This window comes from Elgaria multicarinata, chromosome 3 (assembly GCF_023053635.1).
Source record: "Elgaria multicarinata webbii isolate HBS135686 ecotype San Diego chromosome 3, rElgMul1.1.pri, whole genome shotgun sequence".
Classification (NCBI taxonomy): Eukaryota; Metazoa; Chordata; class Lepidosauria; order Squamata; family Anguidae; genus Elgaria; species Elgaria multicarinata.
In genome coordinates, this window is record NC_086173.1 from 151416527 (window position 1) to 151488615 (window position 72089).

The 72089-nt window shown below is 46.0% G+C and overlaps 1 protein-coding gene across 1 annotated transcript; it reads left to right on the forward strand.

Moving 5' to 3' along the window:
- Nucleotides 1–22573: 22573 nt before the first annotated feature.
- Nucleotides 22574–53689, forward strand: LOC134396035 (regulator of G-protein signaling 19-like). The gene is made up of 7 exons (XM_063122362.1): nt 22574–22653; nt 34462–34878; nt 39960–40045; nt 41511–41576; nt 47523–47584; nt 50960–51126; nt 53191–53689. Exons 2-7 carry the CDS (start codon nt 34462–34464, stop codon nt 53380–53382), a joined length of 990 nt encoding a protein of 329 aa, XP_062978432.1. The 5' UTR covers nt 22574–22653; the 3' UTR covers nt 53383–53689.
- The last annotated feature ends 18400 nt before the right edge of the window (nt 53690–72089 follow it).

The window sequence follows — 72089 nt, forward strand, 5'->3', positions numbered from 1 at the left end:
CATCGGCAGGGAGTCGGAGTAGACTAGCTTTGTGGGCCCTTCCAACTCTAGGATTGAAATACCCTTGTATACTAACTTAAGCAAATTTGAGGAAAGAGAGGATGCACATGTACTATATTTTTAAATAGCGTGACCGTATGAAAAGGAGGCCAGGGGTCCTGTATCTTTAATAGTTGCATAGAAAAGGGAATTTCAGCAGGTGTCATTTGTATATATGGGGAACCTGGTGAAATTCCCTCTTCATCACAACACTCTAGTATAGAGTGACCAGATTTAAAAGAGGGCAGGGCTCCTGCAGCTTTAACTGTTGTGATGAAGAGGAAATTTCACCAGGTTCTCCATATATACAAATGACACCTGCTTAAATTTCCTTTTCAATACAACTGTTAAAGATACAGGAGCCCTGTCCTCCTTTTCATAGGGTCACCCTATTTTAAAGGGACTGGTTGATCTAGTTGATCTTTGGCCCTACATCACACACACACACACACACACACACAGGAAAACAAACTAAAAAAATCTACTGAGCACAGAATCAAGTCAATACTACCGTGCTTGCTTCTCAATGCATATAAATCCTGCTTCCTAGTTTGATGAATTGTATTATTTATAGACATATAAATACTTGGTTTAATCTAACCTATAAAAGGAGGAATAGCACAACATACTCACATTTAGATCAATGCATATAAATCCTGCTGCCTAGTTTGATGAATTGTATCATTTATAGACATATAAATACTAGGTCTAATCTAATCTATAAAAGGAGGAATAGCACAACATGCTCACCTTTAGACTCGCAGCAACCACCCACATCATATTTCAGAGCAACAAGGAAGTGCTCAGAGATTCAATAATTCTAACAACGGACATTGTGGCTTGGGGCCGAAACTCAGCAAAGAATGTTACCAAGAGCACAGATGCAACCAACGGCTTTTTCTTTCCAAATTCTCCACCCCAATGGCTTGACCTCTGCGTGGGGGAATAACCAAAGGCAAGGCAAGAGCAGAGTGAATAGGGAGTCCCTGTACTCCAGGACAAATGCTGGCAACTTCGTTTCTTTTTACCAGTCCCCTGATCCTGTCTTTAACAGCAGCTTTACCTACAGTAGGAGTGGGCAACTTGTGGACCTCTAGATGTTTTGGCCTATTAATCCCATCATGCCTCACCATTGGCTACGCTGGCTGAGGTTTATGGGAGTTGACCATGCGTGATCTACAGGCATTTCCAGGTATTAATTTGGAGGATCACTTTCACCTGTACCACCCCACTCAAGGGCTATCTTCACAATGCTGAGTTAGCACTGCATTCCCCCAAAACCCCGCACTTTTGCTCCTGCGGGGTTGCGCCAGATAATTCCCCATGCCAAAGAGCAAGTGCAGAGTTTATGGTGGTCATCTGCCCCTCCCCAAGACAAAGAAAGAAGTAGGGCTAGGAGGAGGAGGCAGCTCTGGGGAAGAAAATAATTCATTTCCCCTGAACTCCTCTCCCCATGTTCCGGCAGCCATTCTGCTAATCTCCAGCCCCCTGCCCTGGTGGAGGGTGACGAATCAGGGTCACCCTCCACCGGGAATGCCCCCGGAGCAGCTACGGAGTGAGGACAGACCAGCGGAAGAGCCAGAGTGGAAATATCGGTTAAGCCCCTGACTTTTCAGCTGCGCTTTTTCAGCTCTTTGTTCCAGGTTGGCTTCAGATCTGCAGCTGCGTCATCTAACCGACACCACGCAGATTCGGAGCCACCCCGGGGCAAAGACGACGTCAAGACAGTCCCCGTGTCTTCTGAAGTCATCAAAAGAGGCCCTTCCTATTTGCCTGCCACCAAGGGGGGGGGGTTAGGTTGGTGACTAAGGGGGAGAGGGCCTTTTTGGTAGTGGCCCAGCACCTCTGGAATAAATTTCTATTGCAGTATGGGTGGGTGTTCAAGCCCCTTTTTGGAGGCCTTCAGGAAAGCTCTGAAGACCCACTTATTCCTGTTCTCTTTTCTGGAACTGTATTTGTGGGCTGGTGGTTTTCCTGGCAATTGCTATTTTAATTGGGGTGTGTGTGTGTGTGTGTATTATTTATTTATTTATTTATTTATTTATTTATTTATATAGCACCATCAATGTACATGGTGCTGTACAGAGTAAAACAGTAAATACCAAGACCCTGCCGCATAGGCTTACATTCTAATAAAATCATAATAAAACAATAAGGAGGGGAAGAGAATGCAAACAGGCACAGGGTAGGGTAAACAGGCACTGGGTAGGGTAAAACTAGCAGTAAAAGTCAGAACAAAATCAAGTTTTAAAAGCTTTAGGAAAAAGAAAAGTTTTTAGCTGAGCTTTAAAAGCTGCGATTGAACTTGTAGTTCTCAAATGTCCTGGAAGAGCGTTCCAGGCGTAAGGGGCAGCAGAAGAAAATGGACAAAGCTGAGCAAGAGAAGTAGAGACCCTTGGGCAGGTGAGAAACATGGCATCAGAGGAGCGAAGAGCACGAGCGGGGCAATAGTGTGAGATGAGAGAGGAGAGATAGGAAGGAGCTAGACTGTGAAAAGCTTTGTAGGTTAACAGGAGAAGTTTATATTGGATTCTGAAGTGAATTGGAAGCCAATGAAGAGATTTCAGAAGTGGGGTAACATGGTCAGAGCGGCGAGCCAAGAAGATGATCTTAGCAGCAGATTGGTGAACAGAAACCAACGGACTGATGTGAGAAGAAGGAAGGCCAGTGAGAAGAAGGTTGCAGTAGTCCAACCGAGAAATAACCAATGCATGAACAAGGGTCTTGGCAATAGAGACAGACAAAAATGATCAAATCCTGGCAATATTATACAGGAAAAAATGACAGGATTTAGCTACTGCCTCAATATGAGGAATAAAGGAGAGTGAGGAGTCCAATATAAAGCCAAGACTACAAGCTTCCTTGACTGGAGTAAGCGTAACATTATTGACAGTAAGAGAGAATGGGAGGTGAGGAGAAGGTTTAGGCGGAAAAACAAGCAATTCTGTCTTTGCCATATTAGTGTGTGTTTTACTGTTTACTGTATTGTTTCTTTTATTATGAACACCACCTCGGGAGGATTCCAGCTTTAAAGGAGGCCTAAAAATTATGTGAAAAAAACAAAGAAGTAAATGCTGGTTCCCAAGCCATGAAATAACCTTTGCATGAAGATGAAGCTGCTGTTAAAGAAAAGAAAAGCAAGCCAGAGCAGTGTGGGTGTTTGTGTCTGTTTGTGTTTGGCCAGTTGGCAATCCCCTCTGGACCACCCCAATGTCACAGAGGCATTTTCCATTTGCAAAGGAAGCCATCCATGGCGGAAACAGTTCAAAGCTTGGATGTAGGTGCTGCTTTCAGTTTGATCACATAGGCAGCTACCTATTTGCCTGGAGGGAGGAGCATGGTGACTGGCTGGCTCTTACTCCATTCCGGAAGGTTGCTCAATGAGTGGTGGGAACTGTCAAAGTAGACTTTACTGGTTCAGTTTCCTTTGCAGTCAGCAAAGTTTCTCCTACATCAGTGTTACAGGTGCCAACTCCACTCAAGAAGCTTTAGCCAATTAATCATCACCGACTCATTAATCAGCTAATTTGGAATAATTTGTGTATAACCATAAACCGGAATACCTTTTCCAGATACTGAAGCCAGAAGGGTTGCCAAATGGTTAGGAAAGACAACAGCCCAGCCTGCTCTTCTGCCTTTAACTGAGGTTTAATCTGCAGAAATCAGCAGGTGATGATAGAAATAAACACACTCTCATGTTTGGTGCTGCTGGTTAAAATGCTCTTAAAGACACAGTGGCTGATTCCAAAAAGTGAGAACTTTACTAGGATGTGTGAGATTACATGCAGTTTAAGAAACAAAACCTACCACTTACGTTAGAAGAAAAGACTATTATTAACCTTTTCATTTTCACTTCCCTTTATATTAGCATGCCAGAAGAAGTCTCAAATAGTAAACAAACGTGCCCTTAAGTCTCCCACTAGTTACAATTTATTTTAAATACCGTATTATGAGTATTCAGAGCACTTTGCATGGATTATCTCAGCAATCCTAACAACAATCCTGTAAGGTAGGCCCATATTATTATTAGGGATGTCTGGATCTTATGCATATAATTCAAAGTCAGGAGTTAGTTGGACATTCCTTTTTGACTGCCTTCCCGAGTCTCATGAAACATACTTTATTGGTAAGCTGTTGACACGCAGATTCGATGAATAAAAATGGTTTTATCATTTAAAGTCAGGAGTTTATCCATAACGTTTTTGGGTTTTTTTAAAGAATTAGACTATATTCTATAACGATGCACTATAAAATTTTATTTTTAATATCAGAAAAGTCAAGTATAAATAAACAACATAATTTATTGCAAAATGGAGCAAAATGAAATATGAAACATAAAAAGTCTCTGTATACCTTTATAAACACAGGTGCGGGCCAAAGTACAATGATATGTAGTAACATACGACCTGTAAACAAATCATGAAGGGATTAAGAGACACCTACAGTTAAAAGTAACCCAGTCAGAGTTCAGTTATTGCTCAGAAAGAAAATCTCCAGCTGTTCAATTTAATGAAATATTTAAAAGTCTCTTATTATTATTATTATTATTATTATTTATATATATAGCACCATCAATGTACATGGTGCTGTACAGATTACACAGTAAATAGCAAGACCCTGCCGCATAGGCTTACAATCTAATAAAGTTGTAGTAAACAGCAAGGAGGGAAAGAGAATGCAAACAGGCACAGGGAAGTGTAAACAGGCACCGGGTAGGGTGAGGCTAACAGTATAGAGTCAGAACAAACTCAATATTTAAAAGCTATAGGGAAAAGAAAAGTTTTTAGCTGAGTTTTAAAAGCTGTGATTGAGTTGGTAGTTCTCAAGTGTTCTGGAAGAGCGTTCCAGGCGTAAGGGGCAGCAGAAGAAAAAGGTCGAAGCGGAGTAAGGGAAGTGGAGGTCCTTGGGCAGGCGAGAAGCATGGCATCAGAGGAGCGGAGAGCACGAGCGGGGCAATAGTGTGAGATGAGAGAGGAGAGATAGGCAGGAGCTAGACCGTGAAAAGCTTTGAAGGTCAGCAGGAGAAGTTTATATTGGATTCTGGAGTGAATTGGAAGCCAATGAAGAGATTTCAGAAGTGGAGTGACCTGGTCAGAGCGGCGGGCCAAGAAGATGATCTTAGCGGCAGAGTGGTGGACAGAGACCAGCGGACTGATGTGAGACGAGGGAAGGCCAGAGAGAAGAAGGTTGCAGTAGTCCAACCGAGAGATAACCAGTGCGTGAACGAGAGTCTTGGCAGAAGAGACAGACAAAAATGGTCGAATCCTGGCAATATTATACAGGAAGAAACGACAGGATTTAGCTACTGCCTCGATATGAGGAATAAAGGAGAGCGAGGAATCAAATATAAAGCCAAGACTACGAGCTTCCTTGACTCTGTACACCTTTAGTTAAATTAAACCTTTCATTAGATTAGATTTCTCTCTGCAAACTGTATTCATGGGGAACCAACTTGTTTTGTTAAATACATCCTGTCTGAGTTTTGTGGATTATCAGGTGTCTTTCATTCCATTATCCACTGATAAAGCTTCAGCTATTGGGCGGTATAAAAATGTAATAAATAAATAAATAAAACAAAATTGGACTTTTTGCAGGAGAATTTCATTCTACAGGCAATAATTCACATTTCGTTCTAATGTTGCATTCAACATTTCGTTGAATGCAAATTTGCACAAATCTCCCCAAAAGTGTGGGGAGAAAGTGAAAATGTGCAAATCCCCCATTTTCAGATTTTAGGGAAATGCAAATTTTTGGTTGTTGGCTTTTTTTTTTTTTGTAGGACTACATTTGCCTAAAATTCAGAAAAATTAAAAAATGGTCCGCAAGTCTGTTCATTGAAGTCTGACAGATTCATAGAAATCCGAATTCATTTGAAACCATTGTGGATATTTCTGACATCCTTATTATTCTCCCAGCACTGCAGATTGGGGACTGGGAGAACAGCACCTTGCCAAAGGTCACCTGGCCACACCTCCCTACCCATTAGACCCATTCAGCCTGGCAACCCTAATACATTATAGCTATCAAAGCTCCATAAATATAAGAACCCTGCTGGTTTGGCCCAATAGTCTGTCTAGTCCAGGGGTGGGGAACTACATCTAACTTCATCCCTGCCTATGGACCTTGCTAACTGGGGCTTTGGGAATCCATCAACATCTGCACAGGCCCCTAACCTAGCCCAACACCCTGTTCAGGGCTGGCTCCAGGTTTAAGGAAGCTGTCATCACAGCACCATCCTACATTGTGGGGGTAGCAGCTCCCCTCTATGGCAGCCACCACAAAAAAGGGACCTGAGGACAGACATCAGTAGTGCCTGAAGACTTACCAGATATGCCTGATGCTGATACCAGTTCTGTGTTCAATTCTTCTTGGATTGTTTTTTTTTGGGGGGGGGAGGGACATGCCCCTTTCTGCTTTTTTTTTTAAAAAAAGTTGTGTGTATCTCTGCATCCTTCCAAATTCACCTAAGAAATGCCTAAACCTGTTTCTCAGGGGCTCCATTTCGGCTCCAGTGGGACGGGCATGGCAGCACTGAGATGTTGGCTACGAACCTGGAGATTCCAGAGAGCCATGTGTAATGAACCATGTTTGGGGCTCGTGTTCAAAGGGGACCGGGGGTGGCAGGAGAGATCATTTGGAGTGTCCAATGTTAGGGTAAGTGGGGGCAGGGAGAGCAGGGAGTGACAGTTGGAGATTTGGGCAGTTGGCAGAGGTTGAAAGGGAGAGGTGATGCGAAGGTGACTAGTTCTAATCCTATTCACCCCAGACTTCACTTTGATATGCCTTTGTTTTCATTGTTCCCCAAATGATCGCTGCCTTTTGTTCGCCCTGGGCAATTGCTAGGGAAACCCACACTTAATGGGGCTGAAGAATACCTTGCCCAGATACCTACACCTATGCAGCGATATTAGCAGAGTAAGACTGTGACACATGGTTTCCTTGACCTAATCTGTTAATCATCCTGATGATGATTTGACAACAATGCAGAATCAAGATCGTCGCCTGTCGATCCAGAGAGGGACCTGTGCCTCTAAAAGAAAGAAAGAAAGAAAGAAAGAAAGAAAGAAAGAAAGAAAGAAAGAAAGAAAGAGGCCCTGAACGATAGCTGTGTTAATCTGCTGCATCAACCCAACAGCAGCAACAACCCAACACAGGGCTGTTCCAGACAGAGGGCTGCACAATGCACAGAGGGCTGCATCGGATGTCGGGAATCCTATTAGAAGCAGCATAAAAAGGGGGGCATGTCCAGATCCAAAAGTGGGGTGCATTTTATCCCCCTTCATTCATCTCCATTTATCCCACTTTATACAGTTCATCCTGTCCAGTTTATAAGCTGCACCCCTATCCCACCCCATTTAAATGCCATTTCTATTTTATTGCCCTTCGGTGATCCTACATAAGAGCCCTGCTAGATCAGACCAAGGGTCCATCTGTTCAGTGACCAAACAGGGAGACACAATCTTATCCCCGCTATCCTCCCGTCCTTGCTTCACATCATTAATTCTTCCCTGTCCTCTGGCTCATTTCCCTCTGCTTTTAAACATGCTACTGTCTCTCCCATTCTCAAAAAACCCACTCTTGATCGACTTTCTCTGTCTAACTACCGACCTGTCTCTCTGTTGCCCCTTGTCTCAAAGATTCTGGAACGTGTGGTCTACTCTCGCTGTCTTGACTTTCTCTCTAGTAACTCTCCTCTGGATCCCTTTCAATCTGGATTCCGTCCTCTGCATTCCACTGAAACAGCCCTTACCAAGATCACCAATGATCTTCTCACTGCCAAGTCTAAGGGCCATTATTCCGTCCTTATTCTCCTTGATCTAACTGCAGCCTTTGACACGGTTGATCACAATCTTCTCTTAGATTCCCTCCATGACCTTGGACTCTGTGGCTCTGTCTATAACTGGTTCGCCTCCTATCTAGAGGGTCGCTCTTTCAGCGTGTCGGCTAACGGCAGCTCGTCCTCCTCCTTTCCCCTTTCAGTAGGGGTTCCGCAAGGCTCGGTGCTTGGCCCGCTGCTGTTTTCTCTATACATGCTGCCCTTGGGTAAACTTATTCAATCTCATGGCCTCCAATATCACCTGTATGCCGATGACACACAACTATACCTCTCATCTCCGGAACTTTCTCCTGATGTTCACGATCGTATCTCGGCATGTCTTTCAGATATCTCAGCTTGGCTGCTTCATCGTCGCTTGAAGCTTAACATGGCAAAAACTGAACTGCTTGTTTTCCCTCCTAAACCTTCTCCTCACCTCTCATTCTCTCTTACTGTCAACGATGTCACGCTTACTCCGGTCAAGGAAACTCGTAGCCTTGGCTTTATATTTGATTCCTCGCTCTCCTTTATTCCTCATATCGAGGCAGTAGCTAAATCTTGTCGTTTCTTCCTGTATAATATTGCCAGGATTCGACCATTTTTGTCTGTCTCTTCTGCCAAGACTCTCGTTCACGCACTGGTTATCTCTCGGTTGGACTACTGCAACCTCCTCCTCTCTGGCCTCCCCTCGTCTCACATCAGTCCGCTGGTCTCTGTCCACCACTCTGCCGCTAAGATCATCTTCCTGGCCCGCCGCTCTGACCATGTCACTCCGCTTCTGAAATCTCTTCATTGGCTCCCAATTCATTCCAGAATCCAATATAAACTTCTCCTGTTGACCTTCAAAGCTCTTCACGGTCTAGCTCCTGCCTATCTCTCCTCTCTCATCTCACACTATTGCCCCGCTCGTGCTCTTCGCTCCTCTGATGCCATGCTTCTTGCCTGCCCAAGGGTCTCTACTTCCCTTGCTCGGCTTCGTCCATTTTCCTCTGCTGCCCCTCATGCCTGGAATGCTCTTCCAGAACACCTGAGAACTACCAACTCAATCACAGCTTTTAAAACACAGCTAAAAACTTTTCTTTTCCCTATAGCTTTTAAACTTTGAGTTTGTTCTGACTCTATACTGTTAGCTTCACCCTTCCCGGTGCCTGTTTACACTTCCCTGTGCCTGTTTGCATTCTCTTTCCCTTCTTATTGTTTACTACAACTTTATTAGATTGTAAGCCTATGCGGCAGGGTCTTGCTATTTACTGTGTTATCTGTACAGCACCATGTACATCGATGGTGCTATATAAATAAATAATAATAATAATAATAATAAACAGCACCCTCCCAACCATGTACCCCAGCAACTGTTATCCCACTTCGTTTATCCCACATTATACAGTCCATCCCATCCAGTTTATAAGCTGCACCCCTCTGCCACTCTGGGTTTAAAATGCCATTTCAATGTCAGGACTTAAAGACCAACACACTGATTCTGGCCTAAACAGTAGTCCACAGAAGTTTATGCCATAATAAATGTGTTTGTTTTTCTGGGGCCGCATTGGACGCTTTGTTGTTTCGGAAAAGTCAGGTTCTGCAGGCGGATGCTGCCATGGAGTCCCTCGGTGGCCCCCCCAAGGCCCTGTAACAAGCAAGACTGGGGTTTTGCCCACTGGAACAGAGGCGTGGGAAGTGTGATGGCTGTTTCCTCTCGCAGACTATCTTCTTCCGGCAGTGGTTGGATGACTCGCCGGTTTTCGTCAACCTCCTCCTAACACTCTTGATGGTGCAATGGGCAAAAAGCACGCATCGGTGGGCTCAGGGCCAGCGAGGAAACCAGTAAGCCAGTTATGAAACCTACACGTGGGCAAATAATATCGCCGAACCAAAAGGCAGACTTTCTTTGCTTTGGGTACAAAAAAAGCGTTTGCAGGGCACGTGAGAGAGCAACGGGAAATCCCCTCGCCTTTAGCTGGTTTCATTGTATGATTTTTATTGTCTTTTATACACACACTCTTCTAGAGAGAGCTATTTTGTTATTGCAGCAAAGGGAGACAGGTGCAGGCAAAGGGAAAGAGGCGGTCCTATATTTGGGGCAAAGGGGGACAGTGACCCCCTGCCCGTCCCCTGCCCACTTTGTGGCAGAGAGATTCCGCCCCGCACAACCAGGTCCATTTGGTCCATTGCTTCCAAGAGCTGCACAGGGTCTCCCCCTGTCCTCCTCCAGCAATCTCAGTAGAATATTGAGCTTCTGCCCTGTCCTCTGTCCCACTAGCCGCAATGGGTACCAGGCGCCATTGCAAAGGAAACATCAGGGCTTGCTCAAGTTGGGCTGTTCCGTCCCACCCACCCAAATGATATCAACTGCCCTGTGGGAAATTAACATCGAAAGCAGGCTCCTATTCCAGTGGTTATGTTGTTCAGGTGTGTTTTATGAGCACTTTGCTCTTGCTGTATCAGCGGTATTTTATTAAGCCACTTTGAGGACTCCAGTTGAAAAGCACAGGGACATGGGCCTGGAGGAGGAGGAGGAGGAGGAGGAGGAGGAGGAGGAGGCAGCAACTCTAAACTAGAGGTGGACCCAAAGAAAGCCTCCACCCTGCCTGATTCTATTCCCATCTCTTGTGTCTGCTGTGATCCTCTCGGAAGCAGTCAATGTTTCTGCACAAAGGTCTAAATTTTAGCTCCGTTTCCAATAGCAACCCCCAGGCACAGACAAAAAGCTGCCACAGTTTCAATCAATATGGAATGCTGTCCTTGAAGGATGAAAATGAAAAGCCTCTCCCGGTCCTTTACCACCACCACCACCACCACCCTCCATCTCTCTAGCATCCCTCAACCCACTTCGTGAGGAGCAGATAAGCACTGCTATCCTGCATTAATCTTTCCGCCCAGACACATCTAGACCAGGCTACATCCCCCAGCCTCTTCAAGGAATCTGATTCCCTGAGATTGATCCAAAGGCAAAAGCACCTGAAAGCTGAATCTTGCCCTTTGAGGAAGTGGGGCTGAGGTTAGCAGTGGGGGTAAAATGTGCTCAGAGCATGGATAATAACCAAGGGTCAATGGGCCCTCAGAATGAATCCAAACAAACAAAACAACTAAAACAGAGGTTGAGTGGGCTGGATTTATCACTCTGTTAAGTACACCGCAGAGTAGAAGGTCGGACAACGAATTCTAGGGGCTACAGCTGCTAAGTTAATTGGCGCTTCACAGTACACAACACATGCTCAGTGGGTCCGCTCAGATTGGCAGGTCCAGAGAGCGGGAGGCTCCCTGTAACTTTCAGGGTTGAATGGAGCTTTCTGGGTTGCAAGGGTTGCTCCTCCCATATGTACCTGCCCGAACCCTAACATCATCCTTAGGGGTCCTTCTCCATGACCCCCTGCCAAAGGAAATGAGGCAGGTGGCTACCAGGAGGAGGGCCTTCTCTGCTGTGGCACCCTGGCTGTGGAATGAGCTCCCTAAGGAGGATTGCCTGGCATCTACACTATATTCTTTCAGACGCCAGGTGAAGACCTTTTTATTCTCTTAGCATTTTAACAGTCTATAAATTTAATTTTAACTTTGCTGTTTTAAATTTGTATTTCTGCACTGCTGCTGATTTTATCCTGGTTGTGCTTTTATAATGTATTTTATATCATGTTTTTATACTGTTTGTTTCATACTTTTAATTTTTGTGAACCGCCTAGGGAGTTTCAGCTATTGGACGGTATAAAAATGCAATAAATAATTAAGTAAATAAATAAAACAGAATTTCACCTGGTGCAACTTTTTGGCAGCCCGTTGGGTTGTGTGTGTGTGTGGGGGGGTAGGTTTCAGGTTTCCTGCAATAAAAGCACACCTGAGGTTCATGCTGATGGCAACCCGAAGAGTCATAGCTAGAAGTTGGAAAACTGCAGAACTTCTAACACTGAGATCTTGGTATATAGAACTGTGGCAAGCAGGAATGGCAGAAAAAATGACTTACCAAATGGAACTAGCTAAAGGCAAATCATCTGACTTATAAAACATGGAAGGATTTTATTATATATGCTAATACACAGGGCACAGGTGCAACAGCACCCTCCTGCTCATGTTCCCCAACAACTGGTGTATATAGGCTTACTGCCTCAGATAATGGAGGTAGCACACAACCATCAGGGCTAGAAGCCATTGATAGCCTTTGCCTCCAGGAATTTATCCAACCCCCTTTTAAAGGCATCCAAATTGGTGGCCATCACTAATCTTGTGGTAGTGAGTTCCACAGTTTAACTCTACACTGTGTGAAGAAGTCCTTCCTTTTATCTGTCCTGAATCTCCCACCAATCAGATCCATAGGATGATCCCTTTGGGTTCTAGTACTGTGAGAGAGGAAGAAGAATGTCTCCCTATCCATATTTTGTACACCTCTATCCGGTCTCCCCTGTCTTGTAAGAATGCCTGCCTCCGTTTATGCAGTATACCTGTATTTGCACGTTAAACAAATCCGACAACAATGCCGCAAGTCTCCAATGCGCTGTTCTCCAAAGGAGGCAAAGCCTGGGTAGCACTGCCCTGAGAACGTTTTCGTCAGCATTCAGGCAAATGTGCAACAGGCAGCACAGGGTTCGCAGCCATAGAGATTATGATGTTAGGGAGGGAGGAGGAAGTGGTCTCTTAGGAGCGTCAGTCTAAATGGAGAGAACCGTCCCCTTGACAGCTGCCCCAGAGACAATAGGAAGCCAGCACAGAGAGAAGAGGGATGGTGCAATGTGCTACTGGAAACCAAGCCGAGTCAGAAAGGGTGCAGGCCGTCACAGTCTGCATCCGATAAATGGCTTTGCACGCCCAAGCGTGCTGAACAATGTGTACATGTGGAGCTGTGCTTTGCAAGCCTGGCCCAGCAGTGTCTCCCACCTTGTTTAACTCTTAAACTTCTGATGTTTGTTGGTTTTTAAAACTGAGACATGCAATAAAGTTGCTGCTGCCGCTGTTGGCTTTTTCCTAACAACATGCCCATCATTATGTTGGGCTATGATGTATCTGGGTAGGTGTATGGGAAAGGGCCACGTCTCAATGATGGCGCATGTTTGATCCCCATGAAGACTCCAATCCTATACACACTTCTCTGAGAATATGCCCCATTGAATCGGATGATACTTACTTCTGAGTAGGTATGTATAGGACTGCACTTTAAGGGTGCAATCCTATGCATGTTTAGACAGGAAAACCCCCACAACTCCCTGCAATCCCCAGCTGGGGAATGCTGGGAGTTTTCGGTCATGCAGAGGAGCTGTGGAGGCTGGTGGCTCCAATATCAGTGGGACTGTAAATCCATTCTGGATTTCAGTCAGAACCAGCCAGAAAGCTAAGAGTGGTATCCAAAGTGCTGGACTTATTTTGGGCTAAGTTTCAGCACCTTGGATAGTTCCTTTAGAGTTCTGGCTGGTTTTGATGAAACTTCAGAATGGATTCATGCCCCCACCGAAATCTGAGCCACCAGCCTCCACTGTATAGGCTTGCAGACCTGAGACTCTTGAGTGGCTGCCAGCTGCAGTAGAACAGAGAGAATTATATGACAAAGGCTCCAATCCACTACAAGGAAGTTACCTGTGTGTCATGCATGGCAGGGAGGGCTTCCCGGATGCAAGGAAAGGTGCAGGGTATTTCTGAGTGATATGCAAGGGGTTGCCAACTGACCAGAAAAACCCAGCCCAGCCTGCTCCTGTGCATTTCCCCCCTTAGTGTTGCTAACACTTCAACTAGCTCCTGCAGCTGTGTTTGATCTGGCTTCATCTGCAAAAATGAGGAGGTGAAGCTTTTCACAGCAAGGAACAAAATATTATCATCTCCATTTACTGATGGCTGCAAATCAACACACTCTTATTAAAGGCCCAGCTACAGGGGCTGTTTCAAAAGCTGGCAACCCTAATTGCTGACCCCAGCAAGGTCTCTGTCAGTGAGGGAAGAACTAGTGGTATTAAATGTAATAATGAAAAATTAATTTTTAAAAATCCCTGACACGTAGAGGCTGTAAGGAGGTGTTTCGCCTGTTGAATTTCCACCTGCCCCTCAGTTGCTAAAGGATCCTTCCCAAAACAACAACAACACCCACCCAGCAAAAATAAAGGTAGCAAGAGGGCATGTAGAGATAGTGGGAGGGAACTTTGGGGTATTTACTCAGCAAGCCCTAACTTGTTGTATTACACAACCTTTGATTTTCCTCATTCCATTGTCCGTGGGACATGAACTCAAAGCTAACCGTGGGATGGAAGATCAGAAATATTCAAGATACTACCAGCATTATTGAAAAAGTAACAACGAGGCTTGTGTCACATCTTGGCTGCAACAGACTATAATAACCATTTGGCATTTACCAGCTATGTATTGTGTTCTTCATACAGTACATAACTCAAACAACACTAAGTCTTCCACCATCCCACACTGCCCTGGGCAAAACGATTATTTTAAATAGCAGCACAGCTGAAGGATATAAATAATAATTGTAATAATTAGGATGTTAGGGTCACTATTACTTTAAACAATCACTTTATTTACTTTGCGTTCTGCTAATTGGCAGGGAAAGTTTCCTCCCTCTCTCATACTACTGGAACCCTGGGTCATCTCATGAAACTCAATGATTCAGGACAGATAAAAAAGAAGTACTTCTCCCAGCGCATACATAAAAGACAGAATTTACTACCACAAAATGTGGTGATGACCACCAATCTAGATAGCTTTAAAAGCGGATTAGAGAAATGTACAGAGGATAAGGCTCTCAAAATGACTAATGGTTGGCTTGTTCTCAAAAATGTTTTTATCCTTTCCTTCCATTAAAAAACCCTATGCCAAGAACGGCCTGCAACAAAATGGTGCAGTGCAGAGTACGGGAATCCCGTTCATGATATCAGACAAACAGCCATGCCCTGTTCCAGCATATTCCATTCCTCGCACACACTCTCAAATAAGTCCTAATTGGCTTGATTTGGAAATAACCTTAGGGAAATTTAATGGCAGCGAGTGGGAGTTCCTTGGGGTTTGGGTTTTTATTTTTTGTAATGTACTTCTGCAAAATTGGGTTCCCCCTGGATTCTGCTAATACCACACTCCTGTGCATGGGTGGTGCCGTTTTGGCTATGTTAAAGATACAGAAAACAGAGAAGATCACTATTAGTATATGTTCAAAGCTCTCACAACTAGGGTGACCATATGAAAAGGAGGACTGGGCTCCTGTATCTTTAACAGTTGCATAGAAAAGGGAATTTCAGCAGGTGTCATTTGTATGCACGCCACACCTGGTGAAATTCCCTCTTCATCACAACAGTTAAAGTGCAGGAGCTATATTAGAGAGACCAGATTTAAAAGAGTGCAGGGCACCTGCAGGTTTAACTGTTGTGATGAAGAGGAAATTTCATCAGGTTCTCCATATATACAAATGACTCCTGCTGAAATTCCCTTTTCAATACAACTGTTAAAGATACAGGAGCCCTGTCCTCCTTTTCATAGGGTCACCCTAGCATATCTCCCTCTTCTGCGTGTGTCAGACATGCTCTTTAGGCTACCCAAGGACCTAGTCTCAAAGAATTAGTTTGCTACTGGTATATTAGCAGAGGTGTTGAATCTTATTTTACTCCGAGGGCTGAAATTCATTTGGGAGAAGCTCTCAGGGGCTGTGTTTTGAGACCGAAGGCAAAAGAGGGCTTGGGTGAAGGCGATGGGGAAGGGTTTAAAATACCAGCATATTGTGCTGTGAAGCCAATGCCAGTAACATAGCCTTCGGAGAGGCAACTTTTAGAAGGAGATAACCAGGAAACACTAGGGTGACCCTATGGAAAGGAGGAGCAGGCTCCTGTATCTTTAAAAGTTGTAGAGAAAAGGGAATTTCAGCAAGTGTCATTTGTATGCATGCAGCACCTGGTGAAATTCCCTCTTCATCACAGCAGTTAAAGACGCAGGAGCTATACTGTGACCTGATACAAAAGAGGGCAGGGCACCTGCAGCTTTAACTGTTGTGATGAAGAGGGAATTTCACCAGGTGCTGCACGCATACAAATGATGCCTGCTGAAAATCACCTTTAAATTCAACTGTTAAAGATACAGAAGCCCTGTCCTCCTTTTCATAGGGTCACCCTAGATATGCTCAGGGGAACCCCAAGGTCTGCAGATGTACAAAAATATTTAGGGGAAAAACAGTAAGTGTGTGGGCGGGGGGACTGCAAAAAGCTCAATGAGGAGTGAGGATGCTCAGTGGGAACAGAATTTGGACTGGTTTTTGGGGGGGTGGGGGAGGCAGAAAATTAAGGGTGGGAGAAGGAGATGTAATGAGTATTCTGACAAGAGTTATGGCTCGTTGGGACTCTGAACAGAACCCAAGAGGAAGAGGTCAAAATACCAGTATATTGTACTGTAAAGCTCTTACAGAATCCTACACTACAATGTTTTGTTACAGGCTCCACTTGGTTGTGTATGTGTGTGTGTGTGTGTGTGTGTTTAAAGAATTTATTTATTTATTTATTACATTTTTATACTGCTCAATAGCCGAAGCTCTCTAGGCGGTTCACAAAAACCTTACAAACAGATCCCAAATTCTTCCGCATCCAATCAGAGCCTGCAGCAATCCCACCAAAGCACATCTTTGGTGGTGCTGGTGCCAGTAGCTGTGTTTCTTGGAGAACGTCTCAGGTTTCCCAGAATATAGCCTGAAGCACAACAAAACTTTGCAAAACCAGTAAAACCCGAGAGACCATCCCATTACAGTAAAAGTGCACAACGTTTGGGCAGCTTTGTTATTCAATCTGCCAGTCTTTGTGAAAATGTATCCCCCACCACCCACGGTTTCAGATACTGAGAATGTTTATATTTATGTTATATTGTTCTCCCTGGGCAAAAAGAGGATCTCATCTTGCACCAGATTTCCATGACAGAGATTGAACCCAAGACCTTCTGTGTGCTCTACTGCTGAAGGAGAGCCCTTTTGCACTAACTGCTGAGGTCATGCTGCCCGTGTGAACGTTTTCCAGCTCTGCTACTCCCATGGATGCCTCAATTAATTCATTATTTCTCTGCCTTTCTGCCAAAAACTGGCATTCAAAACAAAACATTAACTAAAACATAACATAAAAAACAAATAAACTAGAAATACAAAAGGGTCCATCTAGTCCAGCACTCTGTTCACACAGTGGCCAACAAGCGTCAACCAGAAACCCACAGGAAGGACATGAGTGCAACAGCAAATAATGTACATGAGCTTACTACCTCTGGTACTGGCGGTAACACATAGCCATCAGGACTAGTAGCCACCGATAGCCTTCTCCTCCAGGAATTTATGCAACCCCTTTTAAAGCCATCCAAATCGGTGGCCATCACTACATTGTGTGGCAGTGAATTCCATAGTTTAACTACGCACTGAATGAAGAAGTCCTTCCTTTTATCTGTCCTGAATCTCCCACCAATCGGCTTAATGGAATGACAACATTTTGTTCTAGTATTATAAGAGAGGGAGAGAAAAATGTCTCCCTGTCCATATTCTCCACACCATGCATAATTTTATATAACCCTATCAAATCACAACAATAAAAGAAATAAATAGCACCAACCAATTTAAAAAAAAACCTACAGTAAGAGGCCAGTTTATATGCCAAAGGCCTGACTGAATACAGGCCTACTGGTGGAAGGACAACACAGAGGGAACCAACCTAGCCTCGTTTGGCAGAAAGCTTCAGAATCTGGGAGTGGCCACCAAGAAGGCCCTTTCTTGCATCCCCACCAAAAGTGCCTCCAATGGCAGCGGAAGCGCCTTCGACACCTCCCTCAGAGTTCTGACTGAAACCCAAGTGCATTTACTGCCCCACTAACATGGGATCCACCAGCCTCCATTGATTTCAATTACATCAGTGCTGGCTTTTGGTTTTTGAGGGGCCTCAGGCAAGGCACCTTCAACGGGCCCCTTCCTTCGGTGAGTCTGTCTTCTCACTGCCATCGCCACCCGCTGCCATTGCTCCTCCTCCTCTTTCTCCTCATGGCTCCCGCTTGCTTGCTTGACAGGCAGAGAGTCAATGAGCAAGGAGGCCGTGGCATCCATGGTTCCTCCTTCACGCCGGTACCTTTGTCTGGCCCAGAGCAAGAGGCAGCTGAACAAGCAGTTGCAATGGTGAAGAGGGGGAACAATTCCAGGGGGGCTCTTATCAGAGGGTCCTTGTGTGGGGTGGTGTCCCTTGGCACGTGCCCAATCATGTCTACCTTTGACACCCACTGTGAATTACATTTTCCTCCAAAGAGCAGTGACCTCCAAAGAACCTTTTCTTCAACCATTCAGAAGATTGGGATGACTCAGAATTGCCTCTTGTGGCATTACCTAACCCCACTTCTCACCCGTATAAATATATTTATTTTATTTATTATTGCATTTATATCCCGCCTTTTTTCCTCTTAAGGAACCCAAGGCAGCGTACATAATCCTCCTCTTCTCCATGTTATCCTCACAACAACAACCCTGCGAGGTAGGTTGGACTGAGAGTCTGTGACTGGCCCAAAGTCACCCAGTGGGTTTCCATGGCCAAGTGAGGACTAGAACCCCGATCTCCCAACTCCAACATTTTAGCCACTACACCACACTATCATGTATCACATCCTGAGACAATTCAGCTTTGGAATTTGCATCTGCCAAATGCACCAGATTGCTCCTGTGATTCTTCCTTTCTTTCCTTCACCACTGTAAAGCCCATGTTGTCATGGTCACCAGTAGCTCTGCTCCTTTCCTGATTTTTTGCCCCTCAGTCGCCTGACCAGAGGGGTTCATGAATAGTGCAAATGTGGTTCATGCGCAGTAAATCCCCCCTCTTTAATTTGCATGCGGTGTGGCCCTGCCCTCTCCCTCACCCTGATTGGCTGCCTTCGTCCCTGTCCCCATCCCCACTGGGGGCGACAACCTAACTGCGCGGCTGTGCCTGGGCCCTGCCTTCGCACCACACTGACTGGCTGAGCAGGGCTGTCTGTCCTCCTGCTGGTGAAGGGGCTTTTCTGCCGGTTTGGTGCAGAGGAAATTAATTGCTATTAAAGCTCCAGCTTTGAACTTTTTCAAACTTTCAAAATTTTCTGCACATCTACACTGCTCACGCTTCAGTTTAAAACAAAAATGAACAAAATCGGTCTGGTAGATCTTGTGTAATAAGGCTTACACTACCATATTCTTATATAAGTTAGCTGCACTGAGCTCTCAGGAGGAAAGGGAGGCTAACAGCTAGGATGAAACTATAAACCATCAATTTAAAACACTGACATTATAACGATAAATCACTACTCAGAGGTGTAGCTGCATTAGTCTATTGCGGCAAAAACAGCAAAGAGTTTTGCGGCACCTTAAAGCCTAACAAATTATTCAAATACCAGCAACAGTAAAAAATAAAATCGGTAACCCAGCAATTCATAGTGCAAATGCCTTCTTAAAAAGAAATACAATTTATCAAGAAATTCACCTCTATTTCCTGTCATTTGAAAAAGGACAAAGGTTTGGGATTTTTTAGACTCATACTAGGTATATTAATCCGATTACTACCGCAATTTTGTCTGTGTTATCACCAAATAACTTCTGCATTTCTATTCACTCTGGTAACACTGTTTATGTCACTACTACCTCACCCCCCACCCAGCAGGAGTATATAGATCTGCCAATTTGAGGTTAACACTTCATCTATCTGATGAAATGACAGCTTCCAGGAAAATTTATACCAGAATAAATTTGTTAGTCTTAAGCTGCAACAAGATTTTTTAATGCTTCTTAAAACACAGGCTTTTACCAACTTTCAGAACACCCTTAGAGAAGAGACAAGATAGGTGTCATTTGGAAGAGAGTCCCTGAGTTGGAGAGCTACCACTGAAAAGGCCCTGGTCCTCACTCTAAGCATATTTCTGGGAATGTGGGATATACAGGAACACCTCCAATAGGTGTGTAGGCTTGTATGGGAGGAGTTAATTCAAATACCCCAGTCCCAAATCATTCAGGGCTTTTAACAACTCTGTGACAGGCAGGGATATAGTAAATCAGGGACAGGAACTACGGTCCTTCAGATGCTGTTGGAATGCAACTCCCATAATCCCTATGCTCGCTAAGGGCTGATGGGAGTTGCAGTCCAACAAGATCTGGAGGGTCTTGAGTTGCCTGCCCCAGCAGTAAGAATATAATTTCCCAGCAAGGCAAGTCAGTGAGGAGGGGAAGCTTTTCCTGCTGAACTTCTGCCTATCCAGCCACTGCAATAGGTACAGAAGTACTGCCAGAATCATGTTCCCAGCCCCCCCCCCCAAATACAACCCACTTTGGTAACATGCAATGCAGCACACTCTTAAAACACTTGAAAAACCTTCTTGAATGGGGACAAGCCTTAACCCAAATTAGTCACGACTCTTCAGTGGAACCTCCTTGAACAGAGGCAGTTTATCTGACGTTGACTACAAACAGGAAAAACTATCACCTTTAACCAGGAAAAGGTGCAGGAAAGGGCAACCAAAATGATTAGGGGGCTACTAGAGCACAAGGGAAAATGGGAACATTTGGTGAGTAGGGTTGGGGGGGGAGGTAGGGAGGACATGATAGAGGTATGTGCAGTTACGCTCTATGTGTAGAAAGCTGGTAGAGAGGCATTTTTCGCTCCTTCTCTCACAATATTAGAACCCAATGGGGTCATCTCATGAAGCTGAATGGTGTGAGATTCAGAACAGATAAGAGGAAGGAGTTTTTCACGCAATGCATAGTTAAATTATGGAATTTGCTACCATAAGATGTAGCGATGGCCGCCAACTTAAGACGGCTTTAAAACAGGGTTAGAGAAATGCTCTTAAGTCTCTCAATGGGTGCTAGTCCTGATGGCTACATGCTACCTCCAGTATCTGAGGCATCATAACTCGGAAAACCAGTTTGCGCCAGTTCCTCGGTTGGTGTGCTTGGGGAAGGTGGATCTGGCCACAGAGATCCATGTCTCAGGGTGAAATCCTACGCATGTTTAGAAAGAAAAAAGTCCTACAATCCCAGCGTTCCTCAACCAGCCATGTATAGCCATAGAGGAATTGTAAAGTGCTTTACGTGAGGCTATCCATGAAGAAAGTCCAAAAACAAATGGTGTGTCCAGACATTTTTTCTGGTGTGCTTTTTACAAACCAGATTACACCAGTCCTGAAATAGCTGCACTGGTTTCCAATTTGTTTTTCCCATGCCCTAACAATGGCCTGACAGGCAGAAGTTGTTTATTTATTTATTTATTTTATTGCATTTTTATTCCGCTCAATAACCAAAGCTCAAACAGTGAATCTTCCACACACACACACTCAGTAATGGAGACTGAAGGGACATGAAATTCTGTCCATTGTACAGTTTAAGGCAGTCCTCCAGATTTCTTGGACTGCAACTCCCATCATCCCCACCCAGCATGAATTTCCTGTCCCTTCAGTCTTTTACAGGAAAGAAAAAGATTCACCTGTTGAACTTCTGCTTGTCAGGCTACTGTTTAAATAGGTGTTCCGTCTGTTGGACAAGGATCCTTTCAGTTGGTGTCAAAAGGGGACTTTTGGGCTTGGGCCAGTGGTGCAGGTAGGGCTGGACCCTGAGGCCTAAGTCCAGGGCCCATGGCTGAGGGTGCCCCCAAAGGACCACCCAGAGAGCAGCAGGTGCAGGACAGCAGAAGTAAACTCCATTTTACTCCTGCACTCATAATGGTGCTAAGTTTGAAGTGAGCTTAAGATGAAAAACTGTACATGCTCAGAGTATTTCTTTTCTCAGGGTTGGCCAACGTTCTAATTTATAGGGAATGTAAGCAGTTGTAAAGCAGAGGGTGATGACTGGGGTGTGTGTATGAAGAGAAATGTTAGTTAGGTGCTTTGCAATGGAAGCAATACACAACGTTCTCCTAAGGGATGAAGGGACATCAGGAAAAACTTCCTAACTGTTAGAGCAGTACAACAATGGAACCAGTTACCTAAGGAGGTTGTGGCCTCTCCCACACTAGAGGCCTTCAAGAGGCAGCTGAACAGCTATCTGTCAGGGATGCTTTAGGGTGGATTCCTGCATTGAGCAGGGGGTTGGACTCGATGGTCTTGTAGGCCCCTTCCAACTCTATGATTCTAAGGCATAAAACTATAAAGTCCAGGGTCTAAAATTTCCTACCTGCACCACTGCTTGGGGTTAATGGGAGTTGTAGTCCTGAAAGCTATGTGCTTCCTCCAGTATCTGAGGCAGCAAACCCATGTACACCAGTTGCTGGGGAACATGGGCGGGAGGGTGCTGTTGCAATCATGCCCTGCTTGGGTTTCCCACGGGCAGCTGGTTGGCCACTGGGTGAACACAATACTGGGCTAGATGGACCCTTGGTCTGATCCAGCAGGGTTCTTCTTAGGTCCTTACTCCAACCCACCTGGAGGGCGCTGGGTTGGGGGAGGCTGCTTTAAAAGCACCCCACCGCTGCCGGCACCCTAAGCCACAGGTGGGTGAGTTTCTACCATGCAAGCCCGACCCACTGCCTTAATCCACCCCACCACAACCCTCACCCCCACACACACACCGCACACACATCTGGGGGGCGCGCCTCGCGATGTCGCCCGCTGGCCCTCCGTTTGCGCGCGCTCTGCGAGGCCCCGGGCAGCAGCACGTGGCCTCCGCCCACTCACCCAGCCCTACCGGCTTCGGGCGCTTCTCGGCCACTCCCTTCGGCGGCGGAGGGAGCGGCTTGGGCGCTACTGCTTCGAGCTGACGGAGAGACGCGGCTGCTCCCGCAGGGGCGAGCAGAAGGGAAACGCGGAGAGTCCTCAGCAGTAGCAGCCCAGCAGCAGCCCAGCAAGCCGGGGGGCAAAGCGGCAGCCCCAGGAAGGTGAGCGAGGGTCTTGGAGGGCCGCTGCTGACCTACCTGTCTCCCCATTCATCCTTCCTTCTGTCTGCCGCTCCCGCTTTCTCAGTCTTGACTTGATCTCTCTCTCTCTCTCTCTTTCTTTCTTGCTGGCGCTCTGGGTACTTTATCCAACTCTCTCGACTGAATCCGGGCCCCGCCTTCCTAACCGATAAGGGGAAAGGGAGACTTGAACGGAAGAATCGGTTTCTTAGGGCAGAAAGTCGGGGCACAGTAAATCCAACGCCTTAGCTGTGAGATCGTAACTCAGCTACCCCCCTGGAATCCGCCTCTTACTCTATTTATTTATTTATTTATTTATTTATTGCATTTCTATGCCGCCCAATAGCCGAAGCTCTCTGGTCGGTTTATAGCCCCAGCAATTTACTTCACGCTCAGCTCTATCTCGTCTGTCTAATCTACTTTATATTTTCCTATTTCTCTCCCCTCCTTCACTGTTTATCTCACTCTCTTTCTCTCCATACCTCCCTTCTTACCTCTTTCTCGCTTTCCACCTGTTTACTTCTCTCTCTCTCTCTCACCCTACCTACCCACTCTCGATCTCCCTTCCTACATACCCCCTCTCTTCCCTTATTTCTCTCCCTCTACCTATCCCCTCCCTCTTTCTATCCCTTCCTCTCTCTCCTTATCTATTTCTACATGTTTGTTCCCCCCCCCACACACACACCCCAGCCCCCTCTCTCCTTATCTCTATCTCGCTATCTGTTTATCTCATTCTCTTTCTCTACTTAGTTACGTCTCTTTGGCCCTGTCCAGAAGACACTTTAAACCACGGCTTTAACCATGGTGAATAAGGCTTTTTGCCTATTCACCATGGTTAAAGCCATGGTTTAAAGTGTCTTCTGAACAGGGCCTTTCTCTTTTCCCCTCTCTCTCCCCCGATCTCTCTAAACCTATTCATCTCTCCCCACACCTACCCCCTCTCTCTACCTGTTTATCTCTCTCTTTCTCCCCTACCTACCTACCAAACTCTTTCTCCCCCTTCTCTCGCTCTCTGCCTACCTACCTACCTTTATTCCTCTCCCTAGTCTTCAATTCTTCAAGCAGAAATACCAGATGCTCAGTGCCTGCATGCCTGCCTGCCTATCTTGCTCCCTCTCCCTGCAAAAGAGGGTGTCCCATCCCACTACCCTTCCTCCCCACAAGTCAGGGGGACTCCTTGTAGCTTATCTCAGACCAAAACCATTTGCAGCTCCCGTCCCCGGCTTTCTCGAAGCCCCGTCTGCAGATCTGCCCAGGTCCCAGCTAGCAACGGCAGCCGATTGCTGTGCTCCTTCCAGGCTCTCCGAAAGGGCCCCTTTTCTGGTGCTGTTTATGCTGCGGACATTCCTCTGCCTTCGGGATGGATGGACTGATGGTGGATGGATGGGGTGGCTCCAGGGAAATAGCCTGTCGCAAGTTCTCTCTTGTGCCCAAGCTGGGATCATGGCAAAGAAGGGCAAGTTCGGCAGTAGGGGCTGCGTCTTTGTGTCCAGGACAGAGACGGATAGGGCTGGGTGGTGGGGGAAATAAACAGGCGTTTAGGGCATCAGCCCAGTTTTTCCCTTCCTGCAAGCGCGTGATTTACATCTCCACAGACATAAGCCAGAAACTACATCCATGACCTTTTGCTCTCCCTTGGGGTGCGAACACTTATTTGGAAAGGGATTAACTCTCCTTTCCTTATCCTGCAGCGACAGCCTTGCAAGGAAGCAGGCCAGCTCAGGAGGGAAAGCAGTCCCAGAAAAAGCACAGGATGCTGTTGAGCAGCCAGGGTGGCAGGAATTCACGGCCTGCTGGGCAAATCCAGGCCACCTGACTTTCCCAATCAGGTTTTCTGGGGGGTCTCCAGATGCTTTGCCTCCTTCCCTTGGCCCTGCCCCTTCCCTTAGCCCCACCCCTTCCCTTAGCCCTGACCCTTTTGTTCCACAGCCAACACTATGTGGTTTTCTGGCTTTTGCGGGTGTGTGTATATTTATTTATTGCATTTATATCCTGCCATTTTTCCAAGGCGGCATACATAATCCTCCTCCCAACAACAACCCTGTGAGGTAGGTTGGTCTGAGAGTCTGTGGCCGGCCCAAAATCACCCAGTGAACTTCCACAGCCAAGTGGGGACTAGAGCCCAGATCGTCTTACTCCCAGTCCAACTCTCTAATTGCTACACCACACTGCCTCTCAATTTTTCCATTCTAAAAGTTGACATACTTCCCTTAAGGTTCAGTTTGTGTTAGTAAGAGGTCTAAGCTAAAATAGGCTGGTATTTTTTTAAAGTATATTTTGGCCCTGCCCCATTTCTCCTTCAGCCCTGCCCACCACAGGAATGCAGCCCCTGAGAGCTCCTCCAAATTTGGATTTGGGCCTTGTGCTGAAAGAGGTTCAACTGGACCTCTGGAGCCTCCCAATTGGGATATAAGGGCAAACTGTTATTCCCATAGATCAGCCTCCCTGTACTCGGTACTCTACAGATGTGTTGGACTACAACTCCCTACAAAGAAGGGGAGGAGCCCTCACTGAAGGAACAAACAAGGAATGGATCCTGTAAGAAAACACAGATTGGACTACAACTCCCAGCATTCCTAGCTAACATGGCCTTGGGGAAGGCTGCCATAGATTCTTATCCTGAACTGCTGACTTCAAAGGTCTTGATCTCTTCCCACCCACCTACTCCTGTAGACAACAAGGGAGGTGCACAAGACTTTTCACCACCATCCCTCAACATGCTGTGCACTGCAAACCACAGTGTGCCATGAGCAGGAGAGTTGTCAGTGCGCTGCACACAAATGTCTCCCGATCTCGCTAGATCAAGGGTGGGCAGAGAAAGTAGGTCTCCAGATGTTTGGGATTTCAGTTGCCAGCACCTCTGACATCTATGCTGTAAAAGTGGGAGAACATCCAAATAGACCCACGAATAAGAGAGAAATGTCTCGGGATGTCAAAACAAAGATTTAATTTGTTAAAAAGTCCAACATGTTCCTGCCTATTAGTATTTTAAGGCCTTCTTCAGGGGGTTATAAAAACATCCTCAGAAATTCTTATAATATCTCTGACTAAAATTCACTGGCGACTCCTGGCAGGGGCTTCTGGAAGTTGAAGCCAAAAACAGCTGGAGATCGACCTTCTGCCCCACTCCTTCTCTAGATGCCTCGAGCAAGTGAGCCAAACTGCATGCTCAGGGATTGGCACCCTCTTTCTGTCTGTCTGAATGCATTTTTTTAAAGCCTCAGGCAGGGTCTTTAACAGTCCTACTCCCCAAGATCCTTTTAACAGGAGATGCCAGGAATTGAGCCTTGGACCCTCCGCACGTAAAGCATGCAAGAGCCAGTGTGGTGTGTTGCAGATACAGTTGGACTAGGGAGACCTGGGTTCAAATCCTCACTCAGGCATAAAAATGGCTGAGTGACTTTGAACCAAACACTGGTTCTCTCGGCCTAACCTTCCTCACAGAGTTGTTGTGGCTGGCTGGGGAACGCTGGGAGTTGTGGGGCTTTTTCTATCCAAACATGCATAGGATTATGCCTGTAATGAATAATGTCCTTGACTGCTGAACTCTGGCCCTTCCACACAGGGAGGGGATTCCAGGAGGAAGTTGTGTATGATTTATGCTTATTTATTTACACGTAGATCCACATAGACCCATTCTCCACTTGGAGCCCACCAGGGGAAGAGCCTTCAGCATGGTGACCCCACTCCTATGAAATTCCTTGCCTCTGGAGGTCAGGCAGGCGCCAACTTCGTATTCCTTTCGGTGCCTCCTGAAAACGTCATTATTCCAGGAAGACTATCCTTAATGACCAGCCACAGTTCACTGGACATTTTGCTTCTTTTAAAATCTATTTAAAGTGTTCTATTCTGTTTTTATTTTATCTTGTACACCACTCTGAAATTTTGAATGGGGAGCGGTATATAAATATTGTAAATAAAATAAATAAATAAAATACCTCTCCCCATTCAAGAATTTTGGAGTGGTGGACAAATACAATTAAAGAATGAAAACAGACTAAAAACACATTAAAATACATTTTTAAAAGAAACGAAGTGCAAATAAAACTGTGGCTGGTTGTTAAGGGAAGGCTTCCTGAAACAACAATGTTTTCAGGAGGCGCCAGAAAGAATACAGAGTTGGTGCCTGCCTGAACTCCCGAGGCAGGGAATCCCACAGGAATGTGTGTATGTCTAACCCCAATGGCCATGGAACTCTCTCTCTCTCTCTCTCTCTCTCTCTCTCTCTCTCTCTGTATTCACACACATATACATCACACCATTTGGTCTATCTAGCCAGGTCTAGGTCTAGTCACTTTGACTCATGGCAGAAAACAAAACGAAAAGCACCTTCTCCCGCCTGCCATAGACAGCAGTTCGTCCCCACCTTCAGCCTAAGGCAGAATGAAGGTCCAGCCCAATGAATCTTCCAAAAGGAACTCGAAGCTCTGCCTGTGTGTCAGTCAGTGGGGTGTTGTCGAGATCAGCTGCAAGACTTTCCACATCCAGTCTTTGTGGTAGTCTGGGCTGCCCTTGAGCAAGAAAGGAAACCAAACAAGAGGATTGTATTTATTTTTAAAAAAGTTTTTTTACCCCACTATTCAGCTGAAAAGGCTTTTGGATGAATTTTAAAAACTCAAGACAGTCTCCACCCTCAGGCTTATAATCTAAAAATCATGACACAAAAGGAAAAAGAGAGGAGGAGGGAGAAGGAAAAAACCAAACTTGGGCACCAGTTCTGAAGAGATACAGCTAGGATGGACGATCCTAGCTGCACCAGACGATCTGATTGAAATGGCTACTGTTAAGTGATAGATGAGGGAGACGAGGAACCAAAGGCATCTGGTCTCTTGTTTAGATGGAGGTGCGAAACTCAGCTGGCCACAATGGAGGGGCCAGGATATCAATAGTTAAAGCTGCTTTATACCTGAGTCAGGCTATTGATCCATTTATTTGTCCTAAATCTCCCACCATTCACCTGAACAGTGTGAGATTCAGAACAGATGAAAGAAAGCCTCTTCTAACACATTACTTTCCATCTGCAGTTCTAAGTATGTGTTCAAAATAACTTTGAATATTCTAACATCTGCTGGCCAGTTAATTGTCGACGACACCTTATGAGTTCATAGCTTTGACGGGATTTGAACTGGGATCTCTGGACTCTCAATTCTGCCTCGTAGCCATGATAGTACAGCAGCTCATGAATTGGCAGAAGCTTCTGTTCCAGGGGGTGGTTAGGTGAACTACTGTTGTATCTCTAAGAATTGGTGCCTGAGCTTGTTGGTTTTCCTTTTCTCTCACTATTCTTCCACCTCTCTCTGCCCCCAACTTCTGAATTGTGTCTGTGTGGCCCTGTGGGCAGGGACCGTCGTGTTTTTATTGATTGTGGAAGCCACCTGGAGGCTTTTTTTGCCTGAAGAGAAGGGTATGCATGCTTTAAATAAAGGAACAATGGAATGAAGGAGAGAGACCACAGTAGTTATGGTTGGGGTGTGAGTTGGATGACAGCTGGATGGAAAGGAAGTGAGACAAAAAGTGATGGGTTATATATTATAAGTGGGGGCTGCATCATAAGATGTGAAGATCATCTTCTTGGCTCGCCGCTCTGACCATGTTACTCCACTTCTGAAATCTCTTCATTGGCTTCCAATTCACTTCAGAATCCAATATAAACGTCTCCTGTCGACCTTCAAAGCTTTTCATGGTCTAGCTCCTTTCTATCTCTCCTCTCTCATCTCACACTATTGCCCCGCTCGTGCTCTTCGCTCCTCTGACGCCATGTTTCTTGCCTGCCCAAGGGTCTCTACTTCCCTTGCTCGGCTTCGTCCATTTTCTTCTGCTGCCCCTTTCGCCTGGAACGCTCTTCCAGAACATTTGAGATCTACAACTTCAATCACAGCTTTTAAAGCTCAGCTAAAAACTTTTCTTTTTCCTAAAGCTTTTAAAACTTGATTTTGTTCTGACTTTTATACTGCCTGTTTGGTGCATTCTCTTCCCCTCCTTATTGTTTTATTATGATTTCCTTAGAATGTAAGCCTATGCGGCAGGGTCTTGCTATTTTATTGTTTTACTCTGTACAGCACCATGTACATTGATGGCGCTATATAAATAAATAAATAAATAAATAATAATAGCTCCTGTTCAGGGTTCCAGCCAGCCATGCCCTTACCCGTGATGCTCCATTCCAACCCACCTACCCCTCTATTTCCTTCCCTTCCCATTGCCACTGAGCTAGCTAGGTCTTCATTGAGCTGTTTTTATGTGAGTGTCCCATAGAGACTTTTTTCTCTAAAGATTTTTTTGTACTTCAGCCTAAATGCAGAAAAATATCGGGAGGCTTTTCGGGAGAAAAGCCTCCCAATACTTTTCTCTTGTGTATGGATGGTGCCGTTTTGATACAAGGATCCACACTTGGAGAATGAGTTTGCTCGGATTATTTATTTTAACCGTTTACAAGCTGCCTTTCAGGTACACAACCTCCCAAGGCACTTTACAAAAGATATTAAGGGCACAATTGTTTGCATGTTTAGACAGAGGGAAAAACAAACTCCACAACTCTCAATATTCTCCAGACAGCGTGGTAGCCACCATGGTTAGGAATGGTTCACGCGACGCACTAAGTGATTGTTTAGCTCAGAATACTTAACCACCGTGGCTCAGCGTGTTGTCCGAACAGGGTCATCAAGAGATTCATATCATAGAATCATAAAATCATAGAATAGCAAAGTTGGAAGGGACCTACAAGGCCATCGAGTCCAACCCAATGGACTCCAATGATGGGTTTACTCTCATTATATGACAATGAAAAGAAGCAACTAAAAAGCAATGTTCTTTTGGGTAGCAGCTAGGATGGAAATAGCCAGGAGTTGGAAGAGGACTCACAGCCCAACCATTCAACAATGGAAATTCAGGTTGTGGTCTATAGCTTTAATAGAAAAGTTGACCAATACACAAAGGTCATACAGAAATGTGCAAGAAAAGGATAACTTCAACACAACTTGGTGGGGTTTTAATGATACGGCACAAAAAGCTAAATTAGCCCCCACAGTCACGCTGTCTTTTATGGGAAGATTAATTGGGCAAACAGAGTATAAGCTGATAACTGCCCAGAGAGCTCTGGCTATTGGGCAGTATAGAAATGTAATAAATAAATAAATAAAGATAAGAGATCAGACAAGCAACACAATTGTATGATCACGATCAATATGTATGGATGTTCTTACTGATATTTCACATGTGTTATTTAATGGATTGTTAAATTTGAAAACCCAATAAAAGTATATTTTTTAAAAATAGAGAAAGCCATCAAAACAGAAGACAGTTCTCTAGCAGCTCTTCAAACAGAGGACTGTCCTTTGGAAAAGAGGACACATGGCCAACCCTGTTGCACTTTGTAAATGTGGCCTGAAAATGCCCCTGGCTGTTGGACGAACTTTGTTGCGTGTGAAATATTTTGAGAGAGAAAATAATAAATTGACCTACTTTTTCTAGGAGGTGAGGAAAAAAACACCCTCAGGCATTCAATTCTCACAATAAAATTTATTCTGAGAAACTTCAGTTCAGCATAGATCTCTCCTACATGGAGAAGGTCTGGCTGTCATTTAAGGGTAGGTTATCCGTCTGTGAAGCCAATATAGTTTCAAGTCTGGAACCGAGCCAGAAACCACGGGGGAAGGGGCCAGTTGGATTGAGAGGGATTCCAGGTCAAGCCCTTGCTCAGCCATGAAGCTTCATCCTAGTGTCAGCTCCAGGTTTTTGAGGACCCTTGGACAAGACACCCTCAGGGTGGGGAAGGGCTCCCTCAGTGAATCTGCCTTCTCACCACCATTGTCAGCAGCTGCTGCCATTGCCCCTCATCCTTTCTCACCATTGTTATCGCTTGCTTGCTTGACAGACAGAGAGCCACTGAGGAAGTAGGCAGGGGTAACTACTGTTCCTCCTCCTAACCACGACCACCTTCTGGGCCAGAGTGAGAGGCAGGTGAACAAGCAGGTTGGAGTGTTCCAGAGGAGAAACAATACCAAGGAGGTCCTATCAGTGGACCTTTTCTGAGGTGTGAGCTCTCAGCAAGTGCTCAACCATGCCTACCCTTGATGCTGGCCCTCCATCCTCGCGAGGCAGCCTTGGTCACATTCATAGAATCATAGAATAGCAGAGTTGGAAGGGGCCTACAAGGCCATCAAGTCCAACCCCCTGCTCAATGCAGGAATCCACCCTAAAGCATCCCTGACAGACGGTTGTCCAGCTGCCTCTTTAATGTCTCTAGTGTGGGAGAGCCCACAACCTCCCTAGGTAACTGGTTCCATTGTCATACTGCTCTAACAGGAAGTTTTTCCGGATGTCCAGCTGGAATCTGGCTTTCTGTCACTTGAGCCCGTTATTCCGTGTCCTGCACTCTGGGAGGATCGAGAAGAGATCCTGGCCCTCCTCTGTGTGACAACCTTTCTAGTATTTGAAGAGCACATTCCTTTCTCATGCTTTCTCTCCAGACTAACCTGACTCCCTTCGTTTCCTGGAAAAACATTAGAGACAAAGGAAGTGATACTAATAATGAGTGAGTGTATGAATGGACACAGATGGATACAATTCCTCTCAACATGCCTTTCCATCTCTGATGCCAAGGTTTGGCCAAATAATTTTTTAATAAGTTTCTGGCGTGCGTGCGTGCGTGCCATGGACAGATTCCCAGCACGAGAGCAAATGGATGGGGGTTTTGCTGCAGGTTAGGAGAACCAGGGCCTGTGGCCTGAGTCAGGGGAGGGAGAAACATAGAGACTGGGTACGTAGCCTGCTCAGTTCTGAAAGAGGCAGGCACGTGAATACAAGAACACCTTTGAGTGTGCACAGAGTGTCATGAATTTCTCCCTCCTCCATGCACATTGGGGCTTAGGAGGCAACAAATAAGACATGCAACAAAATGTTGCAGTGCTCCTGTTCAGCCTTCCAACCAGCCATACCCTTTTCCAGGATACTCCATTCCATCCACCCTGGTGGTCTGTTTTCCCCCAATAACCATTCAGCATTCTGTGGTCAGTGAGCATGCTCAGGCCTTAATGGATTGTTTTTAAGTATCCGTGTCCTTAGCAGGGTTTTATTTTATCCACTAAAGATTTCTTTTGTACTTCTGCAAACCGCAAATACTGCCAATACCTCCCTCTTGAGTATGGCTTTTGGCCTCAAAAGCAACAACTCATTGCCTGAACATAAGAAATAGAGGAAGCGGTGATGGCACTTTTCCATTTCCGTAAATAATCAGCATTAAGGTTTTCCCCCACTCTCCTCCTCCCCCCTGACCCACACCCACTACATTTTATCAGGTTCCATCGCCACCCAACACAACATATAATTGAAGGATAGGCAGAAGGTAGATCTCCAGACGTTTTGGACTTCAGTTCCCATAAGCCAGCATGGCTAGTGGTCAGGAATACTGGGAGTTTTAAGTCCAAAACGCCTGGAGGTAGGCCTTCTATCCACCCTTGTTTACTCATATTCATCCCTTGTTGTTCTTGTCGCTGCAGTCCTTCTGTTCTCTTCCCACTATCATGTTGTAAACTGTAAGCTCATCGAGGGCAAGGTCCTTTCTTTTTTTTTGGCGTTGTTAAAACAAGACATGAGACAAATAAATAAAAGTAGTTTACAATGCAGTTGTCTGCAGATTGCTCAGAAGGATGTCTGGGCATTCTGTGAGTCACGGTCCAACAGCTCTAGAGGGACCAGTGTGGGGAAGCCTGTATTAGGACCTCTCTTTTCTGCCCAATCTCTGTTTTCCTTCCCCTCTCAAACACCTCCCTTTGGCATTCTCCCTATGTCTTCTCATTTTCCTGGACTGCTCCCCTTTCTGACCTTCCCACACCCCAGCCCCCATCTTCTACTTCTCATGCCCCTGTGACATCCATTCCTGGGCCCCTATATTTCTTCCACCCCTGTTCTCATTTCTGCCTGCCATGACCAAATCCAGATACCATGTGGGATCAGAGCAGCCCAGTCAATGGCAATGACAGTCCTTTCTGCCTGGGCCACCCTCCCATGACGTAAGGGAAGCTCAATCAGTCAGAATAATCTTCACCATACTAATCTCTTTGTGCATTAAGATAGCATAGCTCTTTCTTTCAGATAGGGGTGGGCAATGTGTAGCTTTAGATGTTTGGGCCTACAACTCCCACGGTCCCTCCCCATTACTTATGCTGTTTAGGTCTGATGGGAGTTGTAGGCCAAACCATCTGGAGGGCCACAGATGCTTTTACAATATAATAATAATATTTCTTACCTGCCTCTCCACTTGGATTGAGGTGGGGAACAACAGCAAATATAAAACACATAAAACTGATTAAAAACATAGTATACGTTATTAAAACATCCTTGAAACATCCTAAAAACATCCCAAAATTCGACTGGATAGGCCTGCCGGAATAGATCAGTCTTTACAGCTTTCTTAAATGTTAAAAGACTGTCAAGTTGACAAATCCCCTCTGGCAGGCCATTCCACAGTCTGGGAGCAGCAGAAGAGAAGGTCCTCTGAGTAATACCTGTCAGCCTAGTTTTGGCTGACTGAAGTAGATTTTTCCCAGAGGACCTGAGTGTGCAGGGTGGATTGTACAGGAGAAGGTGATCCCGCAGGTAGCCTGGACCCAAACCATGTGGGGCTTTAAAGATAATAACCACCACTTTATACTTCGGCTGGAAACTAATTGGCAGCCAGTGAAGAGATTTTAAAACTGATGTAATGTGGTCACCCCTAGGCATATCGGTGACCAGCCTGGCTGCCATATGTTGAACTAATTGAAGTTTCCGGACTAGGCACAAAGGTAGCCCTATGTTAGGGTGACCATATGAAAAGGAGGACGGGGCTCCTGTATCTTTAACCGTTGTATTGAAAAGGAAATTTCAGCAGGTGTCATTTGTATATAGGGAGAACCTGGGGAAATTCCCTCTTCATCACAACAGTTAAAGCTGCAGGAGCCCTGCCCTGCCCTCTTTTAAATCTGGTCACTCTAGTATCGCAAAGCTTTTAATGGTTGAATTCACTAAGTTGGCACATTGTTTTAACTGTTTTCATAGTTTTACTGCTTTTAAATTATATATTGTTTTATCTTAGTTTATGGTTTAATTTTTTTTAGCTATGTATATTTACTGTTTTATACTGTATGCTTTTATCTGTACGCCGCCCTGAGATCTTATTGATATAGGGCGAGATATAAATGTTTTAAATAAATGACACCTGCTGAAATTTCCTTTTCTATGCAACTGTTAAAGATACAGGAGCCCTGTCTTCCTTTTCATAGGGTCACCCTACCCTGTGTAGAGCGCATTGCATAGGGTGACCCTATGAAAAGGAGGACAGGGCTCCTGTACCTTTAACAGTTGTATGAAAAGGAAATTTCAGCAGGTGTCATTTGTATATATGGGGAACCTGGTGGAATTTCCTCTACATCACAACAGTGAAAGCTGCAGGTGCCCTACCCTCTTTTAAATCTGGTCACTCTGGTATAGCTCCTGCACCTTTAACTGTTGTGATGAAGAGGGAATTTCACCAGGTTCTCCATATGTACAAATGACACCTGCTGAAATTCCCTTTTCTATGCAACTGTTAAATACAGGAGCCCTGTCCTCTTTTTCATATGGTCACCCTATCCTATGTAGAGCGCATGGCAGAAATCGAGCCTTGAATATGATGCAGTCTCCCCTGGGTCCTAGCTTCTCCCCATCTCCCTTCTGCCTCCTTGCGAGGTTGTCAGTGGCTGGTTACCCCACATTCAACACAGATTGATTTAAGCAAAACAAGCCACTAAGCCTTCCTCTTTCTCTACACAGATGTTGAGCCCTCTCCAGAAATGCGGCTCTGAGGGCTGCCTCCTAGACTGTGACTTCCTGCCCTGGCACCGGAGCACCCTCCACAAGCGACAGCAGAGCCGCGAGGAGTCGGGACCAGGCAAGGAGCACCAGGGGCAGGAGAAACCGTGTCTCCCGAGCATCCACTTGGAGGTTTCGGAGGCAGCCTGCTGTCCCCAGCCCTCATTGCAAGACCCCGGAGGGGTGTGGCGATCCTGCAGCGAGGGGCGTTTGGACCAGAAGGGGGCGCCGCGCCAAGGGGAAACTGAAGTGGCGGACAAAACAGGAAGTGGGTGGAGTTTGCCGTCCCCCAAATCGTTGCGGAAAGAGCGGCGGCTGAGAGGGAAAGTTGCAGCGGCGAAACAGCACTTGCGGAATCTCTTTGGAGGCTCAAATAAAGTCAGTGGATCCACCAGCTTCTCCTAGCCCTTGTGCCACATTTCCAGGCCTTTCCTACGGATGGTCTTCCTTCTCTTCCTCCCCATCCCCCACTTGCTTCCATGAGAAACACAAGTCCAGATTTTTTTTTTAATAGCTTGCTTGTATAAATATTTTAGTGTCTTTGTTCCCAATGGTTTTAATCTTTGGAATTTCCTGTAGTGAAAAATGTATCCCAAGGCTAAATAGAAAGTTGATAATTAATTATCAAGAAAAGGTTATGGCAGAGGGCCTGGGAGCCAGGACTCCTGGGTTCTTTGCAGTGGAAGCAGAGACTAATGAACTACTTGGAGGACCTGGGAGGCAACACTCTGAGACTAGATGGGTGTCTAGTTGTAGAGATGGACGAATGTGTCTGTTTTGCTTTATGTAAGGTTTGCATTTTTTTTCAAGCACAAATTTGTTCCTCGCATTTGTGCATCACTTTGCGAATTTTTTATTTTTAAGTCCATGTATGCATTTTTGTGCAGAATTTCCCCTAATATCATTCTCTCTCTCTCTCTCTCTCTCTCTCTCTCTCTCTCTCTCTCTCTCCATGGACTTTACTCGGAGATATGCATTTTGGTACATAATTTCCCTTAAAGTATGCATTTTTGATCAGAGAACTGCATCACAAATTTTGGAAACGTGCAAAAGCTGGAGAATAATTGAATTCTGGTTTGTTTATTAGTTTGGGAAGTATAAATTAGGTCAGTTTATATTAAAATACAAACCAAACAGATTTATAACCTGCCTTCCTCCACCCATCCTTATCTAGTTGGTTTGTATGACTATCTGGCCTTGTTCACTTATAACTCTAAGCCATGGAGTGGCTAGTTAAAATCTGGCTTGTCGTTGTGTCTGGACCCATCCCTGTAAACAAACCATAGTTGTTAACCAGCTACAAACTACAAATAGAAGCTGTGGTTTACTGATGACTTATGAATGGCCTGTTCAGACAACATGCTAAGCCATGGTTAGGCCACTAATCCTTCAGCAGCAAATGGTTAGTGAGTGTGTTTAAACCATGGTTATGTAGCCGTCATGGTTAGGAATGCTTCACATGACACGGTAAGCCTTAATGTTTAGCTTAAAATGTTTAACCACTGTGGGTTAGCATGTTGTTTGAACAGGGGTTGATGTCTGGCTTGAGTAAACCATGGCTTGTTGTGGCATTGAACCCAAACTGTGGCTTGCCTGCACTATTCTCTGCCCTGAAAGAGGCACCTAGCAAGAGCAGCCTAAATATGAAGCTGCTCTGAAGGCTGGCAAAATGAGTGGGAGAGAAACAAACCAGAAATAGGGGAAACAAACTACAGTTAGTTTGCTCATCTGCGAGACAATTTGTAGTTAAAGCAACAAACCATGGATAACATAAACCATGGTTTAGTGTTACGTACAAATACAGCCTCTAACTGGGATGGGACTGTAGCTCAATGACAGAGCACATGCTTTGTACACAGAATGCCCCAGATTCAACTCCAGCATTGCAGGCAGGGTTAGGAAGGAATCTTGTCTGAAACTCTGGAGAGCTGCTGCAAGTCAGCGGTGACAGTGTTGAGGGCTGTTGGGCTAAATGAGTCAATGGTCTGATTCTGTATAATGTTCCTATGATCATAGAATCATAGAATAGCAGAGTTGGAAGGGACCTACAAGGCCATCGAGTCCAACCCCCTGCTCAATGCAGGAATCCACCCTAAAGCATCCCTGACAGATGGTTGTCCAGCTGCCTCTTGAAGGCCTCTAGTGTGGGAGAGCCCACAACCTCCCTAGGTAACTGGTTCCATTGTTGTACTGCTCTAACAGTCAGGAAGTTTTTCCTGATGTCCAGCTGGAATCTGGCTTCCTTTAACTTGAGCCCGTTATTCCGTGTCCTGCACTCGGGGAGGATCGAGAAGAGATCCTGGCCCTCCTCTGTGTGACAACCTTTTAAGTATTTGAAAAGTGCTATCATGTCTTTTGTCATGATGGCATATTGCAGTAATGTCCAGGTCTCTACAGGTTTTACCTCTTTCTGTGTGGTGTTTGGCAGAGAAATAACATTACCAGTTGATAGACATCTGAGTTTACCAGTCCTCAACACTTATCAGTTTGTTCCAGGGTTTATTAGTGATATAGCAGAACAAATATGTTCTGTGGCTGAGGCTGTGTTTACTCACTTAGAGTGAGCAAGTGGAAGACAGAAAGCTTGCTATGCTTTGAAAGTCCCTCTCCACACTTACACAGTAGGAGAACTAGTTTGGGTGAGAGGCTATTCCCGTAAATTGGGGAAATCGCCTAAATTACAGGGAGGTTTTCAAAGCCCTTTTCAAATAGTACTCTGAGGTACTATTATGAAACTGCGCAAGGTGGGAGAAAGGGCACCCATACTGTTAGGTGCTAAAAGACAGCTCTCCCACTTATGCAAAAGTATACACTTATTTTATGTCACATTTTTCTGGCTTAATTCCCTCGGTACCTTCCAGACTATAGCAAGAGGAGAGGGCTGCTGGGGGGTATCCCTATTTGCTCTGGGTATCAAGAGGATTCTTGGGTTTTCTATGACAGGGGCAGGCAAAAGGTAGCACTACAGTTGTTTTGGACTTCAACTCCCAGAAGCCCTTGCCAGCATGGCTAATGGTCAGGCATGCTGGGAGTCCAAAATGTCGGCTGATCTACATCCTGCCCATCCCTGCTCTATGAAGGGGATGTGACCTATCTGGCCCAGTCAAAGAGTGAAGAAATATCTAGAGGGGCGCACAGTCTGGGATTTCTGGCTCCCAATCAATAGCCACCGTTTGCAAAACAGGAGCACGGTGTGACTAGGAGGAGCCACTCTGGAAGTCTATGGTGCTCTGCCCTGTTTAGTTGCCGCTGGTTACCTCATACATGGTGGCATTCAAGGCATAAGCCTGTGCAGCCAGTCATATCATGGAGCAATATGAAGCAGTTTCTGTGGTTCAAACCAGTTTTGGTGCCTGAGGTACAAAGTCTAAATGGCAATTTTCCCACCATAATTGGTAACTGTGACCCTTTAATGGTATCCCACAAAACTGTTCCTTGAGGGTGCCTGTCAAGGTAGGGTGAACATATGAAAAGGAGGACAGGGCTCCTGTATCTTTAACAGTCGCATAGGAAAGGGAATTTCAGCAGGTGTCATTTGTATATCTGGAGAACCTGGTGAAATTCCCTCTTCTTCACCACAGTTAAAGCTGCAGGAGCTACACTAGAGTGACCAGATTAAAAAGAGGGCAGGGCTCCTGCAGCTTTAACTGTTGTGATGAAGAGGGAATTTCACCAGGTTCCCCATATATACAAATGACACCTGCAGAAATTCCCTTTTCTATGCGACTGTTAAAGATACAGGAGCCCTGTCCTCCTTTTCATAGGGTCACCCTATGTAAGGCCAAATCTTGTTTCAAAGAGAAGATTCCGGAAAGGATACCCAGGGCTGGTGTCAAGGGTAGGCATGGTTGAGCACTTGCTGAGGCCCCACACCCCAATAGGGGCCAACTGACAAGAGCCCCCTGGACTCGCTCCTCTTCTTCACCTGCTTGTCCACCTGTCTCTGTCTCTGGCCCTGACAAGGGTGGTGATGAGAAGGAGGTGCAGCAGATGTCATGGCCGTCTGGCACTCTGCCTGCTGTGCAAGCAAATGGTAGTAATCATGAGAAAGAGGATGAGGAGTGAGGGCAGCTGGCGACAATAGCAGTCGGAAGGTAGAGTCACTGAGGGAGGCCCCCCCAATGCGGTTGTCTTGCCCAAGCATCCTGAAGGAGCCGGCACTGAAGGCACCATTTCTTTTTGCCTTTTTTTTTTTAATTAGTTCCAATCAAAAGGTTTGTATGGAGAAGTCTCCTTTGTTACTTGTACTCTCAAGTGCATAATATATTTTTTATCTAAGGCCAGCGCTGGAGTCTGTTCAAAGCCCAGACTTCTAGGCTCCTTAGAAGACAGCGAGTGAAAGCCTGGATTGAATTATCCAGGAATGGAGTGGCTCAGGGGTTGGTCACTTTGGGGTCTTTGGAAGCGAGGGTTGCCTTTTGGAAGCCTGAATACTGAGGTATTTTGGAACCCAGATGTTTGAAAATAACAACAACAATAATTAAAAATACTAATAATATTTCTTACCCACCTCTCCCTCTAGATCGAGGCAAGGAACAACATTAAATACAAAAATTCCATAAAATGCATAAAACTGATTAAAAACATATAAAACTGATACAACGTTAGCAATCACACATCTTAAAATTCATCTGGGTAGGCCTGCCGGAAGAGATCAGTTTTAAGGCTTTCTTAGACTATTAAGTTGACGAATCTCAGAAGCCCCCATTTCAGCGTGGAGTAAATGTGTGAGATGCAGGGAGCACACCGCCCCCTCCCCACTCCATCACCATTTCCATGGGGAGGGCAACCATTTTGAAGGAGAGATGCCTCTCACCACACAACCTGGAACCCTGACAATCAGCCCTGTAAAGGATCCTCCACTGTGGGATTGGGCAAGCAATGAATTGGGATCTATTGGTGGATGACTGGATGATTTTCAGTAGATGGGCAAAGATTTCTACTTCCCTCACAGCACCCCCCTCATGCAATTCGGCTGTTAGAATCCCTAATCTGTAGTAATTTAGATGTAGTTCATACTTGTATATGCAGGTCATTCCAGTGTCTCACCCTGAGGGTGCAATACATAGAGCTGGTGTAGTGTAGTGGGTAAAGTGTTGGACTGGGAGTTGGGAGATCCGGGTTCTACTCTCCACTTGGCCATGGAGTGACTTTGGGCCAGTCACAGACTCTCAGACCAATCTTCCTCACAGGGTTGTTGTGAGGATAAAATGGAGAGGAGGAGGAGGAGGATGTACACTGCCTTGGGTTCATTGGATGAAAAAAGGTGGGATATAAATGCAATAATACAAAAACAACAACAACAACAATAATAATAATAATCCTATTTGAAAATCTGGCCCTGAATTCAGTGGGTTGCAGTGGGTGCCTGGACTCCTTGGTCTTTTGCGAGTAATCTTGGGCCCTTTGGGAGAGGAGTGAGGTGTCAAAGAGCTTAGAGTCTTGTTTCTGTATTTCAGTCTCTGGCATCGAGTGTGGAATCAGACTTGGGATCAGAATGTGATCACAGCCAACAGCAGACACGACAGAGGCAAAAACACCGCCGGTGAGTAGATGTGTGGAGCACAGCAACTGAGTGCAAAACAGTAAATTAAGACATTCCTTTTTAAGATTCCCTTCCCTCCTGAGCTTAGCAGGTAGCTGTAGGCATGTCGCTGTCTCTGAGTATGGGAATAATTAATGCTGGCCTGCCTTCAGGGTCAAGGGTCGGGATGGTTGGGCACTTGCTAAGGGCCCACGGTCAACGGTCCCCTGGAGTTGCTTTTCCTTTTGACCATTGCATCCCTGCGTGTTCACCCACCTTTTGCCCTGATGCGCACAACAGGGGTGGGGTGAAGGAGAAGCAATAGATGCCACGGCCTGCCTGCTCGTGGGCTCTCTGCCTGTCAAGCAAGCGAGGAGGGGTGGCAAGGATGAGGAAGAGGATCAGCAGCTGATGACCATGTTGGTGAGACGATAAACTGAGGTAGGGGCCTACTGAGAGTGCCTGTCCCAAGGGCCTTCTAAAACCTGGAGCTGGCATTCCCTGCCTTACAAGAGAATGGTCCTGTTCAGAAGACACCTTAAACCAGGGCTTTAACCATGGTGGTTAAGCCAGAAAGCCAGGCCGTGTTCAGAAGACACCTTAAATCATGGTTTAAGGTGTCTTCTGAACACGGTTCGAGTTTCTGGCTTAACTACCATGGTTAAAGCCGTGGTTTAAGGTGTCTTCTGAACGGGGCCATTAAGAGTGTATATAAGTACTTGGAGCACTTAGGGAAAAAGTGCTATATAAATACTGGCCCCGTTCAGAAGACACCTTAAACCACAGCTTTACCCATGGTGATTAAGCCAGAAAGCCAGGCTCTATTCAGAAGACACCTTAAACCATGTTTTTAACCACAATGAGTAAGGCAAAAACTTTATTCACCATGGTTAAAGCCATGGTTTAAGGTGTCTTCTGAACGGGGCCACTATGAGATTATCACACTTCTCACTATTATGGGTGATGGTCCCCAGTTCAAATTTTACCTTGACCATGAACTCACTAGGTTGGCTGTAGGGAAGCTACTCTCTCTGTGCCTCATCCTCAGCCCCCCTCAAATATCTGGAATATGGGGCCAATAATATTGATCTGCCTTGTAGTATGAATAATTTAAATACTCAGCAAACACTATACAAATGTGAACTGTTATTACCAATGGTGGAAAAAGATCCCATAGATGGGGAAATGTTTCCCACACCTCTAGTTTCCTAATCGTCCTATTTCCCCATCTTGCAAATCCCTGAGGACTGAAGGACATGTTATATGTAACTAATGCCGGATGGTCCCTTTCCCTTTTAAATGCTGCTTTGGGAGGGGGTGAGATTGTGAGCAGAGAGGTGGGGTGTAGGTTTCCTGCAGTTTCTCTATTCCAGATCATGTCCCCCACCCCCTTGCAGTCTTTTAAGTTTTCATGTGCAAGATGGTATGTAGTTTGGCCTCAGCTGCTTCCTTAAATTTGATAATTTTTTAAATTATTATTTTAAAGCAGGAGGAATAAAAGAAACTTCCTAAGGCTATGGAGTTCAGGAAATCAGGATATGCCTTCTCTAAGGTATTTTAACGTTCAGATTTATTCTAAAAAGCGTAACATTGTGTATATGTGTTTTCCTTCCTTCCTTCATTATGGGTTTGTTGTCTGATTACCGCAAATGGATCTATTGGGTGTTTTTCTGCAGTTTCTCAACAAGGGTTTGTCTATATGTCCTGTTTAGCCCATTCTGGCTGTGCAGTGGTGCTGCGTTGTTTATATGACGCAGCCGCCAACTCACAGCCACCACGGGTTTCTCCTCCGAAACTGCGCAATTTAAAAGTGCTGACTTAGTGCGACTTTTTCCTTGGCTCCGAGGTCACCACCTTCTTCCTCCATCTGTTGTTGGTGACTTCACTTCGGATTGAGACTGGGGGCATTCGCAGGGGCGGATCGAGGCGCAGGGTAGGTGCGGGCTCAACAAGTCGAATGGCCACTGGCACTGCAGCTTTTTCAGCCCCATAGCCTGTACTCCTTCCTGCGATCGGGATCTAATGTTCCCACCCTGCAGTTGTGATGCTGTGGGGTTTTAAGGGAACAAACAGCCGAAGCGTTGTCATAAAGACAACCCCCAAAGAGTGCTCATGTGCCTTCTATGACTGTGAATGGTCCACTGAGTGGATAAATCACCTGCAGCATGAGGTAGAACCATCTGAGAGGGGTGTGCGTGTGTGTGTGTGTGTGTGTGTGAGAGAGAGAGAGAGAGAGAGAGCACTGTTTTTAATCATAGAATCATAGAATAGCAGAGTTGGAAGGGGCCTACAAGGCCATCGAGTCCAACCCCCTGCTCAATGCAGGAATCTAACCTAAAGCATCCCTGACAGATGCTTGTCCAGCTGCCTCTTGAAGGCCTCTAGTGTGGGAGAGCCCACAACCTCCCTAGGTAACTGATTCCACCGTCGCACTGCTCTAACAGTCAGGAAGTTTTTCCTGATGTCCAGCTGGAATCTGGCTTCCTTTAACTTGAGTCCATTATTCCGTGTCCTGCACTCTGGGAGGATCGAGAAGAGATCCTGGCCCTCCTCTGTGTGACAATCTTTTAAGTATTTGAAGAGTGCTATCATGTCTTCCCTCAATCTTCTCTTCTCCAGGCTAAACATGCCCAGTTCTTTCAGTCTCTCTTCATAGGGCTTTGTTTCTAGACCTCTGATCATCCTGGTTGCCCTCTTCTGAACACGCTCCAGCTTGTCTGCATCCTTCTTGAATTGTGGAGCCCAGAACTGGACGCAATACTCCAGATGAGGCCTAACCAGGGCCGAATAGAGAGGAACCAGTACCTCACGTGATTTGGAAGCTATACTTCTATTAATGCAGCCCAAAATAGCATTTGCCTTTCTTGCAGCCATATTGCTGCAATCATCATCATCATCATCCCCGGATCGAGGCAGGGAACAACAAAATTCAAAACATGATAAAATACATAAAACTGACTAAAACATATAAAAAATATTAAAATAACAGTCAGACATCTTAAAATTCGACTGGGTAGGCCTGCCGGAAGAGATCAGTCTTTATAGCTTTCTTAAACGCTAAAAGACTGTTAAGTTGACGAGTCTCCTCCGGCAGGCCATTCCACAGTCTGGGAGCAGCAGAAGAAAAGGTCCTCTGGGTAACAGTTGTCAATCTAGTTTTTGCTGGCTGAAGTAAATTCTTCCCAGAAGACCTGAGTGTGTGGGGTGGATGGTACGGGAGAAAGCGATCCCGCAAGTAACCTGGACCCTAACCATGAAGGCCTTTAAAGGTAATAACCAACACTTTATACTTCGCCCGGAAACTAATTCGCAGCCAGTGTAATGATTTTAAAGCTGGTGTAATATGGTCACCCTTAGATGTACCGGTGGCCATCCTGGCTGTCATATTTTTCACTATTTTTGCAGTCAGAGTGGGCAAAGAGAGATGTAAGTTGGTTAGGAGGGAGGACTTGGATGTGGCTTTGAAGGGGAGGGGTCATAGCACAGTGGTACAGCAGCCCCTTTGCACGTAAAAGGTCGCAGGTTCAATTCCTGGCATCTCCAGCTAAGGCCGGAAAAGACCCCAAAATGGATTAGTGGTCTGATTCAGTCTAAGGGATCCTGCTGTGTTAGGGCTTTTTCACCAAGAAAAAGGATATTGATTTGCATGAAGTGTGTGTGTGTGTGTGTGTGTGTGTGTGTGTGTGTGTGTGTATGGGTTGTTGGAGGAATCCATGCAGGATGGGTGTAATGAAGTTTCCTGAACTTTCATCAGCTTGGTCCCCCAGATTTCGGCTCACTTACCCATGAGGCGGCTCAATTCGTTATGAATAGAGTCAGGTCAGGTTGCAGATTTTCGGGTTTCTTTTTCTTTCCCCCCCTTAAATTGTCATTTATTCAAGTTGCAGCTTTTAGAAGAAGAAGTAGAAACTGAGAAGAGTTCCTGGACTTCAGGAAAAAGCCCTCAGCTTGGCTTGCAAATGCATGCAAAGCCGGGGACTCTGGGGAAATCCAGCCAGCCTAAAAAGGGCAGGATTTCCCTGTGACAGCCATCCCGTGTGTGCGCGCACGCACAAATGTAAACATAATTGTTATAATTTAAACAGCAACACAATACATCTCTACCCCGAAAACGTTCGTTATTGGGCGGATTAGAAATCTATCTCTTCTTTTGTCCTCCCCTTTGGTGATGAATTTGCTCTCTCTTCTTTTCTTTTTCCGTTTTTTTTGGGTGAAGTGTAAGTGGCCACCCAAATGGTGATCCATCAATAGAAAAGAGAATCTAACAGCAGCCGCTGGCTCGGATTGGAACAGTTCCTGTAGCCTGGCAGAATATACCACTGGATAAATAATAGTGACAGGCCGTAAATTTGCAGTTTGGACTAAGGCACGAGTTAGAGAGGCTCAGGAACTGGAGGGGAGTTTTGTTTGGAACTTCAGATGGATCGTTGAGGAGCTGAACGTAGAGATCTCTCTTGCTAAGCTGCAGGACAACAAACATGGGATGCTACACAATCCCAGGGCAAAAAGGAGCAGAGAGGATAATGGGAAATGTGTTTTTCTTGGTGAGGGTGACCTCTTTGGAATTGTTTTGATCCTTTCTCTAATAAGTGGTTTAGCACTTTGTAATTTGGAAGCAAGAGCAAATAAACGAATAAAAAATGGAAACCTGTTTAGGCTGAGGAAATTCTAGCCTGGATTTGTAAGAATTTGGAGGCATTGTTATCTTCATGTAAATAAATGCTTCTTGGAAGTGGGCCAGTGGCTTTGGGTAAAGAGGCAAATGTTGTATTTTTGTGTTGCAGCAAGTGAGGATCTGAATGGACAGGTCCAGTGTCAAGGGTCGGCATGGTGGGGCACCTGCCAATGTCCCACCACCCCAGTAGGGGGCGCACTCACAAGAGCCCCCGGACCTGCTCTTCTCCTTCTCTTTCCCAACCTGCTTATTCACTTGCCTCTCGCTCTGGCCCAGACGATGATGGTAGTGAGATGGAGGACCAGTAGTGAGAGCCAGTGTGGTGTACTGGCTAGAGTGTTGGACTGGAAGTCAGGAGATCTGGGTTCTAGTCCCCACTCGGCCATGGAAATTCACTGGGTGATTTTGGGCCAGTCACAGACTCTTAGCCCAACCTACCTCGTAGGGTTGTTGTTGTTGTTGGGAGGATAAAGTGGAGAGGAGGAGGATTACGTATGCCGCCTTGGGTTCCTTGGCGGAAAAAAGGCAGGATATAAATGCAATCAATCAGTCAGTAGATGCCGCTGGCTGACAAGCAAGCAAGTGGTAGCAATGATGGGAAAGAGCACAAGGAGCAAGAGGAGCTGGTGACAATGGCAGTGAGAAGGTGGACTCACTGAAGGAGGAGCCCCATTGAGGTTTCTAAGTGCATGAGAAGAGCCCTGCGGGACCAGACACAGGGTCCATCTAGTCCAGCACTCTGTTCACACAGTGGCCAACCAGCCATCAGCCAGAGACCAACAAAGCAGGACATGGTGCAACAGCACGCTCCCACCCATGTTCCCCAGCAACGAGTGCACACAGGCTTACTGCCTTAGATACTGGAGGTAGCACAGAACCATCAGGGCTAGTAGCCATTGATAGCCTTCTCCTCCTCCAGGAATTTATCCACCCCCGCCCCTTTTAAAGCCATCCAAACTGGTGGCCATCGCCACATCTTGTGGTAGTGAGTTCCATAGTTTAACTCTACACTGTGTGAAGAAGTCCTTCCTTCGATCTGTCCTGAGTCTCCCACCAATCAGCTTCATGGGGCGACCCCATGGGGTTCTAGCAGTAGGAGAGAGGGAGAAAAATGTCTCTACCCAAGGAGCCCACACTCCAAATGGAAATCGCAAAGAGGGATAGTTGTTGGGGTGTGTGTGTTTTATCTAGAGTGGTGGGCAGGGACATGGGTTGGTGTTGGAAAAATACATTTGTAATAAACCAACAATGGATCTCATTGTACGTTGTAAATTTTTAATCTTCCTCGTTCCCTTGCCCATTTGCCCTCTTTTTCCAGGAAGAGCTCTAAGACCATTTAGTTCTGGTCTGGAGCCAGGCTTTCTTTGCGGGTGGTGGTGGGAGGGGGGGTGTTGATGTTGTGAATTCGCTATTTGATTACTGAGAATGGGACCAGTGCTACGGTTGACCACTTAGAGTCCGAGATTTGACAGAAGAAGAATGTTAATGTTCCTTTAATGGCTGCAGATGATCTCCTGAATGGGTGATTGATTGATCGACCTGCAGGAGTTGGGCTTGAGACAAGTGCTTGGCAGGTTGATGTGTGTGTGTGTGTGTGTGTGTGTGTGTGTGTGTGTGTGTGTGATCCAAGCTGCGTCTGCACTTGAAATGGACAGAGAGAGGACAACAAAGAATCCTGTGAGTTGGACAAAGGCCCAACATTTTGGGGCGCTGGTTATCTCTCTGGGGCTCTGATGCAGCATAGTACTAGTAGGCCTCTCTTCTCAGACCAGAGCCTGCTGCGGTTTGCCTGCCTTGATGCTCTGCTTGTATATTTTGTTAATAAAGCAAACCTACAAAGGCTCCACAAGTCTCTGGTGCTGTCTGGTCCAAGGGCAGCCATCCAGATGTGACTGCAGTGGCCATGCTGAAAGGGAATGAAGAGGGTTGCAGTCCAACACATCTGGAGGGCACCAGGTCAGGGGAAGGCTGTCCTACGGAATCCGAACTCAGGAGAGCCGCCCCTGGAATTTCTCACTGCTTGGGGAAGTGGGGAGGCTATAAGAGTGTTACTTTATGGGTTGGCAGAGTTCAAGCTTGCAGCATATGGCTTTGCTTTTGCTTAGAACCCAAAGGTTCACCAGCTGGAGCCTGGTGCAAAAGACAAGCACTTAGAGTGAGAGGATTCTGACACAGGCATTCTTTTGAGGGGGACCAGAAGTGTTTGGAGCTCACAGTACTTCCACACCCAAATCCATTCCTGGTTAATACATTTGCACACTACCACCACATTCTCCATTTGAGCAGTATATATTAGGGCAGGGGAGGGTCAGTGTGCAAAGCCCCAAACAATTCAGGATCCTGGTATTTAAAGGAGCACTTTTTCCAATACTGACTACCCCAGGATTTAAGGTTGCCTTGGGAGGCTTTGTTTGAGGTGCCCTTGAGGAATGTGGTCCACGGGCCTGCCACAAGTGGAGGGCCTTTTTGGTGGTGGCACCCCGACTGTGGAACTCCTTTCAGGTCGAGTTTTGACTGTTCTGCCTGCTATTGTCATTTAGACACCAGTTAAAGGCACATTTAACACCTGGTCTTGGGGACATATATTGTCCCCAAGGTCAGCTGGTCACCTGGTCTTGGGGTCACCTGGTCTTGGGGACATATATATTACAATAATGTCTAAATTGTATTCTATACACATAAATTAACATACGCAAATTTTATGCAAATCACTGCTCTCTTTTTGAGGGATGGGTAAGTGGCCCACCCTAATGGAAGGTCAGGCATCGCTCTTTGGGCAAAGGGCCCTGCATCTGTTTTCAGTTCCTTTTTTCTCTCTTTCAGGCCAACTCCTAAGGAGGCCCAAGAATGGGCTGAATCTCTGGAAAAGTTATTGCTTCACCCATGTAAGTGTGTCTGTGGCTAGTGTCTTCTTATTTATTTATTTATTTATTTATTTTGGTATTTATTTATTTATTTATTTATTACATTTTTATACCGCCCAATAGCCGAAGCTCTCTGGGCGGTTCACAAAAATTAAAACCACAATAAAACACCCAACAGGTTAAAAACACAATTACGAAATACAGTATAAAAAGCGCAACCAGGATAAAACCACACAGCAAAATTGATATAAGATTAAAATACAGAGTTAAAACAGTAAAATTTAAATTTAAGTTAAAATTAAGTGTTAAAATACTGAGTGAATAAAAAGGTCTTCAGCTGGCGACGAAAGCAGTACAGTGTAGGCGCCAGGCGGTACAATATCTTTCTTCCGAGCAGTGGTTTAGTGATACGATACGAAACCACAAACCCACCTAAATGCTCTCTAATCGAAACTTATGCCCCTATCGAAGAAAAGTAAGGCATAAAGATCTATATAAACAAATAGGTTCTTTACAAGATGTCACTGTCGCATTCTCTCCATATTGTGAGCGTTCCAAGTATGGAATCGACAGACTAGGCTTTCAAGAGGCTGAAATTCATCACCTACTGAAAAATGGACGTGTGTGTTTAGAAATCAGCCATAAGAACATCTAGAAGTGCCCCGCTGGATCAGACCAAGGGTCCATCTAGTCCAGCGGTCTGTTCACACAGTGGCCAACCAGCCATCGGATAATGAATGAGAGACGAGCTCTGGTGCTGCTGGAAATGGTTAAAATCTTTAATAGTTCTTATTCATATGCAAAATGCTCGATGTTTCAGATTGGTTGTCATCCTTCCTCAGGAGCTACAATTAATGAAACTTATGCAGTTTAAAATATATTTGAAAAAACAAACAGACAAAACATATTTGAAAAATACGTTGAGCATTTTGTCGAAGCGTCGAGCATTTTGCATATGAATAAGAATTCTTAAAGATTTTAACCATTTTCAGCAGCACCAGAGCTCGTCTCTCATTCAGTGGTGCTTCTTTTCCCTGCCAACTATTTTTCATTTATTTATTTATTTATTTATTTATTCCATTTTTATACCGCCCAATAGCTGAAGCTCTCTGGGCGGTTCACAAAAATTAAAACCATAATAAAACAACCAACAGATTAAAAACACAAATACAAAATACAGTATACACATTCAACCAGCACGTTCAACCAGCCAACTACACGTTCAACCAGGAATGAACAAGCAGAACATGGTGCAACAGCACCCTCCCGCCCATGTTCCCCAGCAACTGATGCACACTGGCTTATTGCCTCGAATACTAGAGATACCATATTTCTTCGATTCTAAGACGCCATCGATTCTAAGGCGCAACCCATTTTTAGAGATGTTAATTTGGGGGGAAAAGGGCATCTTAGAATCATAGTTTGTTTCCTGTCAAAAGCTGCCCCACCGCCCTCCCTGCACAAACGCAGGACGAAGCAAGAGCCCTTCTGCCACCCTCCTGCTTCCTCCCCGCTGAGCCCAGGGTCGCGGCAGGAAGGAGCTGCAGGGGCTGCGGGCAGGAGGGGGCCGGCCGAGGGGCAGCCTGAAAGGTTCGGGGGTCCTGAGCACAGAGGGGGAGACGAACCCTGAAAGGCCTCCAGCTGCTCTCCGCTGCATCCAGGGCGGGAAACGCCAGAGTTTGGTTTCGCGCCTAAGAAGGGAGGGAGAAGGGGCGGGGAAGATGCAAATGGCTCCGTTTCCTTTACGTAGTAGTATTACTAATAATAATTATAATAACAACGAGGGGGAGGAGGAGGAGGAGGCTGCTGTGGCCTGGGGGCTGCGGCGGCGGCGGCGTGGGCCATCCGTGAAGCGCCTCAGCTTCTCCCTCAGAACCGCGCTGCTTTCTGCAGGCCCGGGAGCAGGGTGCGCTGTGCGGCCTTGTCCGCCGCCTCCTCCGGCTGCTGCTCTCTCGCCTGCCTGCCTCTCTCCGGGGCCCGGCGGGGGGAGGCAGGGAAGCGAGGCGAGGCGAAGGGGCCGGGCTGAGCCGCTCGTCGTAGGCCGCTGTGGCGTCTGTGGCGGCGGCGGCGGCGGCGGCGCAGCCCCCTTGTTGCCTGCCCGGCTCCGTGGCGGCCTCCTCCTCCTCCTCGTTGTCGCCCTCCTCATCAGCCGGGCTGGGCCTTGGAGCTCTCCGGCAGGCAGGATCGGAGCCCAGCCCCGGCGCGGCTGCGACATGTCCGGCAAGATCGAGAAAGCAGGTGGGTGGACGCCGCGGGGGGAAAGGTCGCTGGGCCAGGGAAGGGGGCAGAGGGAGGCCTCCTCCTCCTCCTCAGTGGGGCTTTACTTGGGGGTCGGGGAGGGAGAAGTGTGGAGCCTGGCGGGCGGTTGGAGAAGGGGGTGCAAAATGGTGGGGGAGCCCCCCCATTCCTCCCCACAGGCTTTGCTCTTCATCCCATTCATCAGCCCCACATTCAAAGAAGGGCCTCCCGGAACAGCCTGGCTCCCGCCCCATAGGAGAGTAAGCAATTTTCTTCTTTTAAAGAGAGCCCCATTGAACTTAGGGGAGGGCTCCTCCTGCCCCATGGAATACTGCTGCCCTGTCCCATATAGATCTATCTAACTTTGTACCGTATTTCTTCGTTTCTAAGACGCCATCAATTCTAAGACGCAGTCCATTTTTAGAGATGTTCATTTAGGGGGAAAAGTGCGTCTTAGAATCGAAGAAATACGGTAGCACACAACCATCAGAGCTTTTGCCTTCTCCAGGAAAGTATCCAACCCCCTTTTAAAGCCATCCAAATTGGAGGCCATCCCTACATCTTGTAGTAGTGAGTTCCATAATTTAACTATGACTTCCTTTTATTTGTCCTGGATCTCCGACCAATCAGTTTCATGGGATGACCCTGGGTTCTAGTATTTTGAGAGAGGGGGAAAAATGTCTCCCTATATAGCTACATGAAACATTTAATCTGCAATCCTACACACGCTTACCCGGAATTAAGCTCCACTTAATTCCGGGTAAGTTTCTTCTGAAAGCAGTTGGATGGGTCACTGCGTGTGGATATTGTCTGCTATGGATTATTCACACCATGGAGGAGGGTTCCATTCGCGTATGTCCTTACTTGGCTTGCATTCCCCTCTTTCTTTTCATGCGTCCAGTCCTTGTTTTTGTAGAGAAATACTTAGAAAAATCCCCATGGCTTCCCTTCCCTCCCACACCTTCCTTGCCAAAACATCCCATATTGGTTGAGAATCCAAAGCAGGAAAAAAAAGTGTGTGCAGTAATTTGTGTAACTCATTCCAAGAATATAACTTGGATTCTTTTTTGAGACTGGGAATTTTGGGACGCGTACACCTCTTACAGTAAAATGGAAGGAGCTCAGTAGAATCTTTTGTTGTGTTCATGTCATCTTTAGATGGCCGATCTGCCTTTCGCTCTTTCTTGGAGTCAGAATTCAGCGAAGAGAACCTGGACTTTTGGTTGGCATGCGAAGAATACCGGAAGCTCCGGGGCTGCGACAAACTCCAAGACAACGCCAGGAAAATCTATGACCAATACGTCACCATCCAGGCTCCCAATGAGGTAGGGAAATTCTGAGGATGCTCCCTAAAATCCCTTCCCCTGAATTTCTTCTTAAGCGGTCTTGTTTGTGAGGTGGGACCGGCGCAACAAGAATTCTCCGTTGCTCGGTTTTTGATTTTGTACTGGGCGTGAGCAAATTTCGTTCTGGGCGTGTGGAATTTGCCACAGCTTTCAGTTCCTTTGTGTCTTTCGCTCCCTGTTACCCATGTGCACATGCGCATTGACCAAACTGCAATTAAAGCCATCTCAATGGCCAAACTGCAGATAAAGCCACCTCTTCTTGTGTGAAGACTTTATCAGTTTTCAGAAGCAGATGGGCACCGATCTAAACACTGCACAAAACAAATCTTGATGCGATCACGTGTATGATCCCTCATGATGCCTTTCGGGGGCATCAAGGCCCATGTGTTCTTTGGTAAAGCAGGGAGAACAGAATGATGCAGCAAAGCACATGTACTTCTGCTTCAGTCCTGAAATAAGTGTTAGAAATTCTCCCAGTTAAACAGGAATCCAGGGGAAGTGAAAAGCAGATTAGAAAATAAAGGGACAAGTAAGAGGAAATGTTTGCATTCCGAGGAAACCCCTTGTCCCACTTCTGTGCTGAACTTACGGATCCGAAGCAAGAAGCCTCCATAGTGTACGTGGGCAAGGGGTACCATCTTTCCCCTTGATGACAGAGTGCTGGACTAGATGGACCCTTGGTCTGATCCAGCAGGGCTCTTCTTAGGTTCTTATGTACTCAGCCGACATCAATAGGGTGCTTATGTCTGGCTGAGTCCAAAAGCCCCCAGCCTCACTTAGAATAGAGATTGCAGGGAACATGTTTTTGTGAACCGCCCAGAGAGCTTCGGCTATTGGGCGGTATAAAAATGTAATAAATAAATAAATAAATAAATGTTCCTCTCTATTCAGCCCTGGTTAGGCCTCATCTAGAGTATTGCGTCCAGTTCTGGGCTCCACAATTCAAGAAGGAGGCAGACAAGCTGGAGCGTGTTCAGAGGAGGGCAACCAGGATGATCAGGGGTCTGGAAACAAAGCCCTATGAAGAGAGACTGAAAGAACTGGGCATGTTTAGCCTGGAGAAGAGAAGATTGAGGGGAGACATGAGAGCACTCTTCAAATACTTAAAAGGTTGTCACACAGAGGAGGGCCAGGATCTCTTCTCGATCCTCCCAGAGTGCAGGACACGGAATAACAGGCTCAAGTTAAAGGAAGCCAGATTCCGGCTGGACATCAGGAAAAACTTCCTGACTGTTAGAGCAGTGCGACGGTGGAATCAGTTACCTAGGGAGGTTGTGGGCTCTCCCACACTAGAGGCCTTCAAGAGACAGCTGGACAACCATCTGTCAGGGATGCTTTAAGGTGGATTCCTGCATTGAGCAGGGGGTTGGACTCGATGGCCTTGTAGGCCCCTTCCAACTCTGCTATTCTATGATTCTATGATTCTAAGTGGGTGGTTGTCTGGCAGTTCACCTCCCCGCTTGAAGCTATGGCAGGAGGGAGACAGTAATTGAGAGTGGAAAATGATGTGACACCGACCTTGTTGCCAACGCTGTATGAGCACATCCATTTCTTTAGTCCTACCGTGGCCTCTGTGGTCAAACAGGTTTTGCAGGTTGTATTTTTAAGAGCTACAAATACCAGCCAAACCTGTTTAGCAGATACAATAGAGCAATCAGTCTATACACTACTTGCTACAATGCCTCTTGCATAATCTACCACATATCTTCAGCTGAAGTGGTGGACTGACTGGAGGTCATCCAGCCAGCTCAAGCCTGCATTCTGCTGGTTGTCCACCCCTGCGCTATATGGTAATTGACCTATGGGTTGATCTGGACTTAAGTGTCATTGACTGTCTCCCTGCTGTTGCAGCCCTTAGCAACTTTGTGTGTTCTTGGCCATGCTTCTAGGTCCTGACCTGCAGGCATCTGCTTTCAGAGCTCTGATACTTTTTTGCTGCTACACAACTAAGATTTATCACCGTGTGCCAGGCGCTGTACAGATCGCAGTAGCAATTCACTTCCTGCCACGTCTGTGATTGCTTGTGCACATCTCCTCTTGCAGGTGAACCTCGATTCCCAGACCAGAGATGTCACCAACCGGAATATTTTGCTCCCCACCCGCTCGTGCTTCGAACAGGCCCAGAGACGTATCTTTGGTCTAATGGAGAAGGACTCGTACCCCAGGTTTCTCCGTTCCCTCGTTTACCTAGCCTTGGCACAGCCTAACGGACAGCACATCAATGGCCCCCTGTAAAACTGCCCTATTAGGCCTTTGTTCTATTGTGGGGTCGACCTAGGCGAAGAGACACCCTTCTTTGGACTGGAATTCCCCGGTTGGGCCGCTTCGGATGTGCACAGCCAAGAAGAAGCGGGAGAGAGGGATTGATCTGGTCCTCCGAGGCTAACGACCAGCGCTGACAAGATGGTGGACTTGTCTCACACACACACACAAATAATTTTTTTGTGGATACAGTAGATCACGGAAAGTTGGAGCTTTGCCCATTTGGCTTGGGCATGTGTTTTGTGGACTGGTGTGAAAAAATATTAGAATTCTAGAATCACCGATGGAGCTGTGCTTGTTTTGTGCTTCCATGATCGCGTCGGAAGGTATGAGGCTGCCTTATCCCAGAACAGTTCAGGCTTGGTGCCACTGTGGGGCATCCCTGGGCAGTGGCCAGGGTCACCACTGGGCCCACCTTTAAAAAAAAAAAGTATTCTGGTGAACAGCACTGGGTGGCAGCTGTTTTAAAACTCTCATTGTGTCCCTGAGATAGTGGTGTCCCAAGTGAGAAATTCAAGTGGTAGCAGCCCAGAAGAGCATTGCCACTGGGTGGGCTTGCTGGGGGTGGGGGGAGCACTGGTGTAGGATGGGCCCCACCGGAGGGCACTGTGCAAAAGGCTCCCCAAGAGTAAAATTAGTTGGACTCTTTGTCCATTCGTCCAGTGTTACCTGCTCTGTCAGGCATGTCTCTCTAGCGTTTCGAGCAGAGGTCTTCACCATCAGCTGACCCTTTTAACTGGAGATGCCAGAAACTGAACTGGGATCTCCTGCGTGCAAATCAGGTCTTGCACCACTGAGCGATGGTCACCTTGCTCCACTCCCTCAGATCTCACTGTGCAGTAGGAATGTCGGAGGGATCCGTCTAGGGCAGCCTTCCTCAACCTGGGGCGCTCCAGATGTGTTGGACTACAACTCCCAGAATGCCCCAGCCAGCTGGCTGGGGCATTCTGGGAGTTGTAGTCCAACACATCTGGAGCGCCCCAGGTTGAGGAAGGCTGGTCTAGGGGGTGCGGTTGCTAGGCTTTCATTAGCTCAGCCCCCCACACTCTGGCTCACTTGCCTGTGGATTGACGTGGATTGATCTGCATTGAGTCAAGCCAGCTTGTGGATTTTAGGGGGCGGGGGGATGGGTGAGTGTCTAGTAAATAAAAAGCTGTGCAAACTGCAGCCTGGAAATTCCATAATTTGCACAAATTACAGCTGGGACTTGTGCAAATTATGGCCGGAATTTTCGCCAATTGCAGGCATAATTTCCACGGCTTTCTATTCACGCGGGGGCAGGAGAATGAAAAATGTTGCCAGATTTCAGGAAAATCCCACGGCTCGGCTTATGATTGCAAGCCGGGTGGGCAGCAGCAGAGATCCCTCAGGCCCCAAGAGGGCCAGATTACAAATGACAGGCATCCCTACTGTGCAGGCCTGGAATTTGATGTGATGGATGGAGTTCATCAGCACACTGAGAGAAGGCAGGCTCTGTAGAGGGAACAGTCATCCTGCCTAGTGCACAGCAGGCTGGGAGTTCAGCCTTTCGCGCTCTTTCAAACCTGTACAAAGACGCATCTATGAACTCTGTCTTGAACCATGGATCTAGGGTAGCCTTCCCCCCTCAGGGTGTTTTGGACAGCAACTCCCAGCTTTCCTGACCGTTGGCCTTGCTGGCTGGGGCTGGTGAAAGTTATAGCCCAAAACATATGTAAGACACCAGGTTAGAACTAGATGACCTTTGAGGGCCCTTTCACCTCCAGGGTATTGTCTACCGGACTAGTGGCTTCATGCCCAAGCCAGCAGTTCCATCAAGTAATCTCAAAGACGCTTGGTTGGGGAATGACTCCGAAGACGCACCAGTCAGGAAGCTAGATAAGAACTCCGTTGTCTCTCCTAAACAATAACAGCAGCACAGGAAACTCCTCACTCCACCCAGTTACATCACCACCTATTGCCTAAACCATGTGATGACGCTGTCCACACAGAGAACGCGCACGGCACAGCTGAGTTGGAGTATGGCCACCCACAGTCCCTGCCTAGCCCTAAGATGAAGGCAGATTGAGTTTATTTTTTGCGAACTTGGAAGGCTTTCAGAAATTTTGCTTGTTATTTTCCCTTCTCAAAATATTTACTTTATGGGGACATCATCACTCAGAGATCCACTAGAGGGTGATGTGTATCCACTCATCAAGTTTTCAGTGACTTGGAATAAATGGCTGCAAGGCCTCTGGGTAGCTACACATTTTTAATTTATTTTTATTTATTTATTATTGTATTTATATCCTGCTTTTTTCCCACCAAGGAACCCAAGGCAGTGTACATAATCCTCCTCCTCTCCATGTTATTCTCACAACAACAACCCTGTGAGGTAGGTTGGGCTGAGAGTCTGTGACTGGTCCAAAGCCACCTAGTCAGTTTCCATGGCCACGTGGGGACTAGAACCCAGATCTCGCGACTCTCAGTCCAACACTTTAGCCACTACGCCACACTGTTACACATGTGGCAATCCCAGCAACAGTGGTGTTGCTTGCTGATGAAAATGCGTCTTTAAACATCCATACACACACGGGTGAGGACTTTTGTTTGTAGCCCATGCATGCGTGTTGTCTCATAATGTGTGTCGCTTCCCTCTCTGGGTTGCTTCACACAGCAAGCAGAAGTCACTGCCTATAAACTCGCAAGTGCGAAGGAGAAACACTATTTGTAAATGTGTACTGGACGGGCATTGGGAAACGGCTTTGCGGCTGTCGTGGCTTGACTTTGCGGTGGGTCTTCCTGAAACAGGAGGAAGTCAGGTGGAGATTTAGCCTGTGATCCACCACCCGGCCAAAGAGGGGAACTACGTCCAAGAGGCCTCTTTCAGACAACAAGCCACGGCCGGTGATATGATAGTCCATGGTGCTCTCTGTACAGGTTTCTAGGCCTTGTTGGCTCACGGGTTTGAGAGCTAGGAGGGGAAAGGTGAAGCTGTGGACCTCCAGATGCTGTGAGACTACAGGTCTCATCCGTGAGCACTGGTTGCGGCTGACTGGAATTGGAGTCCCAACAACAGCCGGAATGTGACAAGTTCCTCACCTGTAAGCTAAGAAATTGTGCTCTTTGTTGGTTACAGCACTGGGGGTAGTTCCGATGCCAGTGGGGTGGTGAATCCGCTCCGGGTTTCAACCAGAACCAGTCAGAATCCTAAAAGAGCTCTCCAAGGTGCAAAGCTCCTTTAGAGTCCTGAATGAAACCCAGAGCGGATTCACCGCCCCACTGATACCGGAACCACTAGCCTCCACTGAATGATGGACCACCTTGATTCACCTCCAGCCCACAGAGGGAACAGGAGCCAGGTTTGAGGCTGACAGTGAATTAGGTTAGGCTGAGAGTCACATGGATAACAGCTGCCTGCTCCTGGGGTGGGGAATGTTTTTCAGCCGCTGGACTGAACTCCATTTTGAAAAAGCTCTTGGCGGCTGCACGCCAATTATGGGTGGGACCAGAGGTGGGGCAAAACACGAGTATGTTGTAGCTTAAAGCTCTTATTGCCAGTGAACAAGCCTTAGGAGATGCAGTTCAACCTTTTAGAACAGGGACAAAACAGCAGAAAAGCAAGGAAACTACCAAACAATTGGTGGTCAGAGGGAGGGGGCGTGGCCTTGGGAAGGGGGCGAGGCCATCTAGTGAACCTCAGAGGGCCAGATTTGCCCTCCTGGAAAGTTCCCCACCCCTGGTCTAAAAAGAGCTGTGTGAATTAAGCAGGGATGTGTAACCAAGTCTGTCTCCTCTAAACCCGGCACTCTACAACACTGGATTAAGGGAGTGGGTTTTCTGTCCGTCCTAAGGGGACATCATCGATCTAGCAAAGATTTGGGGAAACCCCAGGGCTATAATCACTCAATGTGGCCACCTCATTACCCCACGGCATGCGACCGCAAACGGAATGAATGGAAAGACAGTAATTTCATAACCAAAAGAATCGTTACGGCCAAGTGGCTTTGATCTGTTGGTGTTAAGAAACATTGAATTTGAATAAGAATAGTTATTTTTAAGTTTAGAGGTTTTTACCCATGAGCAATGAACACCTTCCTTAAATAAATCATAATTTCCTTTAGTTAGCCCTTTAAGCCCCCTGCTGTGCTCACAGTCAAAGTAGCTATTGGTGCCCTCACATCACTGAAGCATGTTAAGGTTGAGAACGGTCTTGCGGGGCAAACCAGGGGGAATTTTGGGTGAGCAAAGCAGCGTGGCGTTTGGACCACGACAGCTTTGGAGGGGCACCGTTTGCCATTGATTTCTCTCTCTCTTTTAAACGGAAAGCTTTTTAGTCTAAAACGAAGCTCCCATTCTTTAAATGGAGATGTCACAATCTCTCTCTTTTTAAAAAACTTCAGTTCAAAAATATATAAATCTTAGGTGGGACAAATTAATACTCCAGTCCAGTCAGCTTGGTACACCTACTGGCCTCACCCAGGCTACGGCTTTGCCAGGCCCAGATTATTTTATTTTCATATATATATATATATATATATATATATATATATATATATATATGATTCTATAGTTATTTTTATATATATATATATATATATATATATATATATATATATATATATGAATGATTCTATGGTTATTTTTTTATGTCAGGCTTTTCTCCCCAAGCGTGCTGGTGTTGATGTCAAAACCAGGTATTGGTTCCCCTCTATTCGGAACTGGTTAGGCCTCATCTTGAGTATTGCGTCTAGTTCTGGGCTCCCTAATTTAAGAAGGACGCAGACAAGCTGGAGCGTGCTCAGAGGAGGGCAACGAGGATGATCAGAGGCCTGGAAACAAAGCCCTGTGAAGAGAGACTGAAACAACTGGGCATGTTTAGCCTGGAGAAGAGAAGATTGAGGGGAGACATGAGAGCACTCTTCAAATACTTGAAAGGTTGTCACACAGAGGAGGGCCAGGATCTCTTCTCAATCATCCCAGAGTGCAGGACATGGAATAATGGGCTCAAGTTAAAGGAAGCTAGATTCCGGCTGGACATCAGGAAAAACTTCCAGAGCGGCACAACAATGAAACCAATTGCCTATGGAGGTTGTGGGCTCTCCCACACTAGAGGCCTTCAAGAGGCAGCTGGACAGCCATCTGCCAGGGATGCTTTAAGGTGGATTCATGCATTGAGGGACTCGATGGCCTTATAGGCCCCCCTTCCAACTCTACTATTCTATGATTCTATGAAAATGGGGTGGGACCATAGGAAAGGGGCGTGGCCACCTGAGGAAACATTTGGCCCCTGGGGCTGAGTTTCTACAGCTCTAACACATGCATATAAACCCCTTGCAAAGGACTTGGAGGTTTTCAGTCTTGCTAAAATATTTTTTTAAAAAAATCCCCATTTAAAAAGTACTTTAAAAATGACAGTCCATGAGCTAGAAATATTTTTAAAAAAACACACACAAAAACCCAACCTTGCACAAGTTGTTACAGCTCCTGCATCCCATTCTGTGTTCAGGCCCGCAGAGAAGGCGCACATCTGAGCTGAAAGGGTCTAGTTGGAAAAGTCGTTCCCCTGAATCCATAAGGGAGCAAGAGGCAGGGGTACCGGCAGGTTCTGCAGGACCAAGGACAGCACCGAAGCATCTCAGACATTGCCCGAGCCCCAGCCAGAGTTTAGCTGCTGTGGTTCCTGAGGTTAGCTTTGTGCAAAATATATGGGTTGGAGTCACCGACTTTGACGATCCGAGCTGAGTTAATATCCACCAGTGGAGCTGTGGGTGTGTTCAACCCAGGTCCCTGCAGATGTTTTGGCTCACAACTCCCATCATCCTCAGCCAGAATGGGTGGAGGGACTGCACAAAAGTCGGGAAACTATCCAAAGATTGATGGTTGGGAGAAAGATGGTGGGGCCAGGGAATGGGGGGAGGCAGTTGTCTATCTGGCTGAACCCTCCCCCCCTAGGAGGGGCATTTTTGCTCACCAGTCCTGAGGTTCCCCACGCCTGCTATCTGGTCTGTATGTGGCCTGCTGTATGTATCTGGTCTGTATCTGCTCTCTTCTCGATCCTCCCAGAGTGCAGGACACGGAATAACGGGCTCAAGTTAAAGGAAGCCAGATTCCGGCTGGACATCAGGAAAAACTTCCTGACTGTTAGAGCAGTGCGACGGTGGAATCAGTTACCTAGGGAGGTAGTGGGCTCTCCCACACTAGAGGCCTTCAAGAGGCAGCTGGACAACCATCTGTCAGGGATGCTTTAGGGTGGATTCCTGCATTGAGCAGGGGGTTGGACTCGATGGCCTTGTAGGCCCCTTCCAACTCTGCTATTCTATGATTCTATGATTCTATGTGTGGGAAGGCAGAGAGCAAGGGGGAAGTTTCAGGTTATTTTCTTCTCTTGCACACTTTCTCCCTTGCAGAAGGTGAGAGCAGAAGTGCAAAAGCTTTCCTTGAAGCTAAAAAGAAGAACAAAAGGCTGTTCTTTAAGGGAGGAAGGCGGGGAGAGCAAGCATCTCAAGAACATGACTGAGGCTCATTCTATGTTGTCGCTGGCAAATGATTTGGGGGGCTTCTACACTCATCTTTCCCCTCAAGTATTCACAACATTTTCGCTCAGTTATTCATTTCTGGGAGCACAGATGATTTTATTTAGCTATTTATTTAATTACATATTTATACTGACCAACAGCCAAGGCTCCCTGGGCAATTCACAATTAAAACCGTAATACACAAAGGTAAATTTAAAAGTTTAAAACATTTAAAAATATCATATAAATCCAGAAAAAGTTATACTCCAGGGAAAGCTTGTCTAAAAAGATGTGTTTTCAGGAGGCTTTTGAAAGATGTTACATTTTCTGCCTCCGCACGAGGGAGGGTTTTCCAGAGGGTGGGTGCCGCTGCAGAGAGGTTCTTCATGATTACACATCCGTCCCTGCTGAAGTCATCCCATTGTGGTTTTCTTCTTTAAAAAGCTCCCGCCTGTAGCCACTTCTCCTCCTCCTCCTCCCCCTCCCCAAATCACTGGGCAGCCTGTTTCCGAGAACTAGAGCACAGCCTAACTTAAGCTACCACCACAAACAGCACCGGCATCCTGGTAATCGCTGCTCTTCTTTTGTACCTAGTTTTGCTTCTGGGGGAGATTTGAGGGTCACTTTTTTATATATAGAGAGAAAGAACTAGAAGTTCTGCCCCTTGCATGGGGTCTCTAGGAAACATCTCTGAAGTTGATGCATCTTGACTGTAGTGACATGCATGTAAATTAGGGGTGGGGGAATTGAATGTACTGGCTAGACCTGATGGGAGTTGTAGGACAAAACTTCTGGAGGGCCTCCCCTGATGTAAAGGCTTGTGCCACCAAACTGCTCCTTCCCATCCCACCCCACCCCCACCCACTATGGCCATCTTATCCAGATGGCAAATAATAAAATGCTGGAGTTGGAGAGGACATTACAAGCCATCTGGTCCAACTCTCTTCTCAGTGGTGGAGATTCAGAGCAAGAGCACCCCAACACATGACAGTAAGACACACTCTCTCTCTCTCTCTCTCTCTCTCTCTCTCTCTCTCTCTCTCTCTCTCACACACACACACACACACACACAGAGAGAGAGAGAGAGAGAGAGAGAGAGAGAGAGAGAGAGAGAGAGAGATTTGCCCCATTGTTGAAGTGTTGTTGCCATCTACCCCACAGTTCATCTAGTCCTGCCCTCTGGGACAGCAGAGAAGAAGTCTTTGCCCTCTTCTACATGACGACCTTCAAGTCTTCAAAGAGGCGAGTAAGGAGAGGTATGGTAGAGGTGTACACAATTATTAATGTTGTGGAGAAACTGGACAGGGAGGCATTTTTCTCCTGCTCTCAAAACAGAGTCATAGAATAGTAGAGTTGGAAGGGGCCTATAAGGCTATCGAGTCCAACCCCCTGCTCAATGCAGGAATCAATGCAGGAATACTAAAACACAAAGGGATCATCCCATGAAGCTGATTGGTGGGAGATGCAGGGCAGTTAAAAGGAAGGACTCCTTCACACGGTGCAGAGTTAAACTATGGAATTTGCCGCACAAGATGTAGTGATGGCCACCAATTTAGATGGTTTTAAAAGGGGATCGGACACATTCCTGGAGGCAAAGGCTATCAACAGCTTCTAGTCCTGATGTGCTTATGCTACCTCCAGTATCAGAGGCAGTATGCCTATGTACACCACCAGTTGCTAGGGAACGTGGAGGGGGTGCTGTTCACTCAGGTTCTTGTGTTTTTTCTGTCGACAGCTAGTTGGCCACTATGTGAACAGAATGCTGGTTAGATGGACCTTGGGTCTGATGCACCAGGGCTCCTCTTATGTTCTTAAGCACTGAAATGCTGGAAGGTAGTTGACATGTCACAGCAAAAGTGCAAAAAAATTCATTGGTTTTCTTAAGAGCACGCTTCTAGTCCTCATGATTCATGATTCATATTTACATTCTACCATATTTGCATACCAGCCTTTGTTCCAAAGTGTTTAGGATGGCAAACAAGGGCAGTTATCCCCTTTTTATTCTCACAGCAGCCATATGAAATAGATCAGGCCGACGCAAACAACTTACCCAAAGCCATCCATGTCTGAGTGGAGATTGGAACCCAAGCCTCCAGATCCATGACACCACATCACTGGATCTGGAGTTTATCTAGGAAATGGTTCCATGCCCCACTCACTTCCCTTGTAAAATAATAATAATAATAAAGAGCTAAAAGTAAAATCCAAATAGTTTCATTATTTAAATCACAGAAGCAGAATAAATAATGCAAGAAATCTAAGATATATACCAGCATTCCCCAGCCTGATGATATCCAGATGTGTTGGACTACAAGTCCCACTATCACCAATGGCCATGCTGGTTGGGGATGATGGGTATTGTATTCCAACACATCTGGAAGACACCAGGTTGGGAAAGACTGATGGATACAAATATAATCAGCCTGAATAAAACAGTACAATCACAGAATTTTGCTTCTCTGGAGGCAGAATTTTAGCACAAGAGGTACAGTCCCCAGCACACATAGTTCTTTCCCCTTTGCTGCTTCCCCCACTCGCATTCCAGTCCAACTAAAGCTCACTCTGGTCCCACAAAGGATTGCTCCTCCTGCACCCCGACGCCCGCTCCCTCGTCCTCTTTGGGTTCATGGTTGCAGCCGCCGTCCTCGGTGGGAGCCCCCTGTAACTCTGCCACCGTCGCGTAGTCACTGTTCTGCGCTGTGGGTGGGGCTGAGTAGGTCCCCCCATCACACTGCCCCCTGCTGGAATCTGGGAGGTTCTGCAATTCGGCGTAATGTAAATCAGTTTCATTGGGAACCTGGTAACAAGAAAGGATCGAGTGAAAAGATTAGTGCGAAAAGATTGCAGCTAAAAGGAATGGGCTGGTTAATTGGAAAACAGCCTGTGAAATTCAGCAGCTTCCCCCATCCCCCTTCTCGGCCCTGACTGTGTTCTTGCAGTTGCAACTGGCAGAATTCCCCGGCCACGTTTTCGAATCTAGAGCCAGTAATTCTGTGCCCTATGGCTCCTTCCATGGCCTGACCAGAACCCCCACCCCGTTCCATGCTAAAGGAAGAGTGAAGGAAGCATATAGCATTGAATGGTGGGTTTCTGGTCAGGCCATGGAAGGAGCCATAGCGCACAGAGTTGCTGGCTCTAGATTCGAAAACCTATTTATTTATTTATATCGTTAATCCACCCAAAAGCCAATGTTCTCGGGGAAGATTGCATTCATTTAAAAGACTAAAATGCCACACCAGCAGGTAATAATATAAAGTACTATGCAAATATTTAAAAGACTAAAATACGATAGGATACCAAAACAAGACAGAAATGAGTAAAACAGCCAGAAGTAGTGGCTGGAATGCCACCTAACCCCACCTTTTATTTCCTCAGGTCCTTCCTTTTCAGGTCCCGGCCTCCTTTTCTTCTTTCTTTAGCCACCCTTTCACCCGGCACTTAGCACATCCCCCACCCATAGCATGCAGGTCAGGGGCAGCCCTAGCTTTAGGCAGTATGAGGTGATTACCTTAGGCAGAGGGTGCTAAAGGTTTATTTATTTATTACATTTATATACCGCCCTATAGCTGAAGCTCTCTGGGTGGTTTACAAGGTTGGGGGCAGCAAAATCCCCATGCAGACTTTTCTCCTTAGACACCCCCTCCCTCCCCCAGCCTCTGTGGGAGGACACGGCCTGCACCGCACCCCCTAAGCTAGCCTGCTGCTCTCAGGTGCAGTGGGGGACACTGTCCTGTCCCCAGTGTCAAAGTAAAATTCAACTGCCAGTGTGGTCAACAACTGTGCTTGAACAGCTGGCTGTCATCTTTCTTCAGAACCTGGTTAGTTCTTGCCTCAGTTCCTGGTCTCCTCCCATCCTCCCATCTCCACCAGAGAATCAAGCCTCATTCTCTGGTGACCTTCAGGTTCCTCTTTCTCAGCCCATGGCCTACTCTGCACCCGTCTTTCAGCTTCCTTGCCTCCGTGTTGCCTGCTCCTTTGGGCCACTTTGCGTGTGTCCAACCCAGCCACATATAAAGCAGAAGGAGATAGGGCTTGGTTTAGTTTGGCTGTTGCCACAGAATAGGGTGACCATATGAAAAGGAGGACAGGGGCTCCTGTATCTTTAACAGTTGCATAGAAAAGGGAATTTCAGCAGGTGTCATTTGTATATATGGAGAACCTGGTGAAATCCCCTCTTCATCACAACAGTGAAAGCTGCAGGAGCTATACTAGAGTGACCAGATTTAAAAGAGGGCAGAGCACCTGCAGCTTTAACTGCTGTGATGAACCCCAGACTCCCCACATATACAAAAGACACCTGCTGAAATTTCTTTTTCAATACATCTGTTAAAGATACAGGAGCCCTGTCCTCCTTTTCATATGGTCACCCTACCACAGGACAAAGCCACTGAGACCGCCCCCCCATCCCTTACGGAATCTTATGGTTACATAAGATGAAATACAGAAGTATAATTAAAACATAAAAACAAATAAATAAAAAACACAATTAAAAAACCTATTTAAAAGTACTAAATATCAGTTAAAACCTACTTCAGCAAACAAGATAGTTTAGTATGCAATCCTAGGCATGTTTAGACATAGAAAAAGTCCTACAATTCCCAGCATTTCGCAGCCAGCATGGGAGTTATAGTACTTTTTTTTGGTCTAAACATGCATAGGATTGCACCCTTAGACTCCAAGTGCCTGTCTGAATAAAAACGTCTCTGCCTTCGAACAGAAAGACAACAGAGTTAGCGCTAGCCTAGCCCATTGACAGGGAGTCTGTGAGCCTCCTCCAAGAAGGCTTTCTCTCACATCTCCACCAAATGTGCCTCTGATGGTGGTGAGACAGAGAGAAGGGCCTCTCTCAAGGATTTTAAAATTTTAGGGTGACCATATGAAAAGGAGGACAGGGCTCCTGTATCTTTAACAGTTGCATAGAAAAGGGAACAGTAGCTTTAACTGTTGTGATGAAGAGGGAGTTTCACCAGGTTCTCCATATATACAAATGACACCTGCAGAAATTCCCTTTTCAATACAACTGTTAAAGATACAAGAGCCCTGTCCTCCTCTTCATATAGTCACCCTATTTAAAACCCATGCAAGCTCATATGAGAGAAGGCAGTCTTTTCAGGCAGCCAGGTCCCAAGTCATTTAGGGCATTATAGGTCAGAACCAGCACTTTAAATTGTGCCTGGAAACAGGCCAGTAGCCAGTGAAGCTGTGGTAACAATGGAGTCATGTGCTCCCTATAAGCGGCCCCGATCAATACTCTGGCTGCAGCCTTCTGGCCGGCTGAATTTTACTGTATTTCTTCGATTCTAAGATGCACTTTTTTTCCCATATAAACATCTCTAAAAATGGGGTGCGTCTTAGAATCGCGGGTGCGATTATTATTCTTAGAATCAAAGCTTTTTTTCTGTTGGTGGTACTGAAATTAGTGTGCGTCTTACAATCGATGGCGTCTTACTATCGAAGAAATGCGGTAGTTTTTTACGATTTTGAATTGATTTACAATTTACCCCCTTGCCATTGCCAGTACACATTTAGTATCTACACACCCACAACATTTCTGGCCACAGTTTGGATAACTAGCCTGAGGCCTAGCTTTTACTCTAGTTTTCTTGGAAACAAGCCAGAAACGACTGCAAAATTCGTAAGGTTCCCCTCCCACCTTACTTCCTCCACCACCAACTTGGTTTATCTCTTAATCACGTCTTACTTACCTCTGTCAATTTTCGCTTCTTTACTGCAAGGGAAACAAAGGCAATTATATCACAGGGACAAAAGATGAGGAAAGTTGTAATATTCAGCTCACAGCCCAGGAGTCTTTCGGCTCTCTTATGTAGTTCAGGAATTAAGTTTGCAATCTTCAGAAAGTTTGCTCAGACTGTGTTTTTGTTGCTGTGCAGCTGAAGCTCTATAAGCCATGCATCCCCTAGCTTCTGTTTTCATCATCATACGTACATACTAATAGTGAATTCAGTTTGTCAAATGCTGGCGCTTGTTTGTTAATTACATTTACATCCTGCCTTTTCCTCCCAGGAGCCCAAGGCCCTGTACATGGCCCTCCTCTCCATTTTATCTTCACCACAACCCTGTGAGGTAGGGCCACACAGTGAGCTTCATGGTTGAGTGGGAACTTGAACCCAGGTCTCCTGAGTCCCAGTCCAACATTCTAACCATTACAACACACTGGCTGTCTAATCCAACTAGAGCTCACTCCAGTTCCATGCAAGAATGCAAGGTATCAGCAAGCTTACATTTTCAGAAGTACCAAACAACTTTAGGTGGAAATTTATGGGGATCTCTCTCCCTAAAAGAACAGCCCAATGGGGGAAAAGTCTCGTGGGACCCTTCTCCCAAAGTCAATGGGCGGGGTCCTAATATTAATTACCACATTTGGTGGGGGTGGAATTTTTATCAAGGTCATGGGTGGGAAGGCAAAGCATAAACCTCTCCTCATGGACTGTGGTTTTACTAACCATGGTGGGGGTGGGTTCCTTCAGGTTCAGATTAATGCCGAACCGAATTGGGCTAATTTGGACAGATTCAGGAGCTGTCCAAATCAAAGCAGGGCTCCTCTGCTTTGATTTGAAGGGGAACAAAGACCCAGACAGGGTGTCTCAAAAAAATTGATAGATTTCTCCCAAAACTGTCCATGTTTAGACAGTGTCAAGTTGGGGACAGAAGTTAAGGTGACCATATGAAAAGGAGGACAGGGCTCCTGTAACTTTAACAGTTGTAGAGAAATGGGATTTTCAGCAGGCGTCATTTATATGTATACAGTATCTGGTGAAATTCCCTCTTCATCACAATAGTTAAAGCTGCAGGTGACCTCCTCTCTTTTGTATCTGGTCAAGAGGGCAGGACTCCTGCAGCTTTAACTGTTATAATGAAGACAAAATTTCACCAGGTGTTACATGCGTTCAAATGACACTTGCTGAAATTCCCTTTTTCTATACAACTGTTAAAGATACAGGAGCCCTGTCCTCCTTTTCATATGGTCAACCTAGACAGAAGGGAGATATAGATTTGTGACTGACAGCTCCAATTTCTAATCACAGCACATGGTTTAATCCAGACTCTCCAACCCCAGTGCTTTTGGGGAAGGGATGTTGAAATAATCTAAGACCAATTCAGGCATGATTAAATGCAGGTAGACTCACCATGTGAACAGGAACCCAGCCCCGCCGAGTAGCTCTGCCAACCAACGTTAGGGTGACCCTATGGAAAGGAGGACAGGGCTCCTGTATCTTTAACAGTTGTATTGAAAAGGAAATTTCAGCAGGTGTCATTTGTATATATGTTGAACCTGGTGAAATTTCCTCTTCTTCACAACAGTTAAACCTGCAGGTGCCCTGCCCTCTTTTAAATCTGGTCACTCTAGTATAGCTCCTGCAGCTTTAACTGTTGTGATGAAGAGGGAATTTCACCAGGTGTGGCGTGCATACAAATGACACCTGCTGAAATTCCCTTTTCTATGCAACTGTTAAAGATACAGGAGCCCAGTCCTCCTTTTCATATGGTCACCCTAGTTGTGAGAGCTTTGAACATATACTAATAGTGATCTTCTCTGTTTTCTGTATCTTTAACATAGCCAAAACGGCACCACCCATGCACAGGAGTGTGGTATTAGCAGAATCCAGGGGGAACCCAATTTTGCAGAAGTACATTACAAAAAATAAAAACCCAAACCCCAAGGAACTCCCACTCGCTGTCATTAAATTTCCCCAAGGTTATTTCCAAAACAAGCCAATTAGGACTTATTTGAGTGTGTGTGCGAGGAATGGAATATGCTGGAACAGGGCATGGCTGTTTGTCTGATATCATGAACGGGATTCCCGTACTCTGCACTGCACCATTTTGTTGCAGGCCGTTCTTGGCATAGGGTTTTTTAATGGAAGGAAAGGATAAAAACATTTTTGAGAACAAGCCAACCATTAGTCATTTTGAGAGCCTTATCCTCTGTACATTTCTCTAATCCGCTTTTAAAGAGAGAATTTCACCAGGTTCTCCATATATACAAATGACACCTGCTGAAATTCCCTTTTTTATGCAACAAAGATACAGGAGCCCTGTCCTCTTTTTCATATGGTCACACTAACCAACGTCATGTCACAGTGAAGCTCCTCCCATAGGCATCCATGCATACAGCATAAACACTGCAGCGAGGAGATCTTTGCGCATACAACTGTACGCAGATAGGCTCCCACACAGTTTGGAACTCCAATAGTGGGAGGAGCTTCACAATGTCACAATATTGGTGGGTGGAGCTACTCAGCATGGCCCCGCTCGTGCTTACATGATGAGTCTACCCACATTTAATCAGGCCTGAATAGGGCTCTAGAGCAGGGACAGATCCAAAGTTCAGTGCTCTTTTTTCGTTTTTTCTCTCGCAGCAGCAATGTGAAAAGACATTTGCTGGAGTCTGTGGGACCTGGGAGGTTCCAGCATTGGGTCCTTGCCTGGAAAATGCTAGATGTTCAAGTCCTTCTGACTCTGCCACTATACTCTGCATCCATCATCCACCCCTGTCCTGTTGGCTTGGGGCCAGGTTATCTGAAGGAACACCTCCTCCCATATGTACCTGCCCGGACCCTAAGGTCATCCTCAGAGGTCCTTCTCCGCGAGCCCCTGCCAAAGGAAGTGAGGCAGGTGGCTACCAGGAGGAGGGCCTTCTCTGCTGTGGCACCCCGGCTGTGGAATAAGCTCCCTAAAGAGGTTCGCTTGGCACCTACATTATATGCTTTTAGACGCCAGGTGAAGACCTTTTTATTCTCCCAGTATTTTAACAGTCTATAAATACATTTTAACTTGGTGTTTCAAATTTGTAATTTTGCATTGCTGCTGTTTTCATCTGGTTGAACTTTTATATTGTATTTTGTACTATGGTTTTATACTGTTGTTTTATACTTCGAATGTTTTTAATTTTTGTGAACCGCCCAGAGAGCTCCGGCTATTGGGCGGTATAGAAATGTAATAAATAAATAAAATAAATTTATTTATTTATTACATTTATATACCGCCCCACAGCCGAAGCTCTCTGGGCGGTTTACAACAATTAAAAATAGTAAACAGAAGTATACGAAATTTAAAAACCATCAAAAACATAAAAAACAGTATAAAAACAACAGTATCCATTTAAAAACAACAATTCTGGGGTCCATTAAAAACAAACTTAACGTTGTTAAATGCTGTTAAAATGCCTGGGAGAAGAGAAAAGTCTTGACCTGGCGCTGAAAAGATAACAACGTTGGCGCCAGGCGAGCCTCATCAGGAAGATCATTCCACAGACTTTAGGGCCAATCGAGCAGAAAAGAAAGTCTTAAACTGTTTTTCATTTGTCATAACTCCCTAGATCCTGTATTTACATTTCTGAAAAATTGCAAGTTTCTTGCCCAGGACACATCTATGAGATAAGCCATTTTCATACACATTGCCAAAACAAACCAACCAAAACAACAGCAGCACCCCACCATAGAAGGCCTTCTCCTCCTTCCACTCAAATACGAACTCTCTCCTTCTACATAAACCTCTGCACCTATTCTTCTGGAAATTTTGCAAGTTTCTTATTTGGGGATACCTCTAGGCTGCCTGTAATTTTCAGAACAAAGGTCCTTTGGAACAAGTGTGTCTTTGGGGGGGTTGCCTCCAAAACGGCTGCTTTTCTCCAAAGCTCCCTGCAGCTACCATTTTGAAATTTGGCAGGCTTGATCTCAGAAGTAGGTACGAGCCCTGCAATTTTAATTGAATTCTGTCATTATTATTATTATTATTAAAAAGTTCCCTTTATAAAAAAAAAATCAAAATCAAACTATAAAGACACTTAGGAAAAATACCCTGAACCTATTACCTTTGAATTTTCGCAGATCATAGAATCATAGAATAGCAGAGTTGGAAGGGGCCTACAAGGCCATCGAGTCCAACCCCCTGCTCAATGCAGGAATCCCCCCTAAAGCATCCCGGACAGATGCTTGTCCAGCTGCCTCTTGAATGCCTCTAGTGCGGGAGAGCCCACAACCTCCCCAGGCAACCGATTCCACCGCCGCACCGCTCCAACAGTCAGGAAGTCCGTTGTCCCCTTATAAGGAAGTACTATGTCAGAAAAACTCCTCCAATTCGAAGAAGAAGAAGAAGAAGAAGAAGAAGAAGAAGAAGAAGAAGAAGAAGAAGAAGACGACGACGACGACGACATTTGTTGCTTTCCAGTGATAGTCAATAAGAAGCATGAAGTTTTGGATTTCCAAATCAAGATTCAGATTCACATCCGAGTTAACGGACCACCTCTGAATTAATCTGAGCCAATTCAAGCTGTCTTGAACTAGGGTGATGCACCCTTACTCACTATTCTCCCTGCCCTTGCTGCACCTGATATTTAACCACAACATGGGGCTGTCTTCACAACGCTCCTTCCCCCTGAAACCCTGCAGTATCGCTGCTGCAGGGTGGGGGCATGCCAGGGAGGAGCACGGGTTTTTCCGGTGGCCATCTGGTTACCGGAGTCCACCCTCTGCCCTCTTCCCAGCTTCCAGCGACCAATCACTGGTTGCCATCTGCCCCGGAATGCCCCCCGATCAGCACCAGAGTGAGATCACAAAGCGGAAGGGCCTTGGTGACCTCTCTTCCAAGTGAAAAGTTGGGATAAGTCCCCGACTTTTCTCCGGCACAGCCTTATGGAGAAATCCCTGCTGTGGCTGCAAGTTGACAGCTGCGTCTTATAACTGACGTAGTGCCACTGTGGGGCAAAGAAGATGGTTAGACAGCACCATGGTTGTTATTCAGACGTTATTGATATTCTTAAATTACTTATTTATTTATTTATTTTATACCCTGCCTTTCTTCCTCCAAGGAACCCAAGGCAGCGTACATAATCCTCCTCTCCATTTTATCCTCACAACAACAGCCCTGTGAGGTAGGTTGGGCTGAGAGTCTGTGACTGGCCCAAAGTCACCCAGTGGGTTTCCATGGCCAAGTGGGGATTAGAACTTGGATCTCCCGACTCCCAGTCCGACACCGTAGCCACTACAAAACACTGGCGTTCAGTACCCTCAGCTTACTACATCTCTCCCTTAAAAAAACATTTGATTTTGTTTTGTGTGTATGCTTTTAATGAGAAGATGGGTGTCCATTTAAAGAAGCTTTTTATTTAAAGGGCTTCAAGTTTAGTCATGCACGCACACACATGGGCACACACACACAAACACACACCCCTTTAAAGGATCCTCCCAAGATTCAGTATCCATCTATTTATTAATGTGGTACTCACATTTTCTGCTGATCCGGCAGAGGCATATGGACAGGATCAGGATCAGCAGCACCATTAGGAAGATGACACATCCTACAGCAATTAACGCCCAAAGTGGAATTGCATGCTCTGCAACCAGAGATCGATGAATTAATCCATTTTAGTTTTTCATTGTCTCATTTTCCCTATCTTAAGTTTGGCTTGCCTGAACTTTGAGAATTTTTTTTAAAAAAATACATGAAAATTCAGATGCATTTTTGTACGTATACATGCATTTTTATGGAACTTTGCGTAACATACAAAATACACAATTTTAGCAAGCAGTTAAGCTGTTCTAAATAGAATGCATTTGGGGGCATTATTACACATTTTTGTGTTTGTACACATTTCTTGATAGAAGAACTCCAGTGTCAATTTCAGAGAAGTGCAAGTTTTGAACAATAACTCAGTTTCTGTTCATGTGTTGGTTTGAATGTGTGAAATTCAGTAATGCAAACCAAGCAAATTTCTCTCCTATTCCAGCTGCCCTGTGGCTGCCTCCATGGTGTGACCACTTCCTTCCTGCCAATATACCCCACCCAATGCTATACACTCCCTACACTCCTCCTGTCTTAGTTATTTACTCATTATATTATTCAAGAATATTTTCTGGCTGGATTACAAACAGTTAAAATTCAGGAAGTTTATATCCAAATGTGAACCAAATGAATTTCTTTCCCATTCCTTCCTGGAACCAGATGCCTAATCATCTGTGCTGGGCAGGTCAGTCCTTCCTTTCTCCATCACTGTATCCACCATGGCCCCACAAGGATGATCAGGGGTCTGGAAACAAAGCCCTATGAGGAGAGACTGAAAGAACTGGGCATGTTTAGCCTGGAGAAGAGAAGATTGAGGGGAGACAGGATAGCACGCTTCAAATACTTAAAAGTTTGTCACACAGAGGAGGGCCAGGATCTTTTCTCGATCCTCCCAGAGTG

Excerpts from the sequence above, each read along its gene's own strand:
- LOC134396035 (XM_063122362.1), top strand. The coding sequence starts at position 34,462 with ATGTTGAGCCCTCTCCAGAAATGCGGCTCTGAGGGCTGCCTCCTAGAC. Across the intron at positions 34,879-39,959 it reads TCTTTGGAGGCTCAAATAAA|TCTCTGGCATCGAGTGTGGA; the intron begins GTCAGTGGATCC and ends TCTGTATTTCAG. Across the intron at positions 41,577-47,522 it reads CAGGATATGCCTTCTCTAAG|GCCAACTCCTAAGGAGGCCC; the intron begins GTATTTTAACGT and ends TCTCTCTTTCAG.